Source organism: Dipteris shenzhenensis, chromosome 24 (genome assembly GCF_047967505.1).
Source record: "Dipteris shenzhenensis isolate YYH24624 ecotype China chromosome 24, Dip_SZ_1.0, whole genome shotgun sequence".
Classification (NCBI taxonomy): domain Eukaryota; kingdom Viridiplantae; phylum Streptophyta; class Polypodiopsida; order Gleicheniales; family Dipteridaceae; genus Dipteris; species Dipteris shenzhenensis.
Genome location: NC_141619.1, coordinates 424,781 through 496,869, shown reverse-complemented (window position 1 = coordinate 496,869; position 72,089 = coordinate 424,781). Strand labels below are relative to the sequence as shown.

At 44.7% G+C, this 72,089-nt stretch overlaps 1 protein-coding gene across 1 annotated transcript; it reads left to right on the top strand.

The window, feature by feature from the left end:
- Positions 1-18,426: 18,426 nt before the first annotated feature.
- Positions 18,427-63,330, top strand: LOC147886072 (E3 ubiquitin ligase BIG BROTHER-related-like). Its single transcript, XM_087395637.1, has 8 exons — positions 18,427-18,897; positions 19,045-19,286; positions 46,215-46,530; positions 47,042-47,079; positions 47,168-47,197; positions 47,516-47,631; positions 62,876-62,984; positions 63,082-63,330. The coding sequence occupies exons 2-8, from the start codon at positions 19,083-19,085 to the stop codon at positions 63,130-63,132; spliced, it is 864 nt and encodes a 287-aa protein (XP_087251763.1). The 5' UTR covers positions 18,427-18,897; positions 19,045-19,082; the 3' UTR covers positions 63,133-63,330.
- The last annotated feature ends 8,759 nt before the right edge of the window (positions 63,331-72,089 follow it).

The following is a 72,089-nucleotide window of genomic DNA, read 5'->3' as shown; positions in this document are numbered from 1 at the left end:
TTAAAGTAGAATCTTAGAGTGAGAGATATATGCCTTTAGGTGCTTTATCACAAGATGTCCTCGATTACACTATCATGGGTTTGGCCACATAAATGTCAAGTCACATGAATGCATATGTGGAGGGTGGATAATGTAGCATTTTCCCTCATCCGCCTCCACAAGTCCATCAATAATATTTTGAAGCATCTTTCAAATCACCACAGGTAGAAACTCATGGGATTATACACAATAATTTGGTTGCACTTCCTAGGAACTCCTTGCAAAGAAAATCAAGAAATGTTCTAGGCCAAGATCTAAAGAAGCACATCAAGTGAATCTCAAAGTAGAATCTTAGAGTGAGAGATATATGCCTTTAGGTGCTTTATCACAAGATGTCCTCGATTGCACTATCATGGGTTTGGCCACATAAATGTCAAGTCACATGAATGCATATGTGGAGGGTGGATAATGTAGCATTTTCCCTCATCCGCCTCCACAAGTCCATCAATAATATTTTGAAGCATCTTTCAAATCACCACAGGTAGAAACATTGCAACAAGATGTTTTTGAGGCCATTTGTCACATCAATTAACGCTTGAATATGGTGCAATGCTCCCAATGGAAGAAGGCCATAACTTTCATTGCAAGAGTGTGTCCTAGATTCACTATTCCACCCTACAAATCCTTGCAAAATGACATGGTGGATAGGTACTATGAAAAAATGAAACAAGAGGTACATCAAGTCGTCTCCTATGGCATGGACAAGATAGCTTGCACCATTGTGATAAATGGATGGAAGAAGGTGTTTAACAGACCCCTAATGAATATGATGGTCATCACATTCAAAGGTGAAGTGTTCCATTAGTCCATTGATACAAGTGGGCATGCAAAGATAGGAAAGTGCACTGTTTAACAATTGAGTAAAGTAATTGAGAACTTAAGACAAAAAAATGTCATCTAATTCATCGCACATAATGAAAAGAACTATATAAAAAATATGAGACATCATTAAATGCAAAATATCCCATATTTTGGCATTGCCATGCTTTTGTGACTACCTTGACCTTGTACTCCAGGATTGGTACAAAAACACAAAGACCCGATTCTTCAAAGTAGTCATGGAGGAGGATCAAAATGTTGTTTTGTACTTTCTTAATCACAAAAGATTATTGGGTATATTTACAATCCATCAAGATGCATCCAACCAACTAAAATTTCTAAAGCCTAGCAAGACACTTTTTGGAATGAACTATGTCATGTTGGAGCATTTTCTCAAGTTACAAGCTCTTGTTCAAAAACATTGTAGAGCGTAGAAGAAGAATTGTGGATGGAACATTCAATTTCTTAGGGCTTGGTTTTTAATTATCCAAATGTTTCCTTAATCTTAAATTTGAATTTTGTTTGCTTCTCCTTTGTACTTCATTCACTTTAATCTTACAAAAAATCTATGCACTAAATTGTTTCTAGGGCTCTATTTATTATCTGTTGATCACACCCCCATAGAGACAAGGATTACCTACAAGTCATGCTATTGCATGATGGACATTCATGTTAATTGGTGTTGATAAAGAGAACACCTAATTTGGAATCACAAATATCATGTTTTCCCTTGCTAGGGCTAGACTATCATATGTACTCTACATCCTATTTAGAAGCATGCTTATCAATGTTGGTATAGAGCACGATCAAATATGGCACCACAACCATCAAGTATTCCCTTCCTGGCTAGACCCAAAGAAATTCCATAACACATTAAAATCAATTACTGATTTGAATATTGAGACAAAATAGAATCCATCGGATGACTTAATTGAGAGGGAGTCTCAGAGGACCACATCTAATGTTTTTTAATCTTTCCTTTACTTGGGGATCATGTTTGGTTAATCTATCCCAATGTAATACAAAAAGCACTCTAAATAGATGACATGTGTTTTAGGTAATCTAAGATTTAAAAATGGTATGTGATTTGCACTTTCTTGAACTCATAAGAGTTAGTAGGCAGGTTGGTACTATCATAGAATTAAGCAAATGGGTATCTAGGAGACATGTGCTAAAAATGGTTATTTGTCTTTCATGTCAATGTGCATTATATATTCCATCTCATTCTTAAAACATGAAACTTTAGTAAAATCCATCATCGAGATAATTTCATATGAAAATTGGAAAGGCATATCTTGAACTGCTTGTATTTGCATCAAGCTATGAAATTATGAAGTGGGTATTTGGCATCATACATTTAACTAAGTGACCTATAAGCTCGTGTTAACTAAGAAGCAAGTAGGCAGCCTAAATTAGCTATGCGGATTGGATGGCCAATAAGTTATTTGGCTTGGTGATTCCCAACTAGTTGGCTAACAATGACTAACTAGCTAGTATATGATGTCATACACCTTGGTTACTTCTTTTTTTTAAAAGAGAAAAACACCATGACTAATGTCAACCTCTTTGCAACTAGTTGACCTAAGGTTATGCACCCCATGCACACATTACACATGCCATCTCTCAAGTTATAGAGTATAGCTATTAGGTGTGCCACTCCAAGACCATTGGTATAGTTGTCACTCTCAATGAATCCTAGGGTGTAGGATAATGATGTTGAAGATGCAAATCTAGTAGTCACACAAATGAAGTTTTGTTGCTTTTTGAATGCTTCAACCAATTTTGATGCCGTAGGTCATGTTTTTCTGCTTGATGGCAATGCTTAAATGCATGCTTTTAATGTAATTACTTTGGACTAAAGCTCTTAAGCACGATTATCTTGAGGAGAGAGTTTAACCTAGCATTGCTCCCCCTCAATAGACATTCTTATGGTTTGTTCCATTGAATTTTGGATATTATACCATTTGTTTTCCACCCTTTGACCTCCTATTTAAATCGAGACCCGGGTTTTTTAACCTTTAATCTTGCAGTCCTAGGCTTTGTCTAGTCCTCTTACAATCCATGGTAATCGGTATCATATAGAGAGACCATAGGGCTTTACACTAGCTTGTAAATTGAGCAAAGAAGAGTAGATGATCAGTCACTTGAAAGGTATGTATGTTGCAATTTCTTGAACTCCTTAGAGCTAGTAGGCACATTGGTATTTGTCATAAAATCAAGCTCAAATCAAGTAAATTGGTATAATAGGTACTATGTGCTAAAATTGTTAGTAGGCACATTATTATTCATCATAAAATCAAGCAAATGGTATAGTAGGTGATATGTGCTAGAATTGCTTTTTGTTTTTTGTACCAATGTGTCCTCTATATTCCATTTCATTCCTAATATGAGCAGTTTTTAGTATAATATTTCATAGAGATTATTCCTAAGGAAAATTAGAAGGGTGCATCTTGAGCTGCTTGTCTTTTCTTCAAGCTATGAAATTATGAAGCTGGTATTTGGGGTGCATTTAACTATGATCTCATGTTTAGTGGATTAACAAAGAAGCAAGTATGCAACCTAAATTAGCTATGTGGATTGGATGGCTAATAAGCTATTTGGCCTGGATGGCCAACTAGTTCGCTAACGAGGACTAACTAGTTTGCTAACAAGGACTAACTAGCTCTACTACAATAGAATGTTAGTTCTCTCTCTCTCTCTCTCTCTCTCTCTCTCTCATCTATCTATCTCTTGTTTTTATCTATCTATCTATCTATGTATGAGTCTACAATGATGCACCTTCAAGAAATACCAATCTAACTTGAATGAAAAGAGAGAATATAGCATTAAATATGAAACTATATAGAACTTGGGTTGTATCAAGCATGTGTATGATCTGTGCTCACCATACTACTTGCATCCCATTCGCAACCTACAAATGTACTTATTCAGACAAATTTTGTGGTGTTGTAGCAAACAAGTTTCATCACTACCATGACTTTGTTATTTAATCTATCTCTCCTTTTTGTGCATTCTATTGATGCTTCTTGCATCAAGTTGCATCAATTTCATCTCAATTGCCAATCCTTGGAGTCACATTGGTTTTTCTAATGGACATCAATGTTATACACCCTAGCAAAATTCATTTTTATTTTGCCACTCCAAGGGCATTGGTAGAGTTGATCCAATGAAGCCTTAGATATAGGTAACAATTTGAAGATACACGTCTAGCAGTCATGCAAATGATTTGTTTTGCTTCTTGGAATGCTTCCTTTGGTGTTGATGCCGTAACTCATGTTTTTTGGCTCGACAGCTATGTTTAAATGCATGCATTGAGTGCAATCACTTTTCAAGTGGGACTAAAGCTCCTAAATCATGCTTCTCTTTGAGGAGGGAGTTTAACCTAGCATTGTTTCTTCATCGATAGACATTATAATTGCATCTCCCATTGACTTTTGGATATTATACCATTTGTTTTCCCACCCTTTGACCTCCTCTTTTAACCTAGACTAGGTTTTTCCACTTTCATACTGCATCATCATCATCAACACAGAATAGCTGCACTTATTATGGAGGAGATCACAGACAGGGTCCTGATTGCCCACTTTGGTGCAAGCATAGAGAGGAAAGGGGAATACCAATTATAAGGTATGATAATCAAAGGCAAGCAACTGGCAAACAGCCATTTCAGTCAAACAGAATGCCACAGGCTAATGTAGTCATTGTGGATCAAATGGAACAGAAAACCATTATGGAGGAGATGAAAGTGGACCAGTCTGATTCAAAGGTGTTGCATGTGGAGTGTGACTGCTCTAAATGCATTCAAGTAGAGGAAGTCCCTGAAGATCCACCTGAAGTTTTGGCTATCACAAGATCTGGAAAGCAGTTCAGAATGTTGGGTTTTACCATCAGTATGCACCCACGGGAGTGCCAGTGATCACACTATAGTGGTTCAGGACACTTTTTACTCCGGTAGCTGGAGGTTTTTTCCCCGGACCCATGGGGCCCACATGGCCTCATGATATCTCATTTATTATTTAGCTATTTCAGTTTACAGCACTTTGTGCTTAGCTAGCATTGTGCTTAGTTAGGGGTGTGCTTAGATAGCACTATTTTATCCCGTTTGGGATCTGGGCTTATAAGCCTTGTACTTTTCATTCTTGTAGGGATTTGTCTAGTTTTGCTGCAAGCCACTACAATCCATATCATACCGAATTCTTTCTTATTTAAGGGAAAGTACATATAGAACATAGGTTTTAGACTAGCTAGCTTGTAAAGTAGGCAAAGAAGACCATTTATGATAAATCATGTAGAGGGTCCAAAGCACCCTTTGTGGTTTCATGCACCCTTTGTGGTCTCATTAGATCAAAATCCAACTACATGCCCAAAGGGGAAGCAATAGGAGCACCAAAAGGGGAAGGGACAAGAGAATGGAGGGGGGAGGGACGTTTTGTAAAATATTAGTATAGATGGGAAAGTGATAGATGCATAGATGGGAAGAGGACAAGACATAAGTTTGTAATATATTTGGGATTTGGCAAGGGCTATAAAATCTTGAAAAACAACATGAGAGATGTGAAACTTTTAAAACACCCCTAAGCGAGTACAAGAAGGCATAAAATGATGCAAAACACACAAAAGAAAAATCGCATGTTAATGAGTTTGATGTTGTGAATTAAGTAATCCTATCACTTTGACATGTGAAGCCCTACTATAAGAAGTGCATGGAAAATGAAGCAATACAAAATTATAAATAATGTTGGGTCTATGCAAAGAGCATTGCACATGTGTGCGCATGTGCGTGTGTGCACATACACACACACACACACACACAAATGTATGCATGTGTGTGTGCATGCATGTACATGTGCATGCGTGCGTGCGCGCGCGCACGCGTGTGTGTGTGTGTGTGTGTGTGTAGATGAAATCTAAACTTCTACCACTCCATGAGAAGTCTTGGCATCATTTATTATGGCCGAGGGACATTCAACATCATCTTGGTTACCCATTGGGGTGGATGGTTACTCACCTTCAACAAATGGATTGGGTCCTTGACACACTAAAGAAGAAATCGAAAAACTTTTGCACATCCGCCGCTACCCCATAGGTCAATCAATTCCGGCTACCTATATCCAGTTTTATTTGCCTTTGATGATGTTTGCCAAGCAAGACATATCCTATTTTATGTGTACTATCATGGAGATTTTTTGGAGGTCAAACTTGCATAAAAAATCCTTTAGATTTCTTTTGGTGGATCAACTTTGCATGCCTAAAATGCATGGAGGACTGAATATCCTTAACATTCAAATGCATATTCCGGCTCACAAGGTGAAAATGATGCTACAATTCATGCAAGGTGATCAACCATGGATTTTAATGTTGTGACATTTAATTATGCACTTTTCTTCTCCAACTTTTGTCCACTGGTAGCCCACTCAATGGGACCTTCTTTTAGGTCACATCTAAGGTAGAGTAGAGGGGCTCCCTTTTGTTTCTTGTTTTCTCATTGGAAGCACATACTACACTCTAGTAGGTAACTCCTTGCATGAGAGTCTTCACTATTCAAAGGCATTTGCACCTCCTTTGGCCTACAGGGTCCTCATCGCTCTAATTTTCTTTTGCCCAAAGGTATCTACCATGTGGATGATGTGCTTGATGCAACTATCATGGTCTTTTCTTTTCCTGTAGATGTTAGATAATATATGGTATTTATTATCATAGATGCTCCACAATTTTTTGCTAGTACCTCGTCTTGAGATCCTTGACCACCTCAAAGACTAGGTTCTTCAATCTAATGATTATGTTTGCCATGTATTACCATTAACTAATATCATGGTGGCATCTTTGTATAGGGTTTTGCTCCACCCTCTTTGGTTTCACTTCATGCCAATTGGATTTGGTCTATGAGATTGTATCTAATGGCGGTGGAAGATTGTAACACATTTGGGCTTCCAAACTCCCCCTTAGGCAAAAGTTGTTATTTTGGCAAGTTATGCTTGGGGTTCTCCCCTTTGGGTAGATTTTAGCTTGTTGTCATATTGCTCCTACTACTTGTTGATAGGGTGTTTGACTATACAAGAATTTATGCCTTATTTGTTTTTACATTGCCCAAAGTCTCATAATTTGTTACTTCTTGTACAGCTATGACTTTAGGCTCATTTCCCTAGTGCTTCCTTTGGCAAGAATTTCTAGCTGTTTGGTTTTCATCCTTCGAGGAAGGGCTATGGTCGTCTATTTTTATTGGGTTCATTATTGAGCACTTTGGACCCTATGGAAAGATTGCAATTGTCAAGTCTTGGGTGATCCCCCTCTGGCTAAGTACCAATTCTTTTGAGCATCTACAACAATCATTTTATGATTGTCTATAAGATCGGGATCTAGATTACCCTACCTTCTTGTCATATAATGACATCTTATGATGTTTATAGCTGGCTACCCCTTTCTTTGAGACTGTTCTTTGTAATATAATGACAAATGGATTTCACAAAAAAAGAAGTATGTGTGTAGATAGATAAGTAGGCCCAATTTTAGACATTACTAAAAAATGTTATGGTGCATGCCCTCAAATCTCCCCAAACCGTATCTCAAGTTATCAAGTGGTTGTCTCTCTAGTAGTAGAGTTTTCAATTACTTACAAATATGTGTAAATTTATTTTTGCTATTTTTGAATAAATTACAATGTTATATATAGTGCCAAACTAGGTTTCATGTGTAAAATATTACTTGCAATGGTATAATCAAGAAGGATTTGCTTGAACTAGGCCATTCATCTGAGTTGAAGATGATCTCGTGACAGATATGAAGATTCATTTCTTCCAGTGTTGGCTAATTTATCTAGAATGTCCCATAACAAAATGATCAAGAGGCAAAGAAAATGGATCGAGGCAACCAGGGACTTTTGCATACTTGTCGATGTAGTCTACCATCTGCATAGTAAGGCCGTAGGTAATGACAATTAGGGGAAATTTGTAAATGACGTTGGGGTCATTTTCTCGCATTTCTCAAACGAGGGACCACTTCCACTAGTGAGGCACAGGCATGTAAGTGGGAATGATGTTGGAACAACATGCATTACAATACTAAGCCAATACTCTTGCTTCTTCAAAAAGGGGACTCTCTAGGTTGACTATACTCTAGTGGCTACATCTGTAGGGGGGACTGTGTGGGGATCGAGTTGTTGGTAGCCACCTTAGTCCTTCGGCTTATGGGTGGCCTGCCACTTTTGGAATGTTTGCTCGATAAAAGATGTTAGGGCTTAGACCTCCATAATATCTTTAGCCTGAAGGTCAAAACTTTGGAGTTTCCTTGCTAGGCTAAGGTCTGTCATGTCCTTGAAAGGTCTGCATTTGTGGAGTATGTGGTACCATTTAGGATTATCTAATGGAATATCTTTTGTTTGATCCTCTCCATCTGTCGGGAAATGGTCCATCTCTGTGGAAGACTGTTTGCTAGGGGAGATCCTCCGAAGGTACGAAAGTTGGCCACAAAATATGCTAGACTTAATCTAGAGTGAGATCATTTGGAGGCCCTTGTATGGTTCCTGTAGATGCATCTACCAACCCTAGATGTGTGGTGGTGGATGGTTGTGATGGAGACAGCTGTGTAGAAGGAGTGGAAGTGGTGGGGTTTGGAAAATTAAGATAATTATTTAAAGGGGAAGCAGCAAGGCGGCTGGGATTATTGGGTGGGTGGGGGAAAATGGGAAGTGTCGGGGTGGGTGGTGGAGTTAAATACTGCTATGGCCATGTGAATTTCTTCTTTAGAGAGGGATGGAGGATAAGCAACATGCTCTATTTCAAAATGGCTGAAGCCTTTGTCAAGCATGCATTGCATGGCCTTTATAATTTTATTATAGAGCTGGATAGTATCAGCTAGAGGATATTGCACAACTTCATGGGCCAAAAGATAATTATAGGTTCTTTGTGCTTCCTCCCGACCACATTCACGCAACCACTTGAGGCCGTTGGCCACAAAATGTGGGGGGCACATGCCCAAGTAGGGAGGTTGCTCTGCTTAGAGGTTGTAAGAGTCCTCTTCAATTTCCATGTCACTGCTAAAAAATGCCATGGCTAAAATTGGATGGGCATAGATGGAGTGGTGGCGCATAACATCAAAAATGTATGTGGGGGGAGGGGGTTTAGTGAGATCAAGGTGGTACTGAATAGAAGAGATCCTAAGAATATTAAAGTGGAATTGGAAGGTGTCTTCCTGTGTGGGGTTTGAGATCATGAGTGCTGAGGTCAGAAAATGCATCAAGGATTTGTTTGTGCTAGACCTCCTTTTGATTGTCTAGCTCAATCTCCTTGGCAAGTTGTGCACGGGCTAATTCTCGTTGATGGTACAGTTGGTTGTACCATTCGAGTTGCTCCCTATTAGATTTTTGTAGGGCCTTGATCTGTTAGTGCATTGCTACTTGGGTCTTCTTTCAGTCCCTTCAATACTAGTCCAAAGCTTGCTCAGCCTCCATGTTTTGGATGAAAAGTGTGTCCGTTGTAGCCGTTTCCACCAATAGCTATTTTTTAGGGCCTCATTTCTTTCCTTCGAGGCGGTTGCCAACTTGCTTACTTTTCTGGCTGTTTCTTCCATGGCTTCGTTGCCGAAAGCCTGTAAACTAACTATGTGGACTTTTGCTATCTAAAGCTCCTCCATGAGCTAATGAATTCTATCTCAATCTTGGGCTCATGTGGTAGATGCCTCTGAGTTAATCTCTTGCCGTCTCTTGAAGATATTATGGGCTATATTGATGCAGTGTATCAAGAAATCCATAAATCTCTCCTCCATTAGTTTGGCATGTGTTGGGGCCTGTTTCTTGAGCTGTTTATACTTTGACATGGACCCATACACAGGGTTTGCATAGTGGTTGAGTGCCTCTTGCACATCTATCCAGTTGTTGGAGGAGGGAAGTGTTGATTCTAGAATTGGAACCTTGCCCTTAAGAGAGGGGAGGAAGGATGCAATTTGTCGTGAGAGGTCCAAGACTTCTTGTTGAGATTGTGCACCTTGGCCAACCGGGTCATCAAAGTTGAGGATGTCATCATAAATTGAGTCGGCCTACGACTTGGACTAGCCTGCCCCTTGTTGTTGTACCTGATCCTATGTAGCAATGATGGCAGGAGTGGCCATTTGTGGTGTTGTGAGAGGCATTGTCACACTTTGCTGAGATGTCTTGATGGTCCTTTGTTGGGCTTGCTCCAGCATGTGTTGCTCCCATATCAAGGCAAACCTTGCCTCCTCCTTCAGTCTATAATATCGCTCTTGCTCCTTAGCTATTGATGCTAGTGGAGCTAGAGCTGGTGGAATCATCTTGGAAGTATTGCATGCTACCCCGTAATGGTTGGTGGGCAAATGAACGGTGATAATCTATCTCTAATTGCAACTCTAAGGCTCAAGACTATGAATTCCATAGGCATGACTACTTCAACCTTAAACGCTAGGCTAAATGGTGTGTAGTTAGTTGTGATCTTATAAGCCATTTGATACACCAAAAGTGCCATGGTGGGTTTATGTTCCCAATCGTTACGAGAGGCCTCCACCATGCACATCATTATGTGGCACAAGGTCTTATTTGAGCTTTTGGCTTGGCTATTTTCTCTAGGGTAATAGGGTGTGGATTTCCTATGGATGATGAGGAACTTACAGATTAGAATGTGAATTGTATCATTAACAAAGTGTGTCCTTTAATCACTCACAATTTCTATGGGGAGTCCAAATCATGATATTACATTCTCATACAAGAACTTAGTGGATGTCCTTGCATCTGCTTTCCTAATGGCCTTGGCTTCTGCCCACTTCATGAAATAATCTATGGCCATGATAATATATCGGGCGTGAGTCTCTTTAGCTGCTGGACTGATTGGTCCTACAAAATCGATACCCCATTTTTGAAGGGTTGATTTGTAAGCACTCCGATTAAAGGCATATAATCATGGGTGCAAGGTATGGAGGCTTGTTGGTAGGGATCAAAGTGTTTCACAAACTTGGTAGCATCTACAAAGAGAGTCAACCACCATAATCTTGAGGGAACCCATTAGCTAAGAAGTGTCCAACCTCTTGAGCCCATTATAGAATCAAATCCGCAAGGAATAGTAGGGCATCGGAAAGATCATCTTCCACTCCTATCACACTGCACTCGTGTCGTCTATTCTCCAGTGGAAATACAATACACGTGGTTAGCTATAAAGTGGGTGCATCCCTTTTGTAAGGCTATGGTGAAATCCAACTCTAGAAGGATGAGCATCCACCGCATGATGTGTCCTATCATGCAAGGTCTATTGACCAAATAGAGGAGGGCCTGGTGGAAGACAAATTTGTTTGCAAACAAGTAATGCCTAAACTTTTTTACAGCATATACCATAGCATGACCTTTCCTCTCAATCATGGTATAGTTCATCTTTGCATCATTCATTTGGCGACTTGCAAAGTATATCAGGTAATCCACGTTACACTTCCCTGGTGGCACCAACACACACCCTATTGAAAACTTAGAGACATCAATGTGGACATGAAATATCAAGTCTAGTTTCATGCTCGCAAGATCGGAGCTAATGCCAGAAAAAGTTTGAGAGATTCATAGGAGGTTTGGCACTCCTCTGTCCAATAGAAAATGATTAATAATTTATATAAAGGGCTGGAAATCTCGGCATAATTATAGATAAATCTATGAATATAGCCCGTATGCCCCATAAATCTTTGTACACCCTTTGCATTATTGGGGGGTAGTAGTTCCGAGATGAGTTCGATTTTATTATAATTTGTGGAGACCCCATTTTTGGACACAACGTGTTCGAGGATGACCTCATGTTCAACCCAAAATTGGCATTTAAGAGGATTGAGGGAGATTGTGTAGAGATGGCATCTTTTGAACACAAGCCTCGGGCATTGAAGGTGATCGTCCCATTTGCAACGAACACACATATCATCTAGAAACAGGAAATCCCTTACATATTCTTTGAAATCCATGATCATTAGCCTTTGGAATATTGTGGGGGCATTGGTGAGGCCGAAGAGCATCATCCATGGCAAATGTGGTTTTGTATTGATCCCCTGATGCTATAGATACTTGATTGTATCTAGAGAATCCGTCTAGGAAGATATAAGCCTCCTTTTCCCAGGAACTCTTTCTAGAACATGCTTTGCAAAGGGCAGAGGTAGTGGTCATTCTGAGTCACAACATTTACCTTTTTTAGATCTATGCACACTATGATCTTGCCATTCTTTTTTATCACTATGACGATGGGGGATACCCAGTCTGTATACTTGATCTTGTAGATGAATCTTGCATCAATTAATTTTTGTATCTCTTCCCTCACAATCATTGCATACTTTGAATTCATTGGGTAGGATCTTTGCCTCACCAATCTAATATCATCCATCATAAGGGTGGTGTGTTGTATGACGTCGGGCAACACAACCTTCATATCAAGTGTACTTCCAAGCGAAGCAATCTTGATACTCATGTACTCCTCATGTAGGAGGTCAATTAAATCCCATTCTTGCTCCGGAGTGAGGCCATTGTTGGCTATATAGATTATTTTGGGGTCTTCACCTTCTAATGCAAGGTCCACTTACTTGACCTTGGCCAGACCATCATACCCATGTTGCTTCCCTTCCTCTGCTATCCTTTGAGCTTTCTCAAGAAGTATTTTGCAGTCATGGACTGTGTAAGCATTAAAATGCTTGGGGACCTCATGTAAATCATTCTCCTCTTCCTCGTCAACCTCTACGGCTTTTGGAATAGGTTGCCTCTCCTTAAGAGAAGTCTTGGTGTTTTTGGGCTTTAGGGCCTTGTATATCTATGAAGTTTTAACTTCCAAGGGATCCTTAGCTAACGAATAGGGGGGTTTATTTTTCCTTAAGGGATCCTAGGGGAGCCTTGATTCTATCCAACTTGGCTCCCCAATTAGAAGAGAACTCATGGTGTGTGGTAACGGCACCCACATATCTCAACCAGTAAAGATCCGTCTTCACTTTTGCACCCCTTGGCCATCCTCTGGTGCCTTCGAGATGTTGATCATGTTTAAGGGAACTATGGTCCCTGACACCTTGGAATCGTAGGCCACCATTTTTGTTCATGTCTTCTCAACTGCATCTATGGTCGCAAAGATGTGCATCCAGTTTTGTGGGAGCTCGGGTTTTGGCAGCAGTGGAGTGTACCAGTGTCCATCCCAGTCCTCCCCCATGTCCTCATTACATGCTTGGAATACATTTACAGATTGATTCTTTGCGTAGTATCCATTGACTCAGCTGCTCTGAATAAATTGCAAGTCATCAGGTGGGCTTTCCATGTCTGGAGGTTGACTCATGATTTGCTCATTCTTGTGCAAATAGATTCTTTTTTAGGACCACCAATCATGGAGTAGACCTACAGCACGCATGGTCGGTCTCCCTAGAATGAAATCATATTCATTCGATTATCCATGGAAATCCATTACAACAAACCAGATGTGGTAGGTGAGGCGGGCTGTCGCTCCATCGGCCAACTTGACAAATACAAGATATCAGCGGTTGGTTGGCCGATGTTTTGTAAGGGCACTCGTTGGCCTAGTCTGGCCCTTGGCATGTGTAATAATGTATTGCTGGACTTCGGGTCAAGGTGCTCATGTCCTAGTCTCTTTGAGGTACTGGAGCGGTTTGGTACATCAAGACGTTCTGTCCATCTTGCAAGATGTAGTGACTTATATGGCCGGATTAGTACAGAGCCTTCATATGGCATGGAGTCAATTGCTAAGGGGGCATAGTCCAATTCCTCCCACTCGCTAGGTGGTTCTTCAATAATCACTTGGTTCATGGGGCCCAGGTCTCAAAGGTTAGAGGAGATAAAATGCAGACACGTTGATGGCTTGTGGCTAGCATTAGAGAAAATAGGTTTCTTTGCTATCATTAATTACCCTCAAAGGGGGAACAGTTTTATCAACGCCATCAATCAATTGTAAAGAACTATTTCACGATGAGGTAGGTAGGATGCCTTTTGGGGATAGATGTTGAGATTGCAAGCTTTTCCTTCAAGTCGGTCAATGTGTATGCCCCAAATCAGCTAACAAGAGGGTGAATTGTTGGGATTTGCTACTTGAAAAATTGTATGGTGATCAATGGATCCTGGGAGGTGATTGGAATATGGTAGAATCCTCGACTAATAGATCTATTGAAGGAGGTGAGATAGCGGGTGAGGAATCAGATGCCTAGATTTCACTAAACCTGAACCAATGGATTTTAGATTGCCAAGAATTAGATCTGAAGGGCTTGGGAGGTTTTACATGGAGCAATAAGGGGAAGGGGCCGAAATTTCATGCAAGAAGGCTTGATCGATTGTATGCTTCAGAGGAGACCTTGTCAATGCAAGATCCAATGGGTGGAAGGTGGCTATTGCATGGCGGAATCTTAGATCATGCCCTACTAGAATCGCTCTTTATCTTGCTAGGCATGGTAGGTAGATCTAGGGACATCCCCTTCAAGGACGAGCAGAAATGCCTTAAGTCAGTGGAAATCTATGATGAAGTTAAAAGGAACTGATCATCTGCCATAGTGGGTATCTTGAACCTGAGCGATAGATGAGATGTGGCCATAAGAGAGGTAATGTCATTTGCAAATACTTGGAGCTGACAAAAGAAACTGCGGGAAAGGGAACTAAAGCATCAGGTGTCTTGGGCATGGTCATGCATCAAAACTATGGTGGATCTATTTTCAGAGTATTCAGTGGCAATGACCCTCCTAGTTGAAACTGAGGAATGCATGAGAGGATTAGAATTAAGCAGAGTTGATAGAGCATGCACATTCAGCAGACAGACCTGGTTGTCTTTGGGGGATTGTCCCTCCAAGTTCTTTTTCTAAGCAGTCAAGAAGAACTAGGCAAGAGACAATTGTCCGAGTGATGGATGGAGAGGGGAAGATACATTCTAAGTTCTAGCATGTGGTGGATGTATTCGAGAAGGAACTATCCAAAAGAGTGCATGGCCTAGGTGTTTCAGATTCTCAGTGGGAGTCTCAATTGGATGTGTCTTATAGGAGACACAGGATAGAAAATCCCCTATGCAGAAAGCTTACTGGGATAGAACCTTCACAGAGGATGAGTTGCAGGAGGCCCTGGATTGCTTGAAGACCCTGAGTCCAAGCAGACCCACAAGTGAATTCTTTTGGGGTGCTATTAAAATAGATTTTGTGGAGATGGTAGGCTTTGCTTGTCAGAATGGGGCCTTGTCAGGCAGACGTCAATGTTGGCCTAATGAAGTTTTTTCCGAAGAGACCCAATTGTATTTGGGTTGGACTGGTGGCCCATCACTATGTTAAATACCTTGTACAAAATGCTTGCAAAGGCATTCACCAATAGGATAAGGGATGTGTGTGCAAACATAGTTGACAAGGAGCAAAAAGCGTTCATCAGAGATCTTTGAGAACATTTTAAATGTTGGTACGCACTGGACTTTGCTATACAATCTTGCACTAAAGTGGTGTTATTGGGATTTGAATTTGACAAAGCCTACAATCGTATCAGATGGGATTATCTTTCAAAGATCCTCGAGAAGCTAGATTTGGACAATATATTTGGCATATGGTGGGTGCCTTATTTGTAAATGCCTCTGTAGTTTTGTGCATTAATGGTGAAGTAGTGGGGAGGTTTGACTTGAAAAGATCAGTGCACTAGGCGTGCCTGCTGGCCCCTTTGCTCTTTTGTTGTGGGAACAATGCCTTTAGTTGTTGCAGGAATTAAAAAAGAGATTGAGCAAGGCAAGGTCTAGGGATCAATTCTACTCTAAGCTCTTTGTAGATGACATGGTGACAATGTCTGCAGTGATAGCGTAGAAAACTTGACGAAAGTAATTGGAAAATTCTGTGAAGTCTCAGGCTCCAAGTGTAGCTACAAAAAATCCTTTGTGATAAGATCTAATGCTGGAGAAGAACCCACTTGGGTGAGTCAGTTTGAGGGTAAGCAGATAAAGAGGGGCGAAATGATAAGGTATCTTGGAGCCCCCTTGGGGGTGGGTATCTCACTTAGGCAATGGTTTGACTGGTTTAAAGAGAAGGTGAAGATGAAGCTCAGAGTTTGGAGCAGGGTCACCCTAGGTTGGAATGCTAGATGCCTGGTCATTAAACATATCCTGGCAGCCTCCACTACCTACTTGGCATCGATTTGGCAATTCAAAAAGACACATTGGATAGACATTGACAAACTCTTCAGGGCTTTCATATGGCTAGAGGATGGGGAAACATGAGAAGCTTTAAAGGCCCCTAAAGTTGCAGGGGGGCTCAAAATTTCAAATGCTGACACAAAGAATGTAGGCCCTCTTGGCTAAGTGGCTTCCGAAGTTATTCAAATCTCATGCCCCATGGATGGTCTGTGTAAAGTGGTTTGTTGAAAAATTGTAAGGGGGAAGGGTTAGGTACTTGGAAGGATCTCAACTAGTATATGCCATTTGCTCTAGATTTCCCACAAAGATTTGGGGGTTTGATTTAGTGGCAGTTGGAAACTCTGTGGTCAGTTTATGCAATGGAAAGGTTGGGCAGGCTTGCGGGGTGATGCCAGCCTCCATGAAAGTCCGTGGTAGAGCTAGGCAATCTCAATTATTGAGGAGTCGGTTGCCCACTTGGATCTTGAATTGTCAAGGGCGATGCATAATAAAGGGTTGAGAGTTTGGCTTAACCTTTGGGATGAACGGAGATTCGATTGGAGATCCAGGGTTTGGATTGTAGATCAGTATCAGCTTAGTGACACCAAATGGAATGTGTTGGCAGATGTATTGGGTGCTATTCAACAGGATTGGCCGACTAATCTGATCCCCGCTCAGGACTAGTGGGTGAATCAGTGGTTAGTAAACAAGGTGGGACTACGGCGGCTAATGCCATGCACCGTAGTCTGATGGAAAAAGTCTCGATGTGGAAGCTCCTGAATAATAAATGGAAGGTAAGAAGATCACCTAAGTGGTGGATGGATTGCTTTAAGGAAATTTGGGGGGGCTGCAAGGTGGGAAAAACCAGTTTCTTCTTTGGAAAGCAATGCATAAGTGGCTCCTCCTCAGGGGAAGAATGGCGAGGTGGAAAGAGATTAACATGTGTTGTCCACTGTGTGGTCGTGGAGTAGAGGATGTATCTCATCTCTTTTGGTCCTGTGTGGTTGCGAAAAGAATCTGGAGCTTGGTGGCTGGGTGCATAAGGACTATAGGCTTGATGGGGAAATTCAACCTTGGTGCCAAATGGTGGCTTGTCCTTTTTGGTGAGACAACCAATCTACCGTCTACACTCGTATCTACACTCGTAGTGTGCTGGTCATACATCCGGGCAGCAATCTTTTGGGGTATTCCGTGCATCAAGAACAAGATAATGTTTGGAGCGTCAGTGAATGTGGGTGTTTGGGTGGATGCTATTTGGCACTTGACTTGGACTACTCTGACTGACCTAGTGGTGACCTTGGATGATCATGTGATAAAGGAGTGTCTAGTAGATTTGAGTGGGTAGTGTGTGTGGCTGCGTAGCAGCGGCTAAATTTTGTAATTTCCCTTCTTTACAGTAGGCAGCCTATGGGGAATTTTGGGTTTCTTGGCCTCTCCTTGAGCCACATGTCCTAATATAACCTTGGATTTAATTTTGATCTGAAGGCCTACAACACTTGATGAAACGCATGCTTTTCGATGAAAAGCTCTTGATGGAAAGCATGAACACTTTTGAAGGCCTCTAAATCTATATATTTCACAAACTTCAACTCTTTGGATCGTATGTTGGCTCTGCCGTCCTCTCTCTCCAACATCGAGAAACCGCTTCGGAGGTAGAGACATGATTTCCATGGCAAATGATGGAAGAAGTCATGACAAGAATTTGGTCGATGCTCGAGTTGGAATACAGATACACTCATTGAGATTTAGGTAATATATTATTCTCTTACATATTCACGATACTCAATCTTGGCGCTAATATTCTCAGCGATTACAATCTCAACGCATGAGTAAGGGACCGTTCCCTCAGATTATAACTATTTGGGGAAGGAAGCGTGCTGCCTCCCCGCCCACACTATATGTGGTTTTATAAAATATATACATATCTATATCTATATATATATTTTTTTTCAAACACCGCATGTCATCCTTTCTTCATCGTTATTTATAATCAACATACTATAGATTACTCTCTTCATTCATTCCCCTTAGGCGGCGTACCACACCCTAGTTTGTGCCTCTTTTTGACCTGCCCCCAATGGGTAGGCCTTAGTAATCGTTTGGCCTCCAAAGAGAAAAATCAAGTATTTAGTTATTTTTATGTACCTTTTTTGCATGCATTGATTGGAGGAGCATGTGAGTATCCCACGAAATTCTCCACCTTTTTCTCTATCTCTCTCTCTCTCTCCTCTTCTTCTTGTTTATCCCTTCAAATCCTCCACTTTTTTCTCCGCCCCTTTTTCTTCTTCTTCTCCTCCTCCTCTCTCTCTCTCACTCTCTCACACACACACAGCTTGCAATTCGCCCCCTTTTTCGCTCACCATCTAGGGCAGGCCACATGAATGAAATTCATATTGTTCTAATGTTGATAACCTGTAAAAAAATAAAAAAAGAGACCATGGGTTCTCTGTCGTATACACATAGTCTCCAGGTGGTGGAGAGTCAGGTGATGGAGACATCAAGGAGGTGACGGAGACAGCGGTAGTGGACAGGCAAGTGGGCTGATGGAGGTCAGAGTGGCGGACAACCAAGTGATCGCGATCAGGCACGACGCACGTGATGATGTAAATGGGTGACCGAGTTGGAGGTGAGATGACGAGAGGACACGATGACACAGATGGAGATGTAACTCAAGGTGATGGACACGCTGATGCAGATGTAGAGGTGGGGACCGTAGAACTTAGGACTCTGCAGTCTGCACTCTGGCAATTTACGCACAAGACAGAGAGGGAGAGAGAATTTAAATGCGTTTGCGGTAGAAGTATCCGTTATCTAAAATTCAAAAATTGAGAGCCCGAGTCGATATAAGCTCTCCTTGACAAGCTTCCTTTGTTCAAACTCCAAGGAAAGCACCCCACTGTACCCGATCGTCTATCGAGCCTGCTCACTCTCTCTTCCGGCACATTTTGGACGACTAAGGGTGCAGTCGCTTTCTCCAGACTTTGTTTGGTTATCTTTGTCACCAAGCCATCGATGTATCTTAGTGACTGACTTATCGCGAAATACAATGCAACAACTTCCGTTTAGCAATTTATTGTTTACAAGGAGTTTGTGGACCGGCGTGCAGGTGTCTCTTAAGTATAAGGGAACAATCAATTTGGTATCATGAAAAATTCAGCTAAATCGTTTTTGGATGGAGACAAGCAAGAAGCGCAGGTAGACTCGGCGAAATTTCACAACGGCGTGATTGGAGGTGAGGAAGGGTCTATCTCACTGGACTCTGCGCCTTACAATAGATCCAACCAGCCTTTCGGCAGCCGGACTCAGCTTGACACAGATCTGGCTCTGGCACGGACACTCCAGCAGCAGGTGTGTTAAATTTAGCGTGCAATGTGCTTTCGTTATTCTAGCTTTTCCAGCTTCTTTTGAAGTAGTTCCTCCCTCATAATCAGTTGTAGGAGCACATAATTTGGTCGTCTAGTAGAAGGACTTTAACATAATTCACTAACGCGTCTCAAGTATCTCTAATGAGAGAGAGAGAGAGAGAGAGAAAGAGAGATGATAATGACTCCCACAACAACCATGAGGAGGATGATTATACTAACCTCTAGAGAGGCCAAATACAGCGTATGGGACCCATTACAAAGCAATACGTCTATGAAAAAGGACATGAAAATGTAAAGTGGCCTGTTGTCCTATAATAAAGGTAAAGTGCAACCTAGCTATGATGTGTGAGAGCTGCAGAGGGTGAGGGGGAGTGGGAGAACTGGGAGGCTCAAAATGAGAGAGAGAGAGAGAGAGAGAGAGAGAGAGAGTCTTTATTAAAGTCTTTGGAAGACCGATGGGTCTATGAGACTGTGAAAATCTTGGTACAAACGAGCTGTGAGGGTAAGTACAACAGTCGTGTCGGTGGTCGACTACATATCAATCTCATCATCAAGACGTCAGGGTGGATGAGGCAATGGAGGCATGAAATCGGTGATAGAGCGCTGTCGGCCACTCACGGGTGCGGCCCTGTGACATGTCCTGGTCATAGCTCTGCGCCTAACAAGGGCTACAGTAACCCCTGTCGACCGAGCCCCGACACTAAACAGGGAGGGGATATCCCCAAGTGTAATCTGCGCTTTGTCTGAGCTATTGAGTCACTTGCTTTGGGTCACGATCATGTCGAGGCCTGGTCTCGTGGGGGTCCAAGTGATCTGGCTGAAAGAACTCTTTGAGAGGGATCTTGTGACTCAAAATGAGAAACATATTGACCATGTAGAAGAAGGAAAAAGGTGGGAGTGAGAGAAGCTATGAGGGTATTTCACATACATCTTTGGACTAGGCAACAGCACTTTAGGATAAAATTGGAAAAGATATTATATACAATATTACAGCTCCAGCTTCACGTTTGTAAGACATACTAGTCAACGGCACTTCAGGATTAAAAGAAAATATCGTTAGGAGAAAATATGTTCTCTAAAATATTGTTGAATGAAAAGCAATGGACTACTATAGACAACTAGTCCTTAAAAGTGATGCTGCCAACCAAAAAAACAAAAAAGTGATGCTATCTTGTCACCATTGCATTTGGTTTCTTCATTTTCATATGGTTTTGATCTCCAAGAAGTCGGAAGCCAAAGTTTAAATGAGCGTGTGAAGTCTTGTAACAAGAGCTCACACAAAACACTCAGTGTAATGAAGATAACCAGCTGAGTGTGAAGTCTTGTAACAAGAACTCACACACAAACACTTTTTTGCCGAAAAAACAGTGCTGATTATATTACTTCGAAAAAACAAGATACATGGGGTCAGTTTTGCAGCTGACGGGGCTGCGTTCACAAATCGGACGCAGCACTAAGTGGAAACAAAAAGCTCTCTCTCACGGAGGGATCAGGCGGGTGTGAATAAACAGCCAGAGAGGCGGTGAATAGCGCCACTGAAGGCCCTGAGAAGTATGCTCGAAGAAGAGGCCCTGCGTATCCCAATCTCGGAGGAAACGTCTCCGCTTCTCCCGGACAGCCCGGGAATCCCCCTGTATCTGGTCCCACTGGCCTCTGAGTGTATGTATAATCTCGCTCCAGATGTCGGCCATGACCTGGGCAGTCGAAAGAGAGGTACCACCGAGGATCTGCGCGCAGCGCGAGGTCCAAATGTGCCATCCGACGATGCTGCTAATAATCTCCCAGACTGGCTGCCTCTCCTGAGATCTTGTGTCTGCCTCTGCCAAGTGCTGCGGGATGCCCTCAAGCGGCCCCCAAGTCCCCTGTGTGATAAGGAACATGGGGTCCTGCGGGCCTGCCTCGAACAACTGATGATAGCCAGGTGTGGTGCTGCACCAGCAGAACGCGCCCCAGGTGATCAAACCTAACTCCGGTGCTGCGCGAGTAAGGATCCCGAAGGTCCACCTCCACACTTCCTGGGCGCGAGTGCAGCTCCACAGGCAGTGCTTTGGTGACTCCTCGTCCTCATGACAAATCTGACAAAGTCCATCCTGACCAATCTGCTGCAACCAGCTCCCCACTGGAAGACCCTCGTAGGCGAGTAGCCAAAGGAAATAGGAAATCTTCCGCGGCCGCCAGCTCTCCCACAAGGCCTTCCAGAAGGCCTGCAAAAATAGCCTGGAGATACCCTGAGCATACCAACTGGGCCGCTGGGTGGGCGGGCGGCTCTGCATCCTCCCGAGAACTCTCCTGCCCAATGTCGTGCTGTAAGCGAAGAAAGGGGTCAGCCTCTGGCCTGCCACAACCTCTGGCCATCTCCACTCACCTGGGTCCCAATCAAGCTCTGACAGGGCCCGCCCCTCCCAAAGCCAAAGTCGCCATAACTGCAGCTGATCCTGCTCTATACTAGGATCGATCCGCCAAACCTTCCGCCAAACCTTCCCCACGAGGCCTACGACACGAACCCTCTGCCACGAGAGAAGGGGGTCGATGAGCACACCCTCTCTCCTGAGTTGGCCGTCCCCCAAAACCGCGAAGAAGGATACAGAGGTGTTGTCCATCCGGCCTGCAACCACCAGTGGGATGCCACGGGGGGTGAACTGTCCAAGCCAACGGGCATCACCAGGCATGAGGATTTGAATCTCGGGTGGAATCAACCAACCGGTAGGAATCGCTCCGTCTATCTCTGTGCGTCTCGCCTGAGCTCCACGGACACCTCCGGCTGCGGCTGCTAGAGCAACGGTCTCCAAGTGTCTGTAAGTGTCCCTCCAAACTCGAAGGGACCGGGCTGGCCCTCGCATCCAGCCGTCCCACGGGATATGTGACCTCTCCCCCAGCTGAAGGCCCAAGGTATCTCTGACCTGATCGTTCCAGATGAGCGGCTGGCGGTCGATCTCCTCCTGACTGCTAGGAGGGGACTGGAGGAGACTGAGATGGAGTCGCCTCCAAACCGTGAGAAGGCTACGAATGAGCGGGGAGTGAGGGTGAGTAAGTGGTGCAGAGGTGAAGATCCACCGGAGGGACGGTAGCCACTCTCCACCTCGGCGCGGGACGCAAGAACTGATCCCCTGCTGAAGTAACATCTTCCACGTTTGCCCCCCTGGGATCAAACGGTGGATAACTAACTTGCCCAGCAGGGCCTGACTCTGAAGCTCAGGATCAATGACCCCCAAGCCACCCTCAGCCTGTGGAAGAATGACTGTCTGCCAGGCTACCCTGGCTCTGGTATCTCTGAGACCATCCCCCCCAGACCACAGGAAATTCCGGACCATCCTCCTGAGCTGTGCCACGCAGGATCTCGAAAAGCACCAACAAGAGGCCACATACCAGGCCGTGGCCAGGAGAACCTGGTTGACTACAAGAGCACGACCTGCAAGAGAGAGCTTAGTAGTGCTCCAAAAAGCTAGCTTCCGTCGAATGGAATCTAGCACCGGGAGAATCTGCTGAGCTGGCGTGATGTCCAGGCTGACTTGAAAGCCGAGATATCTAGCCGTCTGCCCCCGCGGGATCCATCTGAAACCCAAAAACCTCCCCCACTGTGAGCATGCCCCACTGTGAGCATGCCCCAGGGTTTGTGAGAAAACCAATTGATTTGTTCCAGTTGATTTTCGCACCGGCTGCCGAGCAGAAGACCTCTAAGGCCAGCCTCACCCTCTCCAGCATCATCTCATCATCCTGAACATACAGCGCTGTGTCATTTGCATACTCCGAGTCCAGGAGCTCCGTGTCCTCCCTGATGGGAAGGCGAACACCCCGGATCCCGGTCGACCTCGCCCGAAGATAGTATGTCATCGCCTGGGCGAAGAAGAGAAACAGGTAAGGAGTGAGGGGGCAACCCTGATGCACTGATCTCTCCAGTCGAAATCGCTCTCCCATCCTGCCGCCGATGATGACCCTGCTGGAAGCTGTCGTGTATAACGCTGAGATACCCTGAATCCATCCTACTGGGAATCCAAGTCTCTCCAAAGTACCCTCCAGGAAGGACCAGTCCACTCGATCGTAGGCCTTCTCAAAGTCGAGAAGTAGGATGGCTAAGTGCGACCCGTTGTGCTGAGCCCACTCCGTCGCCTCTGAGAAGGTGAAGACATTATCCAGGATACTACGATCCTAGACAAAGCCTGTCTGAGTGTCATGAGTGAGGTCAGGAAGTAGTGGCCGAACTCTGGCGCTGATCATCTTGGCAAGGATTTGTAGGCAGTGGTGAGGAGAGTGATCGGGCGCCATTGACGGATCTCCTGTCGGTCTCCTCCCTTCGGGTTGAGGCAAATCAATCCCGAAGAGAGGCTCTCTGGCATATGTCCACTGCTGAAAATCCTCTGGAGGGCTGCTAGGAGGGGCTGATGGATCTGATCCCAGAAAGAGGTGAAGAAAGCGCGAGAGAGCCCATCCTCGCCAGGGCATTTCTGCCCATCGATGGCCATCAAGGCCTCCTGCATCCTGCTGGAAAAGAGTCCTGTAGAAGTCGGTAGCCAACCCCAAGACCTCTTCCTGGTCGGTAACGATGTGCCCCTTCGCTATCCTAAGACTCCGGAGCTGGTCACCTGCTGCCCTCTGGCCATGTGTCCAGATAAGAAAACTCTGAGCGACGCTGGAGAGTCTCCTCAAGAAGGGCTCTGGCTCGAAGGGCCTGGATCCGAAGCTCCTCCGAACCCGGAGCTGCCTGCTGGAGTCGCTGAATGGAGGCGAGGTCCCTACGAAGAGCTCTCTCTCTGCCCCACCACTCCTGGCGAACCTGAAGGGCTGCGAGCTGGCAAATCTGGTTGGACTCTTGCAGAGTCTGCGCCACCGACTCTACCAGATCCACGCACTCGCCCCAATCTCTGTCCCAAAGGCTACCGATACTACTACGCACCTTCTCCCTAGAGAAGATGGAATCAGGAATCCTGCACGAACGGGGAGGAAGGGATTGAGCTGCTGAGTCTAGTGATAAGAGCACTGGCGCGTGGTCGGAGAGTGTCATCCCTGGCACTACACCCACCTGACCACCTCTGCTGATGGCCCAATCACTGACATAAAATCTGTCCAGTCTCTCCAGGAGTCTGCCTCCTTCCCTGCGGAAGCTCCACGAGAAGTCCAAGCTCCCGTGCCATCGGCGGAAGGATGGGTCTCTCCAGCTGTCCCTACCTCCTGTCGCGAAGATAAAGGAGTCCCAAGCGGACTGCTCTGCCTGAGCTATACCTGTAAACTCTGGTCCTCTGCCCTGCTGGTCCTCCAAAGTCTCTAGATTGTTGAAGTCACCTCCAACAATCCACGAATCCATGTTTGGGAGAATCTCTGTGAGTGTCCTCCAGAAGGTGGCTCTGCATCGGAGGTCTGTGGGTGCATAGATGTTGAGGATTCCTATTTTGGAGCCCTCCAACTCTAGGCCAACCCAAAGTGCACGGCCTGGGATCAACGTACCATGGCCAAAAACTCCCTGGGCAAACGACTCGCAAACGAAAGTGCAGACACCGCCACTCCTCCCCTGTGCACCGATCGAGGGCTCCCAATAAGTGTGAGAGTGTCCAGGGAGGATCTTCCCGCAGCTACGGGTATGAGCCACTGAAAGCTTATGCTCCTGGAGCAGGAGTATATCCAAGCGACCAATCACTGCTGGTTGAAGTTCCTGTCTCAAGATGAGCTTCCTAGGACCACGGGTGCCAGAAGAATGAAACCCGTTCACGTTCCAGGAGACAAGGTGTAAGCTCATGATGAGGGCTGGTAGGCTGCGAACAACTGTCTGCTCGCGGCTGAGGTCGATGAAGAGGCTGGTATTTCGGAATGAAGGCGCTGACGCTTTGGTGAGGGTTTGGAGGGGAGGCGGGGTCATCCTGCCCGTTCTTCAAAACTTTTAGCAAAGGCGTGAGGCCTTTGGTGCCATGGACAAACGCTTTCTCGAGCCAACTCGAGATCTCTGAGGTAGTCATCCCGTAGAAGGCGTGAAGTTTCTGAGGAGTCCAGGCTCTGACATCCTGGGGGAGGGGCCACGACAGAGGGGGCCTGAGGATCACAATCAATCTGAAACGCTTGGCGGCGCAACGCCACCGCAGGCGCACGTCACCCTCGGACCACTGAGTCTCGAGAAGCTGTCCACCCGACGGGCCTATCCAGGAGCAAATCTGAGCGTGCATCTGCTCTCTAAGAGCCTCCCAGACCGAGTCGTCTGTCCAAATCTCGGTGCCGTTGCTGAGAAAAGTGAAAGCAAAGCTGGGGCCATCCCTCGGGGCCAAGGCTGCGATCTTCCCATCCGCCCCTTTACGGAGCATGAAGATACTGATGTCGCGGCAAGCTGGGAAGGTCCCGAGGTCGGCCACATCCAAGTAATTCCAGGGACCGGACCTGTAGAAGTCGCGAGGAAGCTCTCTCTCTTGGAGCTGAGGCCCGCCAGAGTCTGCAACTGAGGGGGCCGGGCTAACAGACAAGGAAGACTGCTCCAGGGGTGGTGCAGTCTCGGGGTGCCTTGCTTGGGGTGGGGAAGGGGAAGGAGGCTGAGGGGTAGGCAACTCAGACTCCCCATAAACGACTAGCGGGGGGGGCGGAGGAGGGGGAGTGGGGGTTGCACGCGGCTGAGGAACCACCGGTGCAGCTGACACTACGGAAGAGCTGAGAGGGGCGGGGGAGGAGGGATGGGGCTGGGGCTGAAGAGGAAGAGGAGGGGGCTGAAGAGGAAGAGGCGGGGGTTGATGCTGCAGGTCAGGAAAAGGGGGCTGCGGCTGGGGTAGGGGCTGGGGTTGAGTGGAAGGGAGCTGGGGATCGGAAGAGAGGGGGACCTGAGGCTACGGAGGGCGGGCTACAGACGAAGAAGAAGCTCTCCCAGGACCTTGGGGCGGCTGCCTGTCAGGTCTCTGAGGCGCTGCTGTAGGTTGGGTAACCTCTGCCTCCTTGCCTTTGGCAGAAGTCTTCTTATTCTTTCCTCTTTTCCTTCTGACCTCGGTCCCTGACCTCGGTCCAGCCGCCAGCCACCTCTGGACCGGACTCCGGCTGCCTCTGCTCTTCTTGACGTGGCTGCCCGGAGGGAGGGGGAGGGGGTTGTGGGGGGGGGCGGGGGGGGCCGAGAGGAGCTGGAGAAGCGTGGACAAGCAGCAGCCAGGTGCCCAAAGCCGTGACACCTCAGGCACTGGCCTGGCTGTCCTGTGACTACCATGCTCTGAGTAATGCTGCCAGCATCCTGTCACGATCTCAATCACTGCAGGGAGGGACGCAGGGTCTGCCACAGCCACACGGACTCTGGGAGCTCCTGCTGCAGCAACCTCGTCGACGAAAGTGTCATGCATCACCCAGCCAAAGTGGGAGCCCAGGTCCCTGACTATCGGCTGCAACTCAGCAGCAAGGCCTGGAAAAACTAGCGTCACTGGGTGGCGAGGTATGTGGAAACGAGCATCAAAGTCCGCTGCGCTGAATCCTCGGTACCAAGGGACTATCATGATGATCTTTCCATCCACAGATGTGGGGGAACCAGCAATCAGGTTGCTCGCAGCTTTCGCAGTGGAGAGTTTAAGCCAGAAGATGCCCCTTCCCATAAGGGCCACCTCCTCGATGTGGCTGTCCTCTAGCATAAGAGTGGATTGAAGCCAATCCCTGATGGCTGGTTTGGAGGGAGAGTGTCCAATGACTCTGCCATAGATTGAAGTGAGGGCGAAGTCATTGGCAACCTGTTGTACCCGAGACGACTGTTGCTCTGTCAAGATCACGCGGTAGGCATTTGGAGAGGGAGGGTCTGGCTGGGCCTCCGGTTCCGAGCAAGGAGCCGCCATACCGCCATGACAAACTGCGAGACCTCCGATGAGGAAGAGGCTGCCACCAAAAAGGGGGGGAGATAGGCGAGGGATGGAGCCTGGGTGTGATGGAGGAGGATAAGGCGAGGCGAAGCGAGGCGGGGCGGAGGAAGAGGAGGCGATGGCGGGGTGAGGCAAGGCGGCGGGTATAGGGCGGGGGGGTGAGGCGAGGGCGTGGCGAGGCGAGGCGAGGGCGGAGGGCTGAGGTCGAAGGCGAGGGCGGAGGTCGGGGCGAGGGCAGAGGGCGGAAGGCGGAGGTCGAAGGCGAGGGCGGAGGTTGAAGGCGAGGGCGAAGGGCGGCGGCGGAGGCGAGGGCAGAGGGCGGAGGCGAGGTGTGGTGGCGAGGGGCGAGGGGCGAGGGGCGAGGTGAGGGCGTGGTGGCGGAGGCAAGGCGAGGGGCGAGGGGCGTGAGGCGAGGGCGAGGGGCGCAAGGCGAGGGCGAGGGGCGAGGGGCGCGAGGCGAGGGCATAGGTGAGGCGGAGGAAGGTAGGGAGGTAGAGGCTACGGAGAGGGGGAGGAGGGCTTGCAGGAGCTGTGTAGGTGTGAGTAATCCCGAGCCTTTGCTCTTCTCACACACAAACACTTACACATGTGATTAGTAAATATGTGCACAAATAAATAATAAATACAAGAGCTGAAAGTGAAATAAATATGCGTGGAAACATTAGTCTGTTACATTTCCTCCATTGCTATGATAGCTGAACTTAGGCTAATGAACTTAGGCTAACAATAGCTAACTGGGGATGAATCAATTGAGGATACTTAGTGCGATATTGGTGATTAAACCACTGAATGGGGTAATTTTGAAATTCCAGCAATTACTTGCATTCGTAAGGTCCTCCATGGGTATGCAAATCCTTATGCCAAAGGATTTGCTCCAGTATTACTAATCCATCCTCATCAATGACCTCTGGTTGTGCCTCATCCAAAGTAGATGCAAGTATAGGTCTCTCAAGTCTTGAGTAAACTGAGATGGAAAGCATTATGGATCTTCCAATATAAAAGGTAGACGCAATTGAAAAGAAATATCATTGATCTTGTGCTCAATCTAAAAAGGACGAAAGTAATGCAAAGCAAGGTTAACATAAATGACGTGATTTTCTTTAAGTTTGCTTTGCGGAATCTCAGCAATACCCAATCACGTCTATGTATACTGTATTGCTCTCCGTTGCCTATTGGCGGACATCCTCTAGTGCTCCTGTGATTGGAATGTGGTTCTTCAGAAATCATAGGCTGATTTTTAATCCTTTATAAATTGATTAGCCACAAATACCTCATCCTTCATGCGCATGACATGTAGGCAAGGGTCTACCAGAAATAACCTTGGATTAAGTCTTACCCATGGATAATTGAACTATATTGTTATATGCAATTCCAAAGCTTAGGATGATCGTAAAGAAGACGAACATTCCAACTTGGTTCCCAAATTATTGAACAAAGCTTTCCAAAAGTTGTTAGTGAACTTAGTGTCACGATATGAACAATGGTCTTCGGGATACCATGATGAATTAAAAGTCCTTATCATAATGGTGAGGCAGTTTCAGTGGAAATCACGGTGTCTTGCAAGAGATGAGCTGCGCTCACTTACTAAACTTGTCAATAACTATCCAAATCATTTCATGAATTTGGGAAGACAGACAACGTCCATTGCAATATGCTCCCGAGATGAATCGAGAATTGGAAAAGCTGCGATAAGCTTTACGGTCTCCACTTAACCTTTTGGTAAGATGAACAAGATGTAACGAACTGCTAAACATCGTTCCAAATTTGTTGCTTATAGAAATCTCTCTCTAGCTGTGCCAAAGTACGAGACATTTCCCTATGACCCGCAAATGGGGGATTATATTATCCCTCAATCACCTTATCCCTAAAGTTTGTAGTAACACAAATACAGCTTTGATGCCAAACATATCCAGCATGTAAATAATAATCCTTGTGTCCTCTTTCCTTATTCAACCCTGCCCATATGTGAGAGAACTTTAGATCATCCTTGTATATGCATCGTTCATGGCAGTTAGCTTCTCATGTGGATTGCTAAAGTCGCATGTACTAAGGTCTTCGTTACAAAAATCTGCAACCACATTGCCCCTTCCAGGTGTATGCCGAATCTCAATATTACTGCTCAACGCATATGTCGAACACTTTTATGTCAATCTGAATGAGAAAATCAATTCCTAGGAAATGATATTTCCAAACAGGAATTGCATAAGTCACTGCAAGCATTTGCTTAATTTACAAATTGTTATGCAAGTTGACATCACTAACACAAGAGCTGAAGTAATTGCCTTCAATTTCTCAAAAGCTGCCTCCTTTCTAGGTTTCTACATGAAAGATCTAGGCTTCCTTGTCAAATCATGTAATGGTGAGGCTTTAGGTGCAGGTGATAAGAAATCTCATGTAAAAGGAGTATAGGCCACGAAAATACCTAATCTTACGTACATTCTTGAGATCTAGCCTCTCGATGATCACCCTTCTACTTACTTGGATATATCTCAATTTCTGCCATGTGGTCAAGAAAGCGGATCTTTGATAGGAAGAATTCAATTTCTTAGCATTGATGAACAACTGATTTGACTTAAGAATAAACATTACCTTCAGAAGCCCTCTATGCTCTTGCTCATCCTTGCTACAAACAATGATATCACAGGGATTTCACATCGAAGGTGACAAAGTTTTCAGACTTTGCTGTGCATCTAGCTCCTTTCCTTCGTGGCAAACAATAATTGAAGCATGTAGTTCAAGTGCTATAGGGTAGATCATATAGTTGGTCTCACATCCACAAGCGGTTTGATATTGGTTCCAGGCTAGCCTAGCTTTGCACAATTATTTATGGGTGTTGCATCAACTCACCACAACAGAGACTAAGTGAGCCAATTCTGAAGCATTTTGTAATCCTATGGTACCATGAATTACAGCGTAGGATATGGAGACCAAGCATCATGAGGGCTTCCTAGGGAGTATAGGGACTTCTTGTTATCGGTTGCTATCTACTTTGGCAAGGTTTCTAGAGACTCCTATGATTGTATGTTTAGTCTTGATGTATATCCAAAGTTGTGCTTAGTTGTGACCCGGAAGTTGTTCCATGAGGAGGAGGAGGGGGGCGTGGGGTTTGTTAGCATATTGATGTAGGCAGTCTTTCTAGGTAGTGTCTAGGTACATTGAGATGGGCCATGTGGCCAAGGCATGGCCTCGATTTAGATATCGCACCGCTGTAGGGAGGGGGGAGAATTGACCCTGTCAGCTTGTAGACACACCTAAGCCTTCACACAATCAGCAATCAAGAATAAAGTGCAGCATAGATCACTAAGAGCTCGTCCTAAGTGCCGGTCTTTGCCATGGAGGAGCAACTCCTAAGAGTGATCACTCAGGAGTTTGGCATAGGTAAGTGCAGCATAGTTGACTAAGAGCTCGCCCTTAGCACCGGTCTCTGCCATGGAGTAGGGACTCCTTAGAGTGACCAATCAGGGAGTTTGGCTAGGCTCTTAGAGGAGCAAACCTTTCAATGAGATTGCAATTTATCCCCTTTGTGATCCTGCCTATAGTGGAGTCACTTCCCTCCTTGGAGGGAAGCATCAAGATGCCAGACCCCTTCGACTTCCCCAGCTTTTATTACCCCTCTCCTTGGTGCATCCCCACCCGTGGATCCCTCGGCAGCCCTCTTCCCCCAAGCATCTTACTCTTCTCCCAAAGCCTTCTTTCCCTTCTTTCCATCCTTCCCCTGTTGTTGGAAAACACACCTACATTTGTCTGGAAAATAGCAGTGCTAATGCAACATTTAGATGAATGTCCTTGCAGACCCCGATTGAGAAAAGTTGCATCCGATAGAGAATACTTTCGGAACTTGGAGAGAGAAAGAATACACAGATGTCGAGCCAATGATAGTTCTCATATGGATGTAGAAAACGTTACAAACAGATTTCGAAAATGTACGTACACCTGTAGCAAGTTCTACTGATTTTGGAGACCACTTAAGACTCCATCTATCACAGATCTCCAAATCTGCTGTGTGCCTCAGTAGCTACTTCTGGTAGAGCTCTGCTTGCTTCTCACCCCTGGCAATCTTGTGCTCCCCTTGTGGCTCAATGTATGCACCTAGATCTGCCCCCTTACAGGCTGATGTCTGCAGTACTCTGAACTGAACTCACTTTTACTGCTGCACTCAGCCACTCCTCTGCTGCTTAACAGGATGTTGATCTGCAGACTGGAATGGACTGAAATGCCCAGTGACTCAACATACAAATGACCCTGCATTGGGGCCCCCTTTTATAGGGCCCAATGCCATGCTGCATCACCTGACCTGGAACCAGATCTGGCTGACCAATATGCTGGCAACCAGGCTGGGCCTATAAAACCCACACCTAAGCTTCCCTTTGCACACCTTTGGCCCTCCATTTTTCTCCTGGCTGGGCTCTCTCCAGTCCCACAGCCAGCCCTGAACATAGATATTGGTGGCCCTTTGGGCTGCCCCAAAAAATCATGAAGAAGGAATTCTTTCTGCCGCCCATGTGGGAGCCATCTTGCTGCCCATATGGCAGCCTCAACTCTTCTCCCTACGAATCCATCGACCCACAACATTATGCAGGTGCCATGCCCCTATACTTCCAACATTCCCTCTCTACGTGACTTCTCTTTACCCTATAGCCAAACCCATCTCAATTCAGAGCAGCTACAGCCAGGATGTAAGAAATCCTAGATTTACTATATTTAGAAATGTGCTAAGGAACAGAAAGGAGACTGAAATAGCAGAGAACAAGGAATATTTGTATTGCTTGAGTGTCTGTAGTGTGTCATCCATACAGTTGGGCCTCTCTTATATAGAGAGTGAAGAGTCACACATGAAAAGGTGTGTACACTAAACTGTATGTGCATGAAGAGGTGTGTACCCCTTGTGAAGGGTGTGACCCTTGATGAGAGGGTACATTACAATGATAGTGTCTCTTCAATAGAATGTCTCTTGTGAAGGGTTGTGCCTCATAGGAAGTGTCCCAACGAAAGGGCATACCCTTCCACAAGTGTCCATTCATCAAACCATCCATAAGTCTAAGGTATAGAGAAAGGAATACGTCACAGATGCCCTCCCACTCAAAATAAGACCCTGGTGGAGATAATGAACTGATGTAGAAAATATCCCGGTAAGTTCTGAAAATACTGCTGTAAAATGTCAGGGTACTGCTGTAAGTCTATATCAGATTGCCAAGTAGCGTCGGAGTCGTCTAGATCTCGCCAAAGAACAAGGAATTCCATGATAAGTCGATGTCGAGTCTCTCGTTGTCGATGGTCGAGAATATGCTCAGGAATAAGGAGAACATAATCGTCTTCGATTTTTGGGACATAATCACCTGCAGGAGGAACTGCTTCATCACCTGGAATGTACGTCTTTAGCCAAGAAATATGAAATGTCGGATGGATTTTACCCCATGATGGTGGTAATTCCAATTTGTAACTTAAAGGTGAATTTTTCTTGACGATCCGGAAAGGTCCATAGTATCTTGGTCGCAACTTAGGAAACATAGACTTGACCGTCTTATAGCAATATGGGGCTACAAATAATAGCACCATGTCACTAGTGTCAAATTCCAGGTGACGTCTATGTTTGTTGGTAGACTGTTGATACCGCTCTTGCGCTTTTCGCATATGATCCTTGGCTTGGAGTAGAATGTCTTGCATTTCTTGAACCAGTTGATCAACTAGGGCCACTCGATGTTGAAGTACAAAATTCGTTGGTACGATCGGAGTATGCCCATAAGCTGCTTGGAATGGAGTCATGCTGATGGCACTATGGAAAGAGTTATTATAAGCAAACTCAAGGAGTGGTAGATACTCTTCCCAAGCTGCTAGGCGTGACTGAATATAATGTCGAAGCATTTCTTCCATAACTTGGTTGACTCTTTCAGTCTGGCCATCTGATTCTGGGTGGTAGGCTGAATTGAACAGTAGAGTTATACCCAAAGATTCGAACAATGAAATCCAAAAGTGACTGGTAAACTTAGGATCTCTGTCGGATACGATATTCTTGGGCAATCCACCAAGTCGGAGATGCTGTCCTGAAGCTGGGAAATTTGAACTTGAAGTAGTGCTTCGCCTTGTAAGATGACTTCAGGGGTCTTTTTTTGGACTTGAGTCGCTGATCTCCGGAGAGGTTGCACGCGAGCGTTGCGACATATCTGAGGTCCCTGTGAGAAGAGCACGAACCTGCACTCTAGTTTGTACCATTCCTGGAAGAAGATCCGGGCTGCTCCCTGAGGTTGCTCATGTTGGAGGTGGCAGGCGAGGCAGGATGGAACCACCCGTGGAAATCTGGTAAAGGAGGTCTTGTTTGAGGTAACACTGGTGATGCCGAAGTGGGTGTTATTGCTCGTGAGAGTACAGGGGTAGGTTGTAGAGTCCACGGATTTGAGAAGGGATAAGGAGCTGCTGTTGGGAATGGAGGGTATCCAGGAGAAGGAGTACCTTCAGAGTGTAAATATTGTCTTGGGGAAGATACAACCTGTGCAGGAGGATATCTGGGAGCTGAAGGAGGTGGAGAGTACCCTGGAGATGCTGAAGCTGAGGGGTAAAAGTCTCTCCAAAGATGGACATCAAACTCGTGAGGAATATTGGGTTCTGGGTATCTACGTGTTTCGTGAAACACAACCCGGGCTGTGCTGAGGAAGTAATGTAATTGAGGTGCCTCACGCAGAAGGTATAGGATGTGGTCCAAGTCACTGGAAGGGCATGTGACACAGAAGACCCATGATGAAAAAGCTCCGAAATGGGCTGGTTGTGCAATCTGAACACGATATTGTGTGGTAGATGTGCCTAAGGTATCCTTGAAGGGACTGGGGCATTACCAAGGGTTTCCATGCTTTAAGGAGGAGGCTTTCATTTTCTCAACCCAGCGTGCTTGTTGAGCGTTCATGACTAGCTGAGTAGAGATATACTTTAGAGAGTGATAGTCTGTCTTGATCACTGAGTCAGCTTCCATGAGATAATGTTTCCCATGTACAATGGCAAGAAACTCCTTATCATAAACCGGGTATCGGGTTTGGATATCAGAATGTTTATGGCTGTCAAAAGCAATAACTCTGCCTTCCTGCATCAAGACTGCTCCTGTAGCGATGTCGGAAGCGTCGGTCATGACCTCAAATGGAAGGTTTGGGTCAGCAATAGCCATAACTGGTGTGGTAGTGAGTGCTTGCTTGAGTTGTTGGAAACTATACTGTGTTTCGGGAAGCCACTGAAAAACTGTTGTGCTTTTCAATAATTCGGACATAGGAGCTCGACCTTCTTGGGATCCACAGAGATGCCTTGAGTTGAAATAACATGTCCCAAATATTCGAGTTGGGTCTTGAAGAACTCACTCTTCTCAACGTTGATGTAGAGAGAATTTGTGCGGAGAACTTCAAAAACTTGGTGAAGATGTTGTTTGTGCTCATGTAGGGATCTGCTGAAAACGAGGATGTCATTGAGGTAAACGATGACAAACTTATCGAGGAAAGGCTTGAAGATGTTGTTCATTAGTGTCATGAATGTGGCCGGGGCATTGTTTAACCCAAAAGGCATGACCAAACATTCATAGTGTCCATACTTTGTTCGAAAAGCTGTCTTGTACTCATTGCCTTCTCGTATGCGAATTTGATGATAACCTGAACGAAGATCAATCTTTGAGAATTGTGTTGCGTGTAGAAGTTGATGGAAGAGGTCATCGATGCGAGGCAATGGATACTTGTTTTTGATAGTGAGCTTGTTGAGGGCTCGGTAGTCGATGCAGAGGCGCATTGACTTATTCTTTTTTTCCACAAGTAGTACAGGAGATTCAAAAGGGCTGCCACTGGGCCGAATATGACCTTTGTCGAGTAGTTCGGTCGCTTGTCTTTGGATTTCTTCATTTTGAGTGTAAGAAACCTGATAAGGAGGTTTCGACGGTGGATTACTGCCAGGAATAAGTTCAATTGGGTGATCCACTGGTCGTCGAGGTTGTAAGAAAATAATACAACGTCTGTGCTCAACAGATAGCAAGATCTCGTACGCAAGAGAGAAAACCAGATAGTATGGAGAATCAAAAAATTTGATTACTGTAGAACTGATGCAATAGATGGCGCTGCCTCCCAGCCGTGCGCTCCTGTGAAAGAAGCTTCGATGGCAAGGTGGAAGCAGTAGAGGACGGAGGTTGGATGCTGAGGAATCAGGGTTGCTGTAGCTAGTGATGAAATGAGCTTCACGGGCTCGCTCTTATATAGCCACCAGTCGTAGTCGGTTAGGCTCAATTGGGTGACCGACCCAGCCCGCCCAAAACAGTCGACTGGGGGTCGGTCTCGAAATAGGCCACCGACCATACGATAGAACCGGTGCGCAAAATAGAGCAACTAACCTACGTTTCCCATTCGGCCCATAGCCATCCGGGATCATCTAAGGCTCCAAATGGGCCCCACAACCCGAGAGTGGATTGCCTCGGGAAAAGCTCTGTCTACCCTCAGTGGGGTCAGTCATGTGATGCCTTCCCGCACTTGCATGTAGCCTAGTTGGCAGTGTGCCAACTCCGTCCAGCCATCAGGCCACACATGGCCCCCATCTGGTGTCCAAACCAGGACCTACTGGGTAACCGAGCTGCTCAAATGCCTTCTCCTCATATGGGGGGCTTATAAGTAGAGTTAGCTAGTTCTCGCATAGTTACATGAGAGTGGAGAATTGATATCTAACACCCCCCCTCAATGTCCACCCGCAAGTGAACTTACTTTTTCGGTCCAATGCCTAGTCGATGAAGATGCCTCTCCAGCAAGTCTCTTCCAAGAGCCTTCGTGAAGATGTTCACAGCATTCTCTGTAGTCGGATAGTACACCAAGTCGACCTCTCCATCCATGATGAGCTCGCGTACAAAGTGATATTGAATCTCAATGTGTTTTGTGCGAGCGTGGAACACCGGGTTCTTTGCAATTGCCATGCAACTCTGATTGTCACACGATAACTGCGTAGGTTTGTTCTGCACTGCACCCATGTCCCCTAAAATCCTCCTCAACCACACTGCCTCACAGGAAGCAAAGCATGCTGATTTGTACTCAGCCTCGGTAGAAGAAAGAGCAACTGTGGGTTGCTTCTTGCTGACCCATGACACATCTTCAGATCCAAGTGAGAAACAATAACCTATCACTGATCTCCTGCTGTCCACGTCTCTTGCCCAATCCGAGTCACAGAATCCGGTCAAGATGTTGCCCTTGGTATAAGTGATGCCATAATCAAGTGTGCCTTTGATGTATTTCAGCACCCGCATCCTTGCTCTCCAATGGTTCTCCCGTGGCTTATTGGAAAACCTGCTTAGTACACCAGTCGCAAAGCTGATGTTTGGCCGTGTGTTGCACAAGTAAATCAAACTGCCCACAAGTCTTCTGTACTTCGCTTCGTCTACCAATGGTGATGAATCCTCGTTCGAGAGCTTCACGTCAACCTCCATAGGGACACCAACTGTCTTGCACTCAGCCATGCTAAATGCCTTCAGTATCTCTCCAGCACACTTTAGCTGTGAAATGAAGATCTGTTTCAGCTCCTGTCAAACTTCAATCCCCAAACAGAAATGCATCAGTCCGAGGTCTATCATTCCAAACTCTCTTCCTAGCAAATGCTTCGTCTGCGAGATCTTCTCTTCATGGTTCCCTGTTATGACAAGGTCGTCCACATAAAGGACCACGATCATACACTTGCCTCCTTCTCTGAAGATATACAAATTTGCATCAGATGGGCTCCTCCTGAACCCGTTTTGCAGAAAGTAGGCATCAATTCGCTGGTACCATGCTTGTGGGGCCTGTTTCAGCCCGTAAAGTGCCTCCTTCAGTTTGCATACTTTACCTTCTGAACCGGGGATCACAAAACCCGGTGGTTGTTCCACGTATACCTCCTCCTTGAGATCTCCATTCAGAAAGGCGGATTTTACATCCATCTGAAACACATGCCAACTTCCCTGGGCAGCTAAAGCCAAAACACTGCGAATTGTGGTTAGTCGAGCTGTGGGAGCAAAAGTATCTTGATAATCAAAACCATGTACCTATGCGAATCCTTTTGCCATGAGCCGAGCCTTGTACTTATCCAACGTGCCGTCGGACTTGTACTTGGTCTTGTACACCCACTTGGTGCCGATTACCTTGCGTTTTGGTGGACGATCCACAAGGTCCCAAGTGTTGTTCTTCATTATGGAGCCATACTCCGACTGCATAGCCTCCATCCACCTTTCATCACCCTGTGCCTCTTCAAGACACTTGGGTTCTTCAGCATGGATCACCTCTGTCATCAACGCGTAGTTGACCAAGTGTTCTTGCGCCCACTTGGTGCCGATTACCTTGCGTTTTGGTGGATGATCCACAAGGTCCCAAGTGTTGTTCTTTATTATGGAGCCATACTCCGACTGCATAGCCTCCATCCACCTTTCATCACCCTGTGCCTCTTCAAGACACTTGGGTTCTTCAGCACGGATCACCTCTGTCATCAACGCGTAGTTGACCAAGTGTTCCTGCATCCTTCTTTGCTCCTCTATTCTCTTGGACCGGCGGTGTTCGGATGGTTCCTCCTCAATGGTTGGAGATTCTCTGCCGTCGAAAAGCTGCTTTACCCACTTCGAAAATGGCCGTTGCCGTTGTGGTTCTGCAGGCTCTTCTTCATCTTCTTTATCTTGAATCCTCCCAAGCACCGTTGGGGGAGTTCGATTTGCTGTTGGTGGTGGTACTGGATGGATATTCTGGTCCTGGTTGTCTGGGAAGGAAGCATCCTCCTCCAATTGATGCGGCTGTTCTGAGAAGACCACATCGCGACTTACAATTATCTTCTTGGTAACAGGGTTATAGAGACGGTAACCCTTTGCCTCTTCACTATAGCCTCCATCCACCTTTCATCACCCTGTGCCTCTTCAAGACACTTGGGTTCTTCAGCACGGATCACCTCTGTCATCAACGCGTAGTTGACCAAGTGTTCCTGCGTCCTTCTTTGCTCCTCTATTCTCTTGGACCGGCGGTGTTCGGATGGTTCCTCCTCAATGGTTGGAGATTCTCTGCCGTCGAAAAGCTGCTTTACCCACTTCGAAAATGGCCGTTGCCGTTGTGGTTCTGCAGGCTCCTCTTCATCTTCTTTATCTTGAATCCTCCCAAGCACCGTTGGGGGAGTTCGATTTGCTGTTGGTGGTGGTACTGGATGGATATTCTGGTCCTGGTTGTCTGGGAAGGAAGCATCCTCCTCCAATTGATGCGGCTGTTCTGAGAAGACCACATCGCGACTTACAATTATCTTCTTGGTAACAGGGTTATAGAGACGGTAACCCTTCGCCTCTTCACTATAGCCCAAGAAAATACACTTTCGGCTCTTCAGTTCCCATTTGGTCCTGGTAGCATCAGGGACATGCACAAAACAGTCACATCCAAAAACTCTGAAATGTGCAGCTGAAGGTTTCTTACTAGAAAAGGCTTGCAGTGGAGTCATCCCGATCACAGCCTTCGTGTAGCTACGATTGAGAATGTAAACTGCAGTATTACATGCTTCAGCCTAGAAAGTCTTTGGCAAATCTTTCCCTTTCATCATACTCCGGCCCATTTCGCAGATGACACGCATCTTGCGTTCTGCTACTCTATTTTGCTGTGATGTATGTGGTGGGGGTTTCTGTCTCTTGATCCCGTGACTTTTGCAGTAACTTTCAAATTCAGTCGATGTGAACTCTCCACCTCTGTCTGATCTCAACTTCTTTACCTTCCTCCCCAATTCTTTCTCGACCATTACATGCCATTCCTTGAACCTACTAAAAGCCTCGTCTTTAGTCTTCAGAAAGTATATCCATATTCTTCTACTATAGTCGTCGATCAGCGTCATGAAGTAGTAGGAATCACCCAAAGCTTCCGTCTCCATCTTTTCGCAGAGGTCCGTGTGAATGAGCTCTAGAGGAGCCTTTGCCGTGCTGGCCTCTTTAGGAAAGGGATGCCGATGCTGCTTGCCCATCATGCAAGCTTCACATACATCGGGCAGATCTAAAATTTCTGGTAGGTTTGCAATCATTCCAGTTTTATGCATCTCCTTCAAAGAACTAAGGTTTAGATGGCCAACCCTCATGCCACAGCTTAGTGTTCTTCACATCGGCTCGAGCACTGAAAGCTGAGAGTTTGTAGATGTTGTTGCGCCGTGTATCTTTACCAACGACCTTCCCTTGAAGATCCAAAATTTGTGCACCATTCTTATATCGAATTGAACTTTGAGGTCCCGATCCGTGATCGTAGAAACAGACAACAAGTTTCTCTTGATATCTGGCACATAAAGAACATTGGACAACTGTTTTACAACTCCATCTGACTTGAGAGCAATCGTACCTTTTCCTTTTGTTGGATATTTTGCATCATTGCCGACTGCTACCAAGATGTCATTCTCTACCGGCTGTAGAGAGGTATACCAATCCTTCCGACTGGTCATGTGGCGCGATGCACCATTGTCAATGATCCACGGTTCATCTGCAGGTACATGAACTGCCTCCGTGCAAATCTCCTCAATTGCTACGAACGGCTCTATAGGTACTGCCTACACGCTATTGCTGGACTCTTTCTTTACTCCGTTCTTCTCATCAGCAATCTTCTTTCGGCACTGATTCTGCTTGTGCCCTGCCTTGTTGCAATAGAAGCACTTGATCTTCTTCTTTCTCTTCTTATCATCAAAAGAAGATGGGTTACTGGAATCCTTACCCTTACCTTTCTTTGATCCGGTCTAGAAAGCCGAATCTTCTCCAATCCAAGCATTGCGCTGAAATCCTCAAAGTTGAGGGGCGGATTTTTGTTCTGCGTATTCAGTGCCGTAACAAGACCGTCGTACTTTGGTGGGAGAATCCGTATGCACCTTCGTGCTAGGTTCTCGTTGGTGATGGTGATGCCAATCGCAGTCATCTGATCGTGCAGATTCTTCACCCTGGTGATGAACTTCTCTGCCGCTTCAGACTCAGACAATTTCTCGTTCACGAGTTGAGTCTTCAGATTCTGAATCCGCGTTTGATTCGTGGTCTCGTACTGATTTTTCAAGACCGTCCATGCCTCCTCCGCTGTGGCGACATGTTGAATTAACGCCATGACGGAATCACTTACACTGCAGACAATAGAACACAACGCATCTGCATTTCTTCTTGTCCACGCGAGAATCTCATCCGCAGTTGGTACTATCTGTTGTCTTGCATTGGTTGGATCCGGTCTCGCAACCGACCTCACGTCCACCCCAATAGCAGTGTCCCAAAGCTCATATGCACTTAGGATAGTCTTCATCTTGAACTTTCAGAGTGGATAGTTAGAGCCGTCCAACTTTTCGCTTTCGCCGAACGGTGGGATTCGCAGTCTTGCGGGCTGGGCCATCTCTCACAATCTGCTCGCAAACAAAAATACACTACCAAATCTTCTTGCTAGAGTTCAGGCTCTGATACCATGTAAGAAAATAATACAAAGTCTGTGCTCAACAGATAACAAGATCTCGTACGCAAGAGAGAAAACCAGATAGTATGGAGAATCAAAAAATTTGATTACTGTAGAACTGATACAATAGATGGCATTGCCTCCCAGCTATGCGCTCCTGTGAAAGAAGCTTCGATGGCAAGCTGGAAATAGTAGAGGATGGAGGTTGGATGCTGAGGAATCGATCCTTGGACACAAAGTACTTAAGTGGCCAGGGAAGATTCGGGGTTGTTGGCAAGGCTCATGTGGATGGTATTTGCCATTCGAACAGCTTTGCCTTTCTTGTCTTGTGCTGGGGTAGCATCTTCTGTTTGGGAAGTGCTAGGTTCCATATTGGAATTTTGCTTTGATTGCTTGGGACAATCGAACCATCTATGGTCGCCTGTATAGATGGTACAAAGTCCTTTTGTGCTGGAGTTGTTCTTCTTGTCAGTGGCTGCATCTTTATGTTGGGGATGACGGTCATGACTTTGTGAAGAAGAAGAGGCGTGATCCTTCGAGGAGTGCTTCTGTTGGAATCCGGCATACGATTTCTGAGACTTGTGGGGATCTTGAGATTGTCGTTGACCTTGATTACCCGAGTTTTTTCTAAACTTGGGTTTATCTTGAGGGCGAACACCTTTGGCCATAGTAGAGTTCTGTGCTCTATTAGCACTCTGCTTCCCTATGTTTTGGAAATCGGTAATGCGCTCTGCGTAAGCAATAGCGCCAGCTGTGGTGGTGATGTTTGCTTTGAGGACATCAATGCGTAACAAGGGATTTAGGCCTGAGATGAAAGCATGAAGGCAATCATCATTAGTTAAACCATCAATCTCCAGCACCAATGTGGTGAACTGAGAGATGTAGGAAGACAGGGAGCGTGTTTGCTCCAACTGTCTGAGTTTTGAATGTGCTTGGAGTCCGCATTGGTAGGTATGAACTGCTTACGGAGCACGTGTTCAAAATGTTTCCAAGTTAACACACTTTTGCCGTCCTTTAAGCGTCGTTGCCACCATAGGAAAGCTATATCCTTGAGGAGGGAGGTTGCCAAGGCAATCTTTTTGCCTTCAGTGAGGTCAACAGTATCAAAGTACATGCGCAGTTGTGCGAGCCATTGGTCAACTGTTCGGCGATTTCGTTAACTAGTGTAGGCTTCCGGAAGTTTAATGTCAAGTCTTTTAGTTTTGGAAGCTTGGAGTAAGCGGTAGAGGGCACGAAGTTCAGTGTTTTCTACCTCAGGTGGGAACGAGTCCACATAGTCGTTCGGTGGCATCACGTCATCCTTTGTATGTGTGGTACTGCAAAAATCTTGGAGTTGTTGGACTTTCTGGACCAAGTCAGAGATGCTGTCTTGAAGCTGGGAAATTTGAAGTTGAAGTAGTGCTCCGCCTTTTAAGTTGACTTCAGGGGTCTTTTTTGGACTTGAGTCGTTGATCTCCGGAGAGGTTGCACTCGAGCGTTGCGACATATCTGAGGTCCCTGTGAGAAGAGCACGAACCTGCGCTCTAGTTTGTACCATTCCTGGAAGAAGATCCGGGCTGCTCCCTGAGGTTGCCCATGTTGGAGGGGGCAGGCGAGAAAGGATGGAACCACTCGTGGAAATCTGGTAAAGGAGGTCCTGTCTGAGGTAACACTAGTGATGCCGAAGTGGGTGTTACTACTCGTGAGAGTACATGGGTAGGTTGTAGAGTCCACGGATCTGAGAAGGGATAAGGAGCTGTTGTCGGGAGTGGAGGATATCTAGGAGAAGGAGTACCTTCAGAGTGTAAATACTGTCTTGGGGAAGGTATAACCTGTGCGGGAGGATATCTGGGAGCTGAAGGAGGTGGAGAGTACCCTGGAGATGCTGAAGCTGAGGGGTAAAAGTCTCTCCAAAGATGGACAGTAAACTCGTGAGGAATATCGGGTTCTGGGTATCTACGTGTCTCGTGAAACACAACCCGGACTGTGCTAAGGAAGTAATGTAATTGAGGTGCCTCACGCAGAAGGTATAGGATGTGGTCCAAGTCATTGGAAGGGCACGTGACACAGAAGACCCACGATGCAAAAGCTTGTGCAATTTGAACACGATATTGTGTGATAGATGATGCCTGAGGTGTCCTTGAAGGGACTGGGGCATTAACAGGGGTTTCCATGCTTTAAGGAGGAGGCTTTCATTTGCTGTAATTTGATAATGAGCGGCAAATAACAATATGAAAGAGAATCCTTAGAAATAGAATGGAAAGAATCCACCTGGAATAGATTAGATCTGCCCGACTGTGCTGAAAAGCGTGTACCAGGGGTGGGCTTCGGGCTGGAAAAAGTACAGCATCAATTGCGAGTTGAAGGAGGTCCTGATGTCAGGCTTCAAATTTCGAAGTTAGGGTTTGCTGTAGAGGGAGGCGATTCAGCGACCAAACAGTCTGGTTGTGGGCAGAAAGATGTTGCCAGCAAAACCACGAACCACACAAGATCTCGATCTGTTGTGTAGAGGCGAGGTTTTCTTGTACAAGAGGGGCTGGCTGAGGGAATTTTCTGAACAACAAGGCCTCTGTTCGCAGGCTGAGATGGCGAGGTGAAGAGATCTAGCAGGCTGTGCAGACATGGGCATCAGGCTGTCACTCCTCAGGGTGATGGAATGCATCCATGGCTGAGGAGAGGCTGGCGAACAGATAGAAGGCTGAGGGCATGATTGGCGTGACTATGGAAGGCCGCCAAAGGCTGAGCACAAGGCTGCAAATAGAAAACGGCGAGCTTGAAGTGGGCTTGGCGTGGGCTGGCAAGAAGAAATCGGCAAGGGAGGGGCAGAATCGACATGAATAGACTGTATGGAACAGCACGCACAACTTTTGAGAAGAAGGCGCGACTTACGAGACGCCAAAAACCGATTTACGAAGGTTGCAATAACTACCAGGCATTGCTTTTAAATTAAAGGCTGGGTTACTTGAACGTAAGGTTAGTCTTGAGTTGGGCCTTAGGTTTAGGGCTGGTTGCCCTTTTTAGGCCCTCTAGGTACCCTTTTGTAGGGTGGTGCTTGGTGCCAAAGGGTGTGCCTATTCTAAGGGGTGTGACCCTTGGAATAGGTGTACCTTTTTATGAAGGGGTGTGACCCTATTTTAAAAAGGGGTGTCCCCACACGAAAAGATGTCCTTTTTTCCATGATGGGGCGTGTCCCTTGGGTGAGGAGTCAGAAACTCTTCATCAAAAGGTGTGTCCGATGGTGGAAAAGGTGCGTCTCTTGGTTTTGGGACAGCCCAAGCACATAAAGGACCACGATCATACACCTGCCTCCTTCTCTGAAGATATACAAATTTGCATCTGATGGGCTCCTCCTAAACCCGTTTTGCAGAAAGTTTTATCGTGTCCATTCACATCAACTCGTGATGGGAGGGCTTTACGGGCATTTTGGCTAATGTGATGATGCTTGATAATTTCCCCATCATCCTCTTGTTAGAACAGCCATGATACATAGCATCCTGGCATATCTGGAGAGCCAGATGCACAGAGGCTTTGGAGGGTACTCAGGTTCATCCCTCGCACACATTAGCTAGTATCTGGACAGACATATCTGGACAGGCACCGTACATACTTTGATGGCCGTATGGACGGGTATGCAGGGAGACTCCCGTGCAGTCTCAGCTAGGAGGGCTTCTTTCTTCAGGGAATGGAAGGATTCTCCTTTCTTCTCTGAGACTACTACAGGGTTGAGGTGGCACTTTCAGCCTCAGCCTTGGTTGTCTTCCACCTCACTCTGAGGGGTTTTTTAATTTATCCTCATGATTTCATGATGTATTCTGCTTTGAGCTTGCTCTCGCGGGTTTTTTCTCTTACTTAATAGAAGTCTCTTTCTTGGAAAAAAAAAAAAGAACAACCATGATAGAGGCTACTGCAAAGGAGAGTGCTTACTATACCAAGAGGAGATTATTATTTCATAGACTTGGTATACATAGAACTCCCCTTTCCAAGGTGGATGGGTGGAGTGGATGACGGAGGCCATCTTGATGAGTATTGCAACTATCTAAGAGTAGACATTGACTATGAGCAAGAGTGAGTTTTTGGACAAGGTCTCTTCTCCATTGAGAGGCTCAAAGGATAGTGGTTGACAAGCTACTATGAGTGCGCTAGTGTGGAGCTATACGTGACAGAGGCCATTAGACATGTGGAGTTCTCCTATTATTTATCTAGAGCCAATTGGTGGAACGTGCAAATAGAATGGTCTGAAAACCTAATAGAATGGTCTATTAGGTTTTCAGACTGCAAGCAACATGGATATAGTTAGATGCTTGGGAGATCGTGGAGGACCAAATTTTAGTCAGACCCTTAGGAGATCGTGGAGTTGACTATCTCCTTCTACAACAAATTGTTTAGCACAGAGGAAACTCCCTCCAAGAGGCTAGGCCAATGACGCCAGGCCATATTATTAGAGTAGATGATGTGGGACCCTAGAGAGTGGGTTTGGTGGATCTTCTCCTCATATATCACTCAAATGGACAAACCACTTGAGATAGTGGTCTCCTCATAGATCCCCTTATGGATAGAACTAGCTTGAGGAGGAGGTACCATATGAGGTTATTGCAATAATTTGGTCTCTGCACTAGACCAACAATTATGGAGCTGCCGTGCGACACAGGTGATTTGGTAGTGCTTGCTCAAGATTATAGCACCGGTGAGGCACATTCGGCGAGTTTTTGCTTAGGGTATGGGAGCTTGGTTCTCAAAGAGGAGGCACACTTTCCAAATATAAATTATCTCCCCTACCTACTTATATGCCATGCCTCCAAGCAATGCCCCTTGAGCTTGTTGGAGGACAATGCCTGGGGGACTATTGCCAACATCACAACTTGGAACATGTGGATAGGCTGCTGCATCCTTTTGATAGAGGGGCAGCAGATTCGACTTGCCATCACTCTTGTTAACATATGACTAGACATCATTGATATCTTGCGAGCGGCTTTCAAAAGGGCACACACCCTTTAGTTGATGATTATAGCCTTTCATGACGAAGAGGTGCCATGCACCATTACATGTGAAGGAACATGATTTGGGTGCCATGAAAGAGGCTCCTCCTTGGGCACTGTGTAATAATCATTCTTTACATTGCCCAAAAGGGAAACACCACCTCCAAACCCCAACACCCCCAGCACTAGCATACCCACCGTTGCGTCTCATTTGACAGCCCACTTACACTGTCCGAAGTGGCACTAACTTAATGTTGTTCATCAACTTATCACACCTACAGAAAAATGCTGTGGGTCATCACCTATAACTTTCAGCAAAAATTGCATCATGGAAAGCAAAGAGAAGGTTATAACAAGTGCCACAATGGCTACTTGATCACACATAGTTTGCTATCCTTTTTTATTAGTTGATTAAAAGTCAAGGAAAGGACTGCACAAACTTAATCTCAAAGGTTGGAATCGATACTCACTACTTTGCATTTGGTGGATATCTCAAGTAATCACCTATAAGCTCGAGATGCTACATTGAGTATGAGATTTGGAATTTACTTAGCAAACTCACAAGGATAGAATGACTCACTTAGGTTTTCCTCTTGTTTTCTGTTAATTTTTTTTATTGAACTTTTGCAAAAGTGTTCTTTGGTTCACTAGAATGAATAAAGATTAACGATTATATCTTGTTTGAATGAATTGTTGTCATTTGTCTATAGCATAAACATATGAGGAAGAAACCCTTTTTTGCTAAACATCCCATTTAATCTGTATCTAATCTCAGGAACGAGCATTTTTGCTACTCCATATGAAGAATGAAGAGAGTGGCAAGATTAGCAATGGAAATTGGGACTATGAAAAACATGTTAATGAAGGCGACATTGCCTCGCAATTCGATTATGAAGCTGAAGATGATTCAGTTGAACTTCTTAGAACAAGACTACCAATCGAATTGGGGCTCTCTTTCAATAGCCATGAGGAGGGGGATATCAATGGATCAAGTTATGAAAGTGATGAGGCCTTTGCACGAGCTTTACAAGAGGCCGAGGACCGTGAGACAACTGTTCAAATGATAAGTCTTGTTGGTGGCATAAATCAATGTATGTGCAGATTTTAAGATGGAAAAGTTATACATTGGGCATGAAGACTAACTGATTTGTACTAGAGGTAGTTGTTGCCATTTGCCCAAATTAAGCATCAGAGATAGTGAAAGCATAAACTTCTCAAGCATGCATGCTCACACACATGCACGCGCACTTGTATGTGCACACGTGCACTTATGTATACACACCCGTACCCACACTTGCATTTGCAATGCACACATGCATTGTGCAAAGATAGAGAGAAATTTTCTCAAGCATGCATGTGCACATTTACTTCCATACCTACTGCACACGGAGGCATGTGTGTTAATGTAGACACCCATGCACTTGTAGATGCGCACACGAACACGTGTGTGGCATGAAGTTTTGTGTGCTCCCTGCCCCCCCTCATTCTCCTCTCTCTCTCTCTCTCTCGTTGTGTCACAATGGTGCTCTGTTATGCATCGTCTGCATTATTCTCTTGCCTTTTGTTGTTTCTGTAATTTTAATTGTGTCTTGTTCTGTGTAGTTGAAGAAGTTTTTGAAGGCGAGGGCGATAACTCACAGGTCAATTAATTGATGGTTGCATCTCATTCATTTGTAATGTCTTTGTTGATCACTCAATTGCTAATTTCACTCACTTTTGTTGATGCAGGATGTAGATCCAGATACGATGTCCTATGAGGTAAATTTCTGCTTTCTTGATCATGCATCACTCTTTGTACAATAGCACTTTGTAGGAGCCCGGAAGGTTTCCATTTTGTGGTTGTGTTTGTAAGCTTTGTTTAAGAACAAAACCATGGACATTGGTGCTTGTGCATTCGCCTAAAAGTAAAATGCTCTTTGAATAGGGGTTTTTGAGGACTTATTTATTGACAACTTTGTTTGGTCTTTTGTTTTATGGGGTTTTGCAAAGGCTTTTCTCTTAACTTTATTTCGTTTCTCATCTTTGAATAGCAAAATAGATGTGCAATCTGACGCAATGTGTCCTCAATGGATTTAGGAATTGGTAGCATTGGGAGAAGCTGTTGGAACACAGAGTAGGGGTCTCTGCCAAGATGCTATTGCCTTCCTCCCTTGTTCGAAATATGTTCAGGAAATTGGTGGGGAGGCTGAACAGTAAGTTTTTTCTTGTTTTGGGTGGTGGTACAACATATTGTGTATGCTCAACTTCAATGTTGTGTAACTTTTTTTGTTCCATCATATCAATCAAGTACGCTACTCCTACCACAACACAGTGTTAATATGCATTAATTTTCTTCTTGAGTATTGTGGGGAGCGCTCGTCTTCAAATCAATGCCCTTTTTTTTAGAAGGGAGTCTTGGGAAATATATGATGACCAGATAGAGGTAACCCCTACCTATAAGTAAATCTTGGTAGAGCCAATAGCATTTAAGAAGATTAAAATTTCTGTTGGTTTCACAAAGCCAAACAAGAAAAATGCCCTTAATTATTTCTTTTACGGTAAGAAGTAATCTATTCATTCAAAACAAATTACACCAGAGGTGGGAGGCTGAGAACTCTATCCTTGGCCTCAACAACTATTGGGGGGTCTAGTATGCCACGTCATCCCAAGTGGAGGAACATGAAAAAACAAAAAACCATCCCACGTCCTTATGAATGCTATCAATTTCTCCTGAGTGGCTGCAAGGGTCCTAGTCTATCTCTCCCACTTACCCTAATAGTAAGAAGCCCCAAATGGAAGCCAGTATATCAACAACAGTACATGCCTTCCACCAAGGGTGTGAGCTCATCTTGAAACACCATAACGCTGGAAACCACCCCCCAAGCCGAGCTTGCTCGTGAAGAAGGTACTAGGTCCTGAGCTAGGATGGGAAGTAAGAACAATCCTCATACTACAGTTGTAGGTCCTTAGCTAGGATGGGAAGTAAGAACAAATCCTCATACTACAGTTGTAGCTGAGCCCAAGTGAAGGCTTTGGATATTTCAAGGCAGTCCTCTTGCTAAGTTGGTCTGTATCCAAGGGAGTGGTCTTGGCTAGAACTTGGCCAGCTTCTACTATTCTTTCAGTATTCCATAAGGATTGGATACATGATAAGCATGGTGTCACCCTTAAGGATTGGATACATGATTGCATGGTGCCACCCATCGTCTACCCATAGTTGTTCAGTATAGGCAGCACAAGGGATTTCAAAGCATCATCAGTCGAGTTTGTGATCTCATTTTTGGGGGATCACTAGGGCCAAGAACGTCTCATACTTTCTTTGGCTAACTATTCATAGAGGTATTTCATTTGGCTCTTGGCTTCAGCAAATGGGCAGGCCCTCCCTATGTATGAGATGCTTGCTTGTAGAGAAATCTAGCAAGTACTATTTGTGGAGTTGCCGTATTGCCAGGGTGATTGGGATGGAAGTTTTCAAATTATTCTCATACATCATCTCTAATTCCTTCACTCTGACATGGGGAGTAGCTCTTTGGAGCAGAGGGTTTGGTGCCTTTGCTCTATATGAGTCAAGAGGCAGGTCCTTCATACAATAGTGTTGTGGAGGTGGCCCTTTGGATCTAAGAGTTGTGCCGGAATGATTCGAAATCTAGACAAATTTCCTCACGATCGGAGAGCTTCCCCCTTGCTTGGAGTACCACTACCATAGTACTGATACACAAACCAGGAGATCCCATGGATACTAGGAACTACCGCACTCTCATGATTGGCCACACACTAGGCAAGATTTACAGGTCTATACTAGAGAGAAAGAAAGAAAGAAAGATGTATTAAAGGCTGCGGCAGGCCTCGTGGGCCTATGAGACTAGAGATAGATGCAAAACCAAAAGGTAACTCATACGGATCACTAACGCCCTTGCTGAAAGCTAAAGTGCTCTATGTCTCTTCTCTATGTCTCTCAATGCGGTGGAGGGCGTGGTCTCCTCGATCTCTGTATTCGAAGGGCTACATCAAGGGTGACGCCTCATCTCTGGCGGTCACCTCTGAGGAGGGTTGAAATGGACTAGACCTCAATCGTGCGTGTCCCTCTCCGTGTCGCATGTGGAGTGTGTGTCTCTCGGCAGCATCGTGGCGAAGACTCCCACTGCTAATTTATGATGCTCTCATCTCATCAAGCTCCTCTCCCTCAGCCTTGCCTGCAATTGACTCATATGCATAGAAATCTGTAACAAGTGTTTGTGCTTTGTCGATCTTGGTGACCTGTGGCATCAATCCCTGCTGCTTTCTGGTCTGTCGCATCAGTATCTCTCTTTGTCGTCGCATCTCAGTCAGATAGAGACCAACACAAACCTGATCGGGAAAATGGATCAGCTGTGTAAGTGGACCAAAGCCATGCCACTCTTGGAAGAGGAGTGATATCGCCCTTAGATCTCATAATAGACTGGGCAGGCACATAGAAAGTGCTCCTTTGTCTCGATCTCCCCCATTTGGCATAGTTTGCACATCCTTTGCTCTGTGGATATGCCTGCATCTCTCCCTGCCTCAATCCTCAGCTGATGTAATGAGACTCGCAACTAACCGATGGCGATCCTCAATTCATGTGAGACTCTCCTATCCTCGAGGTACTGAGGTTTGATGACGAGACCATGCTCTGAGACCCTTAGGAAGTGGTCATAGTAGAACTGGATCTTGGTGGGGAACTCCTCTCCCCCCCTTTCCTAGATGTATGGAGCTGGAGGAGGTCCAACCGTATGATACGGTTGATCTCATCTCGTTGGATCATCTTGGGTGGTACAACCATGCTGTATTGAAAGGGGGAAGTCTGTTTATTTGAATACCGTTACTACCAAACCCCGTGCATACCATGCTGTATCAACATCACTCTCTACTAGTCGTCTGGAAGACTCCAATGCTAGCCTCAGTAATCTCCACTAGGGTAAGGCCTAGACTCTGTGGAGGAACGTCAATGTTTGAAAGATGGCATTAACCTAGAGAGGGGTCATGGCGAACTCTGCCTGTATAATCTGATGGGGGACTGAGGGCTTGCAATATTTTCATAGAGTCACACGAACAACGGGCTTTGGGATAGGATGGATTCCGAATACAACACTCTACTATAGACCACATCTTCACTTTATGGTCACAAACTTCTAATGTTTGAGTTGACTGTTTGAGTTGACATAGTGTAGTGGAGGAAAAGCTAGCTGATATGAGGGAAAAGTGGATTAGCTGGAAGAGGCGATGAGGAATTGTGGAGCCAGAGCCACAGATACCACGCACGCGATAGAGAGATTCACCAAAGCACGCACTATGGAGGTCTAGTCTATCTCGGCTCTATTCAGAGGGACCTGTTAGAGTCGAGGTGTCACTCTTAAGATGGCGCATAGGATACAGAGATCACAGAATCCATGCCCCCCACCATAGCAAAAGATGACCCAATAGAGATAGATACAAGATATCTTCATATCCCATCGGAGGACTACCATGGCACTATATTTTGAATATACCTTGTATCATCAGCCCTTGAGGTCTCCTGAAGACGTTAGTCTCTCTCTCATGGAGATGCAGCAACATAGAGAGACCCTATTGCAGCAGATCAAACAGTAGGAGGTGATAGTACCACAAGAGACAGATCAAGCATAGTGACGTGTCACCGACTTCTATGCCTTTGAGTCGGGCCTGGAACACATTCGGCTAGAGGAGCAAGAGATAGCTGACATGAATGCAACGGAAGATACGATGCGGAGCGGTGGATCCAGCGACATAGACGATGATTAGAGCACGCATGATAGAGGCCCAACCCATCACTGTTCTACTTAGAGGAGACCGTCTGAGTCGTGGTGAAACCGGCCCTTGGGAATACCAAAGGGTGCCACTTCAAGAATTATTACAGCCAACCAGAAAATAGTAACAACCAAATAAATAATCATAGAATAAACACAAGGAGCCATATTGCCCCTGTCGTGAATTTGGACACCAAATTGGCCCTAAAACTTAGCGCCCTTTCGGTATTGCTTTATCTTTATTCAGAAGGCAACCAGTGATAAAACATGTGTGCCTCAGGATCTATGGAGCGCTCTAAGGTGGATGGAACCTATGTGGAAACATGATGAAGAGAGTGCTCATGACATGTATCTCAAGTCAATTAGGTTCCAAGATAGATTAGCTTGGACTCATAAAGAGAATCTTGAGATAGTGCAAAGTGCTTGATTGATATTACTTCAAATGAACCTCCCTTTTATAGGTGAGGGTACTTACATCCATTTGCTTGCTCACATGTGGGATATCTCCTCCATGCCATGTGGCAACTTTCCCTTTACTCATACCTTTGCTCTATATGTGCTCATGGCACCACAACTCTCAACAACCAGCACTCTTTTGAAACTGTCCAAAAGCAGCCAACTGAATATTCAGTCCACATGCACTGTCGTCTTGATGTTCACGACTCAGATAGGCATCCCAGCCTAGTGCAAAATTCCATGGCAACCCTTATCAAGTATCTGGCTGTCCAATTTTCCTGGCAAGTCTTTGGCGATAGACAACTAGTCTAAATCTGTCCTGGCAGCTCTACAAGAGTCTTGGCAGGGGGGAAACGAGCTGACCCTAACAATAGATCATCAACACTGGCTATGTTGGAACAGCCCTAACTGCCTTGTATAGCCCTAGTCGCTTTTGTAGCAACCTATGTACACCCATGGCACCCTCTGTACATCCCTGGAAACCCTAAAAACAACAAGTTTCCACTCTCCAGCTGATAGGCGACTTATCTGGTGATCTGGAAACGTCAAAAACCAACAAGACAGCAAACTCTAATTTGCTTCTGGCACTCTAGAGAGATAAATACAGCAAGGAAACTCTCTCTGTGGGCTTTGGGAGGCTCTAACAGGCCTCTAGCTCAAAGGTGACTTCTTCTGGGTAGTTTGGCTGCCCCTGGCAGCCCCAAACTTGATGTGACTTCCACCCTTTAAGGCTGAGCGGAAACCTCCTTGTATCAAAAGAAGGGGAGGCTCTTCTCTCAGTGCCTTACAGCACTAACCTCTCTAGATCCCGCTCCACCTAGATACCCCTCTAGTCTGTCCTCTAAATCCAGACATCCTAAGGCTCCTGCAAAAACTCCATGTCTTGAAACATAAAATCTGACCGTACTGGTGCGTCCTAATCTGGGAGTTGACATAACCTGAAGCAACACTAGGTCATGGTTCGAGAGAACAAAGCTTTACATAATATTCACCTACCCTCCTCTAGTGTGGCCCCACTAATCGACATAAAATCTGTCTAATCTGGCTAAGGAGAGATGAGAGATTCCCGACCAAGAGAATTGTAGACTATTTGCCAAATGAGAGGAGTCATCCAACCAAGATGCATTGTGAAGACCAGCATGGAGCAAGAGATTGACCTACTCTATCCTCTTTGTCTAAGAGTCCTCCCTCTCTTTAATCAATCTTGTCTTTAGAGAACTCAACCTTGTTGAAATCTCCTCCAACAATCCAATCGTCAACCAATGGAAAACCCTCCCTAAACTGCCTGCGAAAAACACGTCTCTGCCCTAGTATAGTGGGAGCATATAGGTTGAGAATACCAACCTTTGTCTTCTTAAACAAGGTCCAAACCAATGCGCCCAATGGTGTTCGATATTGACATATCTCTATTCTTCCCTTTTCTCTCACTCCCTTCTTCTATTCAAACCTTCCTCCTACATCTGCCCCGTTTCCCCTTTTATATAGTTGCAACCTAGTTTTCAACTCCTGCAATACTAGCAAAGAATCCCATAGGTATACCAAAAATATCTTGCATTAGGAGCTAGTAATAAGCAGGGGAGGCTGGGGGGGGGGGGAGCATTCATGGAGCAGCAAGAGGGTTATTTGAAGATTTTGACATCTGATAAGAAGTATTTTCTAGATCATCATCCAACCTTGTGGATGATCTTGTAAGGGCTATAACACCTTTGAGCTAGCTTAGTGTTGGTGCTACTTTCAGGGAGGCATATCAAGTTTTGTGGAGGTGTAGATGCACAAATCCCCTTCTTTGAAAACCAAGCACCTTCTATGCTCATCCACCTCCTCCTTTTGCTTGGCTTGGCATCTTGCATATTCCTTTTAGCCATTTGCAAAAGAGTTTTCAATAGACAAATGCTCAGCGAAATTCAGCAAGTCCAAGCCATTTATCTAAAGACCTCTGAGTAGAAGTGCCTCAGGTATTCCTCCACCCATTCATTCACCCTTGGGAGTGGATATTGTGCCCACTACTGTAAATAGCTCCTATCAAAGGTGACCTATAAAATTTGCATCTCTGGCCACACAAAAGCTTGAGGAACCCATGATGCTTGAATACAAAATCAATGAACTGCCAGGCTACCTGAGATGCTGAATATTGTGTCTTGATAGGAATGAAACGGGCTTGTTTGTGAGCCTATCGACCACCACATATATGTTATTCCATCCTCTATTTGTAGAAGGCAGCCCAGGGATAAAGTCTATAGCTATGTGTGTCCATTTGCCTTTTGGAATGGGTAATGGCTACAACAAACCAGCTAGAAGAAGTTTTCTGTCCACTTTGTTTTGCTGACATGGCAATGGAACATATCGCACCACATCTCTCCAAAGGCCCTCCCAAAAGAAACTTTTTGTGATGCCCGTATGTGATGCCACAGGGGACGAATGTATGTGAGTTTGGAACCATATAAGTTTTTTCCAAGAATCACAACAAGCCATTGTGTAATCTAAATTCAGGATGATAGTAGACAATAGACAATTTGCAAGCACACACTCTTGACATGGCGTTAGCACATATTTTCTTTGCCCTTTCTGTATTCAATGTCGAAGTCGTATGACCATTGAGTAGCCAACCACCTCTTTTGCTTGGCTAACAAGTTGGGCTGCGTCAGAAAGTATTCGAGTGTCCCGTGATCAGTCTTGAACCGTATAGGTCATGATGCTGATTTTTAAAGGTATGTAGAATTGCCAACGTCTCCTGGTCACCGCTATCTTCTAGGGGCATAAATATGGAGAAATGACCCATGTATTATGCTCACACAGGGCAAATACACTCAAAAAGTTATCATGCAGTTTCATCTACATGACTGCAAGCTCCCATATGAGATCCTTCCGGGCTGCTCTCTCAAAGGGGAGGACACCAATGACTGCAAGCTCCCATATGAGATCCTTCCGGGCCCCTCTCTCAGAGGGGAGGACACCAATTTCCTTTCCCTCGCTCTACCGTATTTAAGTCCTCTAATACAATCTAGGATTAAACATTTGGCAGCCAAGTACTTCCTTCCAAAAGGCAACTCGATCTCTTCTTAGATTGGGTACCCCAACGTGAGATTCCAAGAGGTTTAGGATCCAGAGCCCTAGTTGGAGTCAAGTCTCCGCTAGACATCGAAAACAAAGAGTAAATTGCTGCTCTGTCGATTTCTAGAAGGCCTTTGATTTAGTGTCATAGGTCTAACTTCATTGCATGACTCCGAGCTTTAGGTATGCCACACCGGCAGCACGTACATGCTCTACTAGAGGGCACGATTCATTGGCGAGATAAGAAAGGTAGTGCTTCGAGGCACACTTCTAGCACATGAACACAAAGTCTCTCTTGTTTGATTCTTTAGTTCATCCAGCCGCCCTATGTGCAGGTACTTTTTGGCCATTAGATTTCAAAGAGGATGAGTGGGCCAGTCTTGAGAGACTATAGGTCATGATGTTATCTTGCATGATTCGAGGGAAGAAGTTCACTCTGCGTGGCATTATCTCAGTAGAGTTAGCTACAACAACCCTCCACACAGATGCCTGATTCCAGGTCATCACCTATCTAGACCGATCGAGACGTGGCTCGGCTGATGTATGCCGATGGAGACTGCCATGGAGGGCCCTCTCATCATCTATGCAGCTTGCAGTAGAGGGAGACGAGAAGTGCTAGTATGCACAAATTTTCGTTCATTGGGCATGGACATTGATCGTTTATTAGTGCTCCCTTGATGCACTCTTTGTGCGGTCGATACAGCAAGAGATTCATTAGATTATCCGCGATGATCTATGGCTTCATTAGGTATCATCATGGGCTAGCTTAGGACCTCATTTCATAGGCTTCAATTTGAGGTAGGGCGTGAGATTGGCCATATACCATACAGACTTGAGGCTCTATACACTCTGTGACATACATGAGGTGGAGATGGAGATGGAGGAGCATGTCCTAATGCGATGTCCCAAATACTATGAGATTCATGGAAGTATCATTGCCTTTTTACCCATGAATTGTACAAATATGAGCAATGTCATGGACTAGCCCAACCATAACTCCTTGTATACAAGGTCACTCGAGTGAGGTCTAGACTCATGAGGTTCACTTGGGACACGGCCATAGATAGTAGGAGATTACAAACTCTTCTTCACATGTGGGCAAGGAGATGGTCAAGAGACTGAGATCGAGACCTTGAATATCACGTCCCACTGTCATTGCAGCATCTAGGTCAGAGGCAACCTCATGTCATACCTAATTATGCTCTACAGAGAGGAATCTAGACGGCAATAGTTGATTTTAAACCTACTTTGGAGATACCAAGACTCCTAATGGCACCCTAGTTGGACCCACACGGAGCTCAGACTAATCATGACTGACACTTGATTCACAATACATGACGAGCTACTCTTGATGTATGGAGCCTTTGTTGTCATTCCTAGGTTCACCAGTTTCTGTTTTTGCTTTTGGGCATGTGATTACACCTCTGGTTCCTCCTAGAGGAAGTTTGCTTTTACGCTGACTTCACTGTCTTGGATCTTGGTCTCACAAAATTTTTTGGCCTTTTGAACCTTCTTTCTTTTGTTTCTTTCTCTTTGAAGGGCAGTGTGTCTTGAAGGATGCTACGTAGTGATAGGGATCACTACTGAGCAGAGGAGTCTAGGCAATGCCTAGTGGCCATTTCCGGCAGCAAAGTCTCGGCTACACAACCAAAATATATCGAGCCCGAGATCCTAATTTTGGCAAATAATGCTATCCATATTAAATCATTGATGAGAATGACAATAGGGAGGTGATCAAAGTAGTGGTAGTTGCTAACAATGGTGCAAGCTCTCTTTGTCCAATGCCCAATCATTGATATAGAAGCAATCATTGTTGGCCTGAATCATCCTTGTGAGTCTCTTGTTGAATGAGGAGGATCAAAGACTAGCCTCATTGATCAGGAACTCGTCTTAAAACCAGCTGCTCTGCCTCTCATATGAAATCCTTTCATGTAGCTCTCTCAGAGGGGAGGACACCAATTTCCTTTCCCTTCCTCTAATCTACGGGCTACTCTACCATATTGAAGTTCTTCCGTACAATCCAGGATTAAACATTTGGCAGCCAAGTACCTCCTTGCAAGAGGCAACTCTCAGATTGGGTGCATAGATTTTGAGCAACCCAACGTTAGATTCCAAGAGGAGTATGATCCATTGAACTCTAGCTGGAATCAAGACTCCATGGGTGATAATAACGGGGAGCACGGAGGTTGAAACCGAGATGCATAGTGATCCAAGGGCATGGACCAAATACGCCCTGGTAAGAGTTTACTAGTCTTGGCACATAGTTTGTGGATGAGTTTTGCTCTTGGAGAAGGAGGATGTCGATTGGTTCATTAGTGACCAAGGTGTGAGGCTGGTCCCTATTGACATGCTACTTGTGGTGGGTAGGAATCCTACCCAATCCTTGGATGTTCCAATTGACAACCCTCATTGATGGTCTTACCTGATCTAATAGTGGAGGCAGTCACACATTGGGTGTGGAAAGTAGGGCCACGCTTAACATAAACTAAGGAGAGGTGGAAAAACTATCGGAGAAGAGAAGAAATATCGTGTGAGGGCATGCTTGTTCCAAGTTGAACGTTGAGCAGGTGGCTACAATGAATGGGGAGTTTGGTTAACCATTCTTATAGTGTGTGCATTGGAGGATGCAAAAATGTCATCATGCATTGGAGCCAATGTGATGTCCAAGGACCTCACAGTCTACATGAACATCTTCCTCCTCTAGAAGGGCTTGTCACCCTTTGCAGGGGTTGCAAAGCGGTTCGGGGAAGCAAGAATAGGAGTAGAGATCGGAGGTGCCACTAGGGAAGCCGCCGCTTGTGATCCTATGGACCTATACTACCCTCCAAACCTGAGCTTGTTGCTAGGGGGGATTGGGAAGGGAAGGCAGCGAGAAGGGGGGACAAGGAGCTAGGGTGCCCATCTTGTGCACCTTCAATTGCATCTTGTCCTCTTAGGGAAACCTTGTGCTACATGCTCGAACTCCCTATAAATGTGACATTGATTACTAAAATTGTTGTGATGCGAGTGTTTGGATGAGGGCTGAAAGTGAGTGCGTGTGTTTTTTTGGGGGGGTATACGAATGTGTGGAAGTGTATCCGCACGAGTGTGAGGGAGTGTGCTAGTGGGAGTGTGTGAGGGGGTGTGTAGGTGAGTGAGCGAGAGGTGGTCGTGAGGGTGCAGTGGAGCAGTAAGGGCGGGTTGGGGGGGGTTTGGTGGGACGAGATGTCGAGTAGGATGTAGAGAGACAGGGAGAGGTGGCAAGTGCATGTGTGCGCTTTGGAGGAGTGAGTTAGTGTGAGGCGTGGGAGTGTGTGAGGGGGTGTGTGGGTGAGTGATAGAGGTGTGGTGGTGAGGGTGCAGTGGAGCAGTAGTTTGGGGGGGAGTGGAGAGGCTATATAGGGGTTCGGAAGATGGGATGTTGAGTGGGAGGTGGAAAGGCAAGGAGAGGAGGCAGAAGATGGATGAGAAGAGTTGAGGTGAGGTGGAGAGGGAATAGAGGGGGAAATGGCGATGAGCTGTTGACAGAGAGGCTGAGACAGGCCTAAGAGGGTGCTGGATGGTGAGAGGGGAGGCCGAGTGGAGAGGGATGGTTCATGAGGGGACGTGTGGCAAGATGTAGAGAGATGGGATTCTGCAAAGGGATGGAGAGCTGGAGGGAGCAAGACAACAACAACACTCTTTGAGACCAGTTCAATTATGAATAATGCCCCCCTAAGTAAAGTGATTTTGCAACTATGCCAATGAAGACCTACAACCGGATTCAAGGTTTTTATAATGCTTTGGAAATGACACCCTTGAGCTGTGTGGTACGGATCTTGGCATTCATTATCCATAAGAATTCATGACAAACAATGATCAAAGTGTCAAAGAGGGAGAGCTAAGGTGGATGATCAAGGGCAAACTAGTATAACAAACATCTTGGTGCCCAATGGAAAAAATATGTTCTAACACGTGTGCTATCTTCCATATTCTCAGTGAATTCCCTTGTTGCACACCAAAATTCACTAGAATTGTGCTTCTTGTGCTTGCATGCATTCGACAAGCTCGCAACTTTTAAAGTTAATTCTAAAATTGTGCTAATGAAAACTCTGACACAATAGAAATTGAGTTTCCAATTTTGCCTTGGAATTGATCATTGAAGTGTGGTTTGGATTATTTGCCATGTGGTCTTCTAGATCTTGGTCTTTCTATCCATTGAGGTCTTCCCATAGTGGCCAAAAAACATGTTTCAAAACGTGCGAAACAAGGCCGTTCCAAACGAATCGTTTTTATTTAAAAATTTTAACTTTTTACGTTCTTAATAAAAAATTGGGTTGGTTTTGTGTGTTTTGTATGTGTATGTGTGCGCATTGTAAACTAAGGTCTACGTTTGTGCACTATTTTGTATATGTGAATGTTATTTTTTTAAAATCATGTGTATGTGTGCTATGTGTACTACATTGTGTGCGCACATTGTATGTGTGAAGAGAGAGAGAGAGAGAGAGAGAGAGAGAGAGGATCTATGGGACTGGCGATCACTATCAACAAACAGTGATCCCTTACATCCAGTGAGAGAAAATATTACAAACTTATCATGTTTGGAGTACTTGTTGGGCTACTTGTGTTCAGGTTTTTGTTGTGGTGTTCCAAAATTTCCTTGAAGTAGCTTCCTAGCTTTTTGGCTGGCTGCTCCAGCCAGACTCTTTAGATCTTTACTGTCCCCAATAGCCTTCTCCGATGTGTGTGTAGGCTCTTTATGGTTTGCAGCTGAGAGAGAGAGAGAGAGAGAGAGAGAGAGAGAGACTCCCATATATGATAGACTTTATATATTAATAATTATGTATACAATATTTTATATAGTTTATATATTAGTCTTTTTAATGTATAGCTAGAGTGCATTTCTAGGAAAAACTCCAATCAAAATCTCAAAACATTTCTAAACGAAACCTACGAAATGTGTTTCACGAAACGTTCTTGGTAACATTGTGTCTTTCTCAAACTTGTGATGAACACAAATCAAAGTGTGGAGGATGGAGTTCAATGCTGTCTAGCATGCCTATTCAAAAAAATCTATATCTTTCAACTCATACACCCGATTTGCATGCAATATTTGATAACAAGTTTGTAATTTTGAGCTCTAATCAATTCAGCATTCTCCAATCGCATTAACTCTAGAGAGGTTGAAAAATTTGCAGGAACGCGTCTGATTATTTTATACCTAGAAGGGTATTGTGCGAGGGGTTTCGATAGAGTAGAGGGCGCATCTTTCAATCCTTCTGAGCAGGCGCTGGACAGTTTTTAATGAAGCATTTTAGTCCGAGGGCCGGTAACTTCATGTGTAAGCAAAATCTTGGGTAGATACTTGGGATGCATTTATGCAGCTAGTTCACGAGGCAGAGACACTGATGGCAGAAGAAGTCTCCACACAAGCTGAAGGTAGAAAAGGGAGTGTGCATGAGCCACATCAACCACATATTAATGAAGAGATAGTGCCAGTGCAAACAAGTTGTAAGGACAATGAGGATAATGAGGAGCATGGGGGCAATGAGGCCTTCGTACTCTATGATGCTGATGTGTTTGATAGAGAGCTTGTTGTAGCAACGCCAGTATAGGAGCAGAGGGTTGAAGTTTCTCGTAGGGATATGCCTCTTGATGCTATGGATGTACTGCAAGTGCAAGCCTATGAGTTGAATGCCTTTGACAGAGATATATTTTTCATGATCATGCGCAATGAAGGGAGCTTCAATGACCAGGTAGAGGTAACACGTGATGTTTTGCCACATGACTCAATACATGAAGCACTGTATGAAGAGTTTCCAAATAGAGGCGTGTATATGCACAAACTACTGATAAATGGGAGGTTCTTGATTGGGGCTTTGAAGAACCAATTGAAGAATTGGATCTAAAGATAGCATGCATATTGGAGAGATTAAAACATGGGCTGCAGACTTTAAAGACACACGGACAAGAGACTCAACTATGCTTGGATGCAAGTACCCTTGTAATTGTCCGTGTATCGCAAGTGGTGCAGGCAACATGGAGTTTATGCAGCTTGCAAAGTCTGGGTGGCTTGAAGCAATGTGACGGGTACGGAAGGAAGGATTTATTTCCTTTTGATTCAGGAGGATACGAAGGCGAAGCAAAAGGAGACTCTGGGCATGAATGTCCGCAACTGAGGGGTGGGCGAAAATGATAGGCAGATTCGAGGACCCCGATTTTGACTGCTAGTGGTAGGAACTAAGCAGAACTGATACTATTTTGCATCTTAGGTCATGTTTGCATGCTAGGAGTTTATTGCATGAAGGTCGAAAGTGATTGTTGAGGGTGGAACTAATGGTAGATAGGCCAGTGGAGGCGTGGGTAAAGAGCATGCAGATAAAAATAGCAGTCGCACCTCTCCAGAAAAAGCAGTAGTCACTATTTTTTAGATAACTTTTGATCTGCAACTTGGATTTGAGAGATCTTTTTTTGGTTGCGAAGATGAGATTGGTCTCTACAACTCTTTAGAAGAGGTCGCAGCCGAAATCGATAGTGAGGAGGGTCGAAAACTCAGAACACGAAAGGTGACTGTTTTTTGTTGACAGAGACGTCGAAAAGTTTTTGAGAAGCAGAGGAATTTTGTGAGTGCCTCTTGTGATGGTTTTTCTTGTTTGTAGAAGCAGTGTGGGTTGTAAGAGAGGAATTGCCCAAGAGACTCCGCGGGTCTTTAGAAACCCAGTATAGCTGCTTATGCTTGGGCACTGATGACGACATAAGTGTTGCTTTGCTTGCTAAGTATGTCTTCCTTTTGCTTTTCATAAAAGTTTTTGTTTACCTCTTTTTTCTTCTCTTTCATTTTCTCTTTTATTTTCTTTGTAGATTTTTGATCTTTAGAACAACAAAAAATTCTAAATTTGTATGATTGGACTTATTCTAGTCTTACAAAGGTATATATATAAAACTTTTTCCAAGTGTTGGTGTGTGTTTGTGTGTTAGAGGCCTACCTTAAAGGTCACCTACGGTCCCTCGGTTTCTCTTAGCAACACGCAGGGCTATCCATGATCAAGAGACATTAGATGTTGCTTAGAAAGTGTGCACACCTTTGGTCTAGTGGAAAGGCGATGCCACACGAAATTGTGTTATCTACACTAAAAACAAGGCCTGCTCAGTAAGAGAGATGGCGCCGTCAAAAAGTACACTTCAGCATGCACCCAGTGCCTGTGCACCGACCATCAAATGGGAGAGTAGCAAGGCAACATCCCAAACATAGGAAGCTTTAACCTCAAACGGACTACCAAAATCGATGAGAAGCCAAAACTAGAGAGAGGCTGGGCCCCGCTAGAGAGAAGGTGGGCCCTCCCCCACAAACAGAGGTGAGACGATGGGAAGGGTCTCCTACTTGCACACCCAAACCTATAGAATACCGTCGTGGAGAAGAACTATCGTCCAACACAGTGAAAGTTTGCTATGAGCAGATTGGGTGTTTCTTTTGCAACTTGTAAGCAAGCATGCTAGAGTCTGATGCCCCTAATTTTGGAGTTTTCAAGACTAGCATGTGATTACGATTTTCCCACGTTCTTAAGCCACGGCTCTCTTTTTAAAAGCCAGATCTCCTCTTTGGGCTTGCGTTTTAGTATTCGGAACTCAAACGGACAGATTGGGCTAGGTCTCACCCATTAGTGTTGAGGAGTTAAAAGTGAGTCGAAAGTTGCATGCTTTTCCTTGCAGCCAAGCCTGTGCCAGCCTTGTATGGGTGCTGTTAGGTCCCTTTGAGCTTCTTTTGTTTCTATCTTCCCTCACAGATGTGCCTAAGCGGCTCCGTTGTCTTAGGATTGATTAAGATTCTGAGCATACTAGTATAGCAATCCAATGAAAATATGATCTTGTTACAGAATTTGTGACTGATAATGACTGAACTGCTTTCTATTGCTAGCCTTCAACACAACTAGTCTGCACTGTGCCTCTTGGGAAGCGAGAATCTCAGCAGGTTGTTCTACAGAAACGTTAACATTGCAGCAGACTTATTTTTATGCATTTGACATAAATTGAACGTTGATTGCCCATGTTTAAACGGGGTTACATAGCATGTAATCCACAATAAAATTCATGGTTTGTAGATTTGAGAGATCTTCATAAATCGGAGGCCTAATGTGTTTCATTTTGTGAATCTGCTACTGAGTTTGGTTCACTAACTTTTTCTTTTTGGGCTATGGGAATAAACGGTGGGCAGATGTGTTATTTGTCATGTGGACTATGAAAATGGGAACTTTCTGTCAACCTTACCCTGCAAACATCGCTATCATGCTGACTGTATCAAGAACTGGCTTCAGATTAATAAGGTAGCTCTGTATTTCTGTTTTCGCCCAAAATGTTAGTTTACATCAATGACCAGAACTGAAAAGCTATGCTATGTTTGTAAAATTTGTTGTGTGGCAGATCTGTCCAGTTTGCAGTGCTGAGGTCGCTTCACAGCAGTATGCTGTATAAACAGATTTTGCAAACTCCAGATTTGTCTCGCAAAGTCATTTGACCTTGGGAGGAAGGAGGAATCTTTGCAAAAATCTGATTTGTCATGTAAAACTTTATGGTCATTCACATGAACTGAAAAGTACAGCAAAGTACCCCCAAATGCAAATTAATGTACAAGAAAATGAAGTGAATAGAGTTGAATTTGTCTTTCTAAGGCATTTGACATCTGCAAAGGACTACTTTGAGCAAGAAAATTATTTGCAAGAATCTAATTTATTGATCATATGTAAAACTCTATGGTCATAAACAAAGACATATAAATCCTATGGTCCTTAACATAAACTCAAATGTACAGAAAAGTATCCCGAAATGCAAATTAATGTATAAGAAAATGGAAGTGAAAATAGGGTTGACTTTGTCTTTCTAAGCTATTTGACATTTGCAAAGGATTGCTTCGAGCAAGAAAAATATCTCTTATCACATACAAACTTGATGGTTATGGTTAGTGTATAAAACCAAAATTACAAGTTTCATTTAAAAACCTCTAATGACTTCTTGATATTACATGTTGGCAAAGCTCTTAGCCATATTTGTGTTTACTCAAGAGTGTTATACAACTTTGGGTCTTGTATTTATTCACTTCAGATGTTTTCATTGATTCGTAAAGTGTCATAGTTTGGTGTAAGAAGTAAGTTAAATTGCCAACATTGGAGAGTGGAAGTACGACATGTTAGGTTGCATCTGCTTGGCTAGTTATGTCTCAATTGGAGATCAAGCTTTGACTTTGGTAGCTACATCAAATTGTCACAATTAATAAGAAATGTTTTAAGATCTGTTTGCAAAGATGTCCACTATTGAGAGTTCATGCTCAACATCATGTGATCACGTGTGCATAGTGCCATCATGTGATCATATGTACATAGCACTAATCTTATAGAGTGCTATAAAGGAAAGGGTTAGATCTCCTAACTCTAACCCTAAATGGGTTTGTATATATTTTATTTTTTCAAAATCTAGTGTATAGATAGTCATTTGTGGTGTGCTCTCTTTTCTCATCTTCACTCTTCTCCTCTTCCCTCTTCATATTTTCTCATGGTATCAAAGCTCCCTTGCTTTTCGTTGAGGCATTGCCATCCAAGAATGCGAGAGAGATTGAGATCGAGAGATCGAGAGATTTGAGTGTTCTCTTTCGTTGAGAGAACCTTCACTTTAAGAAATTTTCGTATGCTTGGAATAATTTTTGTCCATTCCGTTCATCTCTATATAAGAGAGAGTTCCTTGATTGAAAGTGAGAGAGATTGTGAGTGATCTTTTCTCATGGTATGAAAGCTCCCTTGTCTTCCGTTGAGGCATTGCCATCCAAGAATGTGAGAGAGATTGAGATCGAGAGATCGAGTGTTCTCTTTTGTTGAGAGAATCTCCACTTTCTTTGAAAGAAATTTTCATCTACATAATTTCTGTCCATTCCGTTCATCTCTATATGAGAGAGAGTTCCTTGATTGAAAGTGAGAGAAATTGTGAGTAATCTTTACGAGAGATTCGTGTGAGGGAGTTCTTTGAGCGTTCCTTAATTTATTGAGCTTCTTGAGAGGTTTGTGAGGGAAGTTCTTCGAGAGAATCCTGAGAGAGTTTTTTGTATGAGGAATAGAGATTGTGAGAGTTTTAATTTGCTCTCCCTTAGCAATTCAACAAGCCTTGCAACGGGCTTAGAACCTACTCCATGCAACCTACTGCAACAACCGACTCCACAAGCTTCAAGCGCAGCAGCTCCTACAGCATCGATCCAGTCGGCCTCCTCTGCACGATCGATCAAACTAATCTAGAAGCATTTTTAGCTTGCTCGTCATGGCGTCAACTAGCAGCAACAGTGCCTCATGGCCACAGACGAGCCAACAAACAACTCCAATGGCGGCTTTGAGGGACTGACGACTAGATCCAGCAACAATCTTCTAATCCAGCTATCGCCAAGCTCCACGAGGTCCATCAGCTACGACTTCAATAGTCGCCTTTAGATCCAAAAAGCCCTTCAAGCGACAAGCCTTCATTCGAGGTCTTAACCTTTAGTAAGCCAACAGGCCACGCTTCATAGGCGACCAAGCGGCTATCCAGTGATCGGCTCTTCCAACCCTTCACATCTCCAAAGATCCTTGCGGGTGCTTTAACATTCTCAAATAGTCGCCATCGCCAAACGAACGGCAGCCCTTTTGCCATAACTACTACGAGCTTCACGACCCTCACGACCACTGATTTATGCTGGAGCACGATGTTTGAAGGCTGTGTCACTCATCTACTCCTACTACAATAGCATTCAGCAGCAAGACAAGCTCTGCAGCAGCGGCTCTTTCGTCTAACCGACCAGCACCAAAGGCCTTCAGCGACTCACCTCTGAGTACGAGCGCATGGTAGCTCCTCCATCTCAACAACTACTCCAACGCGCCATCTTCTTTGACTCAGAGCCTACCAAAACAGCGACGCTTCAATGCACGGCTCTCGGCTCTCGCAGTGACATAAATCTGTAAGAACGGAATCCTCTAGATTTCGTTAGAATCCAGAAGATTTCGGAGCGCTATTCATCCGACACGTGGTAGATAAGGGGTCTCACTAACCCGAGCCCTTTCTACCATAGGTCAGAACAGGATGGGTTAGTTGAGGTCTGGAGTTTGACACCTGGCATAACCTCATCCACAAGGCCACGTCACCTCGCCTACCACGTAGGCAGGTCCACTCACAGGTGCCACGTGGCAACCTTATCTCCATTGCCACATCATCATTGCCAACTCAGGTGCCACATCACCCTACCACATCAACCACATCATCATTGTCACATCATTAGTGTCGCGTCATCAGTGTCGCATCATCAGTGCCACGTCATCAATGCCACATCACCTTTACTGACATCATCATCTGCCACATCATCAGTGCCATGTGGCACACTCATCCTTTGCAGGTGCACACAGTGCTCCACAGTCACTACATGTGATCACTCTTGCCACCTCAGCACAGGGCTCCATTGGCACACCTTTTGCTAGGCACAGTGCCACATCATCACTGCATGTGACCACAGTGACACATCCTCATTGAGCACCATTTGCACTCCTTTCCCCCTCCACCTAGATCAAGTTGTATCTCTTGATCCAGGAAGAATTTGAGGGCGCTCCAAAAAGGAAAGTCACTTGTTTTTTCGTGCTCTATGCACTCGTTATATCACATGCACATTTTGACGCAAGTTTTGATCCAGGAAGAATTTGAGGGCGCTCCAAAAAGGAAAGTCACTTGTTTTTTCGTGCTCTATGCACTCGTTATATCACACGCACATTTTGACGCAAGTTACACTCACATTTGAGCCTCGCCGACAAAACCACTTCCTTCACGCACATTCGCCTCTACATCGATGCATCTGACCCAGCACTTAAAAAAAGGAATTATTTCCTATTCTTTCATCGATCGACGGTTGGTATAGATCTCGATCAGAGTAGACTAGATCGCCATAGAGGGGATGCTTTGAATTTCCCCAAGTTGCCAATCTAAGCCATGCCCGAAATTCTCAACTAGTACCTACTCGGAGTCAGTCCATATGCTCACATACAGTTTCACATCATTACATTACCTGAAATCTTACGTTCATTAGTTCAGTGAGCAGACTTCAGAGAGTATAGAGGCATTGCAGATTGTTTTAGTGGGTAGATAGTACTTGATTTCACACACATGCCACCATTGTAAAGCCTATTCGGCTATCTCACTGCATTGTGCACATCATTTCAGCCTTGTAAAGCCTCTTAGCTATTCCCGGCATCATTTGCCACAATCCTTGTAATACAGATAAGATTTTATATATTGCAATTCTATCTTCACCGACGGTTCAGAGATTTCACTTGGCATAGTCAGTGTATATGTAGTTGATTCATACAGAGATTTTCACGACACTTTTGAGTACATTTCTTGCACCATGTCTACGACTAGTAACCTCAATCTGGAAGCATCTGCTAAGTTAGACAACTCCAATTACCGTACATGGAAATAATGAATGGAGATCATTCTTGTACTTCAAGACAAATGGGAGTATGTCGATGGGTCTACACCTAGACCATTGGACGATCTAGCCACCAGTAGCTCTACTCCATCTGTTGTCACAACACCAGCAACAAGATCTACAACTATACAAATAGTTTTCGCACCAGTAGCAGATCCTGCCATTGCCCGAGCTCAGGCAGAATGGGATAAGAAAGACAAGTACGCCTATCATCTGATCAAGTAGAATGTGCAAGATGTCATGCTAGGACAGCTCAACACAGTTAAGACATCGAAAGAAGCATGGGATATGTTCGCAGCTCTCTATGAGTCCAAGAACACATACATGATTCTCACCATGAGAAACCAACTACAACAGGATCTACAACTACACAAACAGTTTCCGCACTAGTAGCAGATCCTGCCATTGCCTGAGCTCAGGCAGAATGGGATAAGAAAGACAAGTACGCCTATCATTTGATCAAGTAGAATGTGCAAGATGTCATGCTAGGACAGCTCAACACAGTCAAGACATCGAAAGAAGCATGGGATATGTTCGTAGCTCTCTATGAGTCCAAGAACACATACATGATTCTCACCCTGAGAAACCAAATCAACTAGAGTTTTCGCAATAGCAGTGAAACCGGTCATGCTTATGTACTCCGCATAAAAGACTACAACAATCAACTTGCAGCAACAGGAGAGACTATAAACCCTGCAGAAATGGTTTAAGTAATCCTGAATGGACTAAGAGAGGGATACGAGAATCTAGTCCAGAGTAGCCATCCAACGGCAAATTTCGACACTGGAAGAACTTCAGTCAGTCCTACTTGGTGAAGAACTCAGGACTCAAGCCATCCAAGCACGAAAAGGTCATTCTAATGATTAGGCATTCACAGCTTCAGACAAAAGCAGAGGCAAAGGCAGAGGTAGGTCATATCAGAAAAGTGGTCATCATCAGCAAAGCCAGAATTAGCATCAGCATCATCCTCAGCAGCATCAGAATCAACAAAGAGGAAATCATTTCAACCGAGGAAGATTTCAAGGATGAGGGAATGCATCCACCAATGTGTCGAACATTTAGTGCAACTACTGTCACAAGTTTGGACACTATGAAAGAGATTGCCACAAGAAGTAGTACGACTAAGACGGTCAATCCAAGAAAATTTTTGAGGCAGAGGAAATCATCGTGGTGGACATTCTAGTCATAGTCATTTTGCAAATGAATATGGGAATATGTTTCTTGCAAGCGAGGAAATGCAACAGACTGATACAGTAGTGTATCTAGACTCTGATTTCAATCCCAAAGAGGATTACAGCTATCAAGTCGACCAAGTGGAAGAGGATCCTTGTTACATTGACAGTGGTGCATCATCTCACATGACAAATCATCAGGAATGGTTCACAGAAATGAAGCCATTAGAAGGACAAAAATAAGTCATCTACACAGTAGACAATACACCGAATCCAATTCAAGGGACGAGTGTTATCCCTATGAACAATTTCATTGGTATGAAAGGATTGGTGAAAGATGTGCTCTATGTTCTGAAGCTCAGCAAGAACCTTTTGTCAGTAGGTCAAATGACGGAACACAACTACAGAGTCATCTTCGATGGAGATGAATGCACTATCAGAGATAAACCCAAAAGATGTTAGCTAGTAGCAAAAGATGTCAAGAAAGGACGCTTATACAGAATGCTAGCTACAGTACCAGATAAGCATGTCATGTCAGCTCAATCGCAACAGATGCCACTATCTGCAAAATGGCACAAGAGATATGGTCATGTCAACTTCAAGTACTTGTTAGATCTCAGGAATCAGAATATGGCAATTGGGATTCCGAAGCTACAGTTTCCTGGAAAAGTTTGCAAAGCATGCTGCTTCGGCAAACAAAAGCAAACCAACTTTATCAGAAGTACCTCTTGTGCATGAGGTATTCTTGATTTAATTCATACAGATGTATGGGGTTATGCCTAGACCCGCAGCATCAATGGTTCACTTTATTACTTGACTTTCATCGACGACTACAGAAGATATTGTTGGGTCTACTTTTTGAAAGAGAAATCTGAAGTGTTTTCCAGATTTCAAGAATTCAAAGCCATGGTAGAAAACCAGACAGGCAGAAAGATCAAGGTCATGAGATCAGATAGAGGAGGTGAATACATGTCTTCAACATTCATGAACTTTTGCAGAAGTCACGGCATACGAAGACAATTCACATGTGTAGATACTCCTCAGTAGAATGCAAGAGCTGAAAGGAAGAATGGGACTTTAGCAAACAGTGCTAGAGCAATGCTTAGTGAGAAGCATCTTCCGAATCAGTATTGGGTAGAAGCAATAGCCACTGCAAACTATTTGCTTAACTGGCTTCCTAGAGAACTGATACAGGGTATGACTCCTTACGAAGCATTCACTAGACATAAGCCACACATTAGGCATCTCCGCATATTTGGTTGCATAGCATATGCCCACATACATGATGATCATCGTAGGAAATTGGATGCGAAGTCACGCAAATGCATCATGGTTGGCTACAGTGAAGAAAGCAAAGCATACAAATTGTATGATCCCATCAACCGCAAGGTCATTATCTCCAAAGATGTAATCTTTGATGAGGAATTAGAATGGAAAATCTCACCTACACAGGAGATAGAAGCATTGACTTCACAGTCATCTACAAAACAGGTTGATGAAGAAGAGCAAGAATTGCCAGCAACACCCCAAGTAGAGCCACAGCAGCTCAGACGGTCTACTAGGGAAAGCAGACCTCCAGCTAGATTGACATATGCTCAGAAAGGCAAAGCAATTCTGGTGGAAACTACCAACTATGCTCTTATGACTACCATCATGGCTACAGAAGAGCCAGTGTACTTCAAAGATACAGTAGACAAGTCAGAATGGCAAATTGCTATGAATGAAGAAATGGATGCTTTGTATAAGAATAATACTTGGAAATATGCGACCTTTCACCAGGAAAGAAGGCCATAGCAAACAAATGGATATACAAAGTGAAGTACAATCCAAATGGTAGTATACAGAGATACAAAGCCAGACTAGTTGCAAAAGGATTTACACAACAATATGGTCAGAACTATGATGAGACTTATGCTCCAATAGCAAAGATGGATTCCATACGGTTCTTGATATCACTAGCAACACTCAGCAGATGGAATGTGTATCAGCTTGATGTCAAGAATGCATTTCTCAATGGTTATCTAGATAAGGAAGTCTACATGCAACAATCGGCATGTTATGTTGAACCAGGAAAGGAGAATAAGGTTTGCCATCTCAAGAAAAGTCTCTATGGCTTAAAGCAAGCACCCAGAAGTTGGTACAGCAGAATCGACAAGTATTTTGCTGATTTGGGATACATGAAATCCAATGCAGATCATACTCTCTACTACAAAGTTCAAGGGGAAGACATTACTATTGTACTTTTGTACATAGATGATCTGATTGTGATAGGAAGCAAGGATTGCTTCATCAGAAAATTGAAACAAGAATTATCTGTAGAGTTCGACATGAAAGATCTTGGACTTATGCACTATTGTCTTGGAATTGAGTTTTGGAGAGATTCAGATAGCACATTCATGAGTCAACTCAAGTATGTTGACAGTCTTCTGAAGAAGTTTCATATGGCAGATTGCAAGATTGCAACCACTCCCATGGAACAAAGTTTGAAACTTACTAAAGATTCAGAAAAGCCTACAGTCAATGACATCAATGACAGATACTACAGGCAGCTCATCGGATCTCTTATATATCTGACTATCACTTGGCCAGATATTTGTTATGCAGTAAGCTCACTAGCACAGTTTATGGCAAATCCAAAACAGTCTCACTGGAATGCAACCAAAAGAGTCTTGAGATACATCAGAGGTACAAAGACAGTTTGGGATAGAATACAGAGGAAGTCATCCATGGTTGCATGGATACTGTGCTGACAGTGACTATGTCGAAGATCATGAGACTAGGAGATTGACATAGGGATATGCATTTTTCCTTGGTCAAGGTGCTATATCATGGTTGTCAAACAAATAGCAAACTGTTTCTTTGTCTTCGACTGGTCTTCGACTGAAGCATAATATTTTGCACTCATTATAGGTGCATGTGAGGCTATATGGCTCAGAAGACTATTGTCAGAAACAAATTACTTTGACGAGTCAAAGCCAACAACAATATACTGTGATAATCAATCGGCTCAAGCATTGGCCAAGAATCCAGTATATCACTCTAGGACAAAGCACATTGATGTCAGAGAGCACTTCATCAGAGAAAGAGTGTTAGTTGGTGACATCACACTGCAGCATTGTGATAGCAAAGAAAATGTTGCAGATATCTTTACCAAAGCACTCGGTAAAGAGCTATTCGAGAAACACTGACTAGATTTTGGTTTGGCGCAGAGGAAGGACATTCCCATTAAAGGGGTGTGATGGAATGTAATGCTCATTCCTTCTTCAATTCCCCAGAATTATCATTTTGAGGGAAAGCCTACTTCATGATGTTGATCTTGAGGGAAGGTGTTGAGAGTTCACGCTCAATATCATGTGATCATGTGTGCATAGCACCATCATGTGATCATATATGCATAGCACTAACCTTATAGAGTGCTATAAAGGAAAGGGTTAGATCCCCTAACCCTAACCCTAAATGGGTTTGTATATATTCTATTTTTTCAACTAAATCTAGTGTACAGTTAGTCATTTGTGGTGTGCTCTCTAGCTATGCCCTCTCTCCTCATCTTCACTCTTCTCCTCTCCCCTCTTCATATTTTGTCACCCACATGTTAAAGGCAATAGTAGACATAGAGTCCACCTCTTCTTAGTCTAGTGGCTAAAATTTCTCACCACCATAGGACCTAAGGTCTAACTACCACTCTTTTAATCTTTTAATAATTTTAACTGCAAATCAACCTAAGGGTGAAATCATAAATTAATTCAATACTTCATCACTTGCTTTTCCAAGAC

Bases quoted from the DNA above. Each gene is read 5' to 3' on its own strand.
- LOC147886072 (XM_087395637.1), top strand. From the start codon at position 19,083: ATGAAAAATTCAGCTAAATCGTTTTTGGATGGAGACAAGCAAGAAGCG. The intron at 47,080-47,167 runs GTCAATTAATTG...TTGTTGATGCAG, and splicing joins GCGAGGGCGATAACTCACAG to GATGTAGATCCAGATACGAT. The intron at 47,632-62,875 runs GTAAGTTTTTTC...AACGGTGGGCAG, and splicing joins ATTGGTGGGGAGGCTGAACA to ATGTGTTATTTGTCATGTGG.